General features: G+C 34.9%; 6 protein-coding genes across 8 annotated transcripts; 3 read left to right on the forward strand and 3 right to left on the reverse strand.

Moving 5' to 3' along the window:
* The first annotated feature begins 3,936 nt into the window (after nucleotides 1–3,936).
* Nucleotides 3,937–6,571, forward strand: LOC106644301 (KICSTOR complex protein kaptin). The gene is made up of 7 exons (XM_014359740.2): nucleotides 3,937–4,630; nucleotides 4,862–5,118; nucleotides 5,225–5,391; nucleotides 5,450–5,625; nucleotides 5,718–5,781; nucleotides 5,920–6,214; nucleotides 6,286–6,571. Exons 1-7 carry the CDS (start codon nucleotides 4,426–4,428, stop codon nucleotides 6,361–6,363), a joined length of 1,242 nt encoding a protein of 413 aa, XP_014215226.2. The 5' UTR covers nucleotides 3,937–4,425; the 3' UTR covers nucleotides 6,364–6,571.
* Nucleotides 6,318–7,484, reverse strand: mRpS24 (mitochondrial ribosomal protein S24). Its single transcript, XM_014359748.3, has 3 exons — nucleotides 7,349–7,484; nucleotides 6,823–7,003; nucleotides 6,318–6,748 (listed from the first exon to the last, which is right to left on the reverse strand). Exons 1-3 carry the CDS (start codon nucleotides 7,370–7,372, stop codon nucleotides 6,459–6,461), a joined length of 495 nt encoding a protein of 164 aa, XP_014215234.1. The 5' UTR covers nucleotides 7,373–7,484; the 3' UTR covers nucleotides 6,318–6,458.
* A 2,909-nt stretch (nucleotides 7,485–10,393) lies between these two features.
* LOC149374141 (uncharacterized) lies at nucleotides 10,394–16,950 on the reverse strand. Its single transcript, XM_089594745.1, has 6 exons — nucleotides 16,827–16,950; nucleotides 15,825–16,534; nucleotides 14,129–15,741; nucleotides 13,949–14,024; nucleotides 13,097–13,867; nucleotides 10,394–10,669 (listed from the first exon to the last, which is right to left on the reverse strand). Exons 1-6 carry the CDS (start codon nucleotides 16,948–16,950, stop codon nucleotides 10,394–10,396), a joined length of 3,570 nt encoding a protein of 1,189 aa, XP_089450871.1.
* A 328-nt stretch (nucleotides 16,951–17,278) lies between these two features.
* Nucleotides 17,279–19,439, forward strand: Adck1 (aarF domain containing kinase 1). Its single transcript, XM_014359739.2, has 2 exons — nucleotides 17,279–17,458; nucleotides 17,560–19,439. Exon 2 carries the CDS (start codon nucleotides 17,576–17,578, stop codon nucleotides 19,112–19,114), a length of 1,539 nt encoding a protein of 512 aa, XP_014215225.2. The 5' UTR covers nucleotides 17,279–17,458; nucleotides 17,560–17,575; the 3' UTR covers nucleotides 19,115–19,439.
* Nucleotides 19,440–19,673: 234 nt separating this feature from the next.
* mRpL11 (mitochondrial ribosomal protein L11) lies at nucleotides 19,674–21,005 on the reverse strand. 2 transcript variants are annotated; one of them, XM_014359754.2, is made up of 3 exons: nucleotides 20,728–21,005; nucleotides 20,372–20,558; nucleotides 19,674–19,986 (listed from the first exon to the last, which is right to left on the reverse strand). In XM_014359754.2, exons 1-3 carry the CDS (start codon nucleotides 20,860–20,862, stop codon nucleotides 19,835–19,837), a joined length of 474 nt encoding a protein of 157 aa, XP_014215240.1. In that variant the 5' UTR covers nucleotides 20,863–21,005; the 3' UTR covers nucleotides 19,674–19,834. The 2 variants fall into 2 exon arrangements, with proteins under 2 accessions (XP_014215240.1, XP_014215239.1); XM_014359753.2 differs by having other exon boundaries at nucleotides 19,675–20,100; nucleotides 20,728–20,998.
* Nucleotides 21,006–69,225: 48,220 nt separating this feature from the next.
* Nucleotides 69,226–70,388, forward strand: Bet1 (blocked early in transport 1). Of its 2 annotated transcripts, none has more exons than XM_089594471.1 (3): nucleotides 69,226–69,371; nucleotides 69,444–69,601; nucleotides 69,762–70,388. In XM_089594471.1, exons 1-3 carry the CDS (start codon nucleotides 69,323–69,325, stop codon nucleotides 69,915–69,917), a joined length of 363 nt encoding a protein of 120 aa, XP_089450597.1. In that variant the 5' UTR covers nucleotides 69,226–69,322; the 3' UTR covers nucleotides 69,918–70,388. The 2 variants fall into 2 exon arrangements, with proteins under 2 accessions (XP_089450597.1, XP_089450596.1); XM_089594470.1 differs by having other exon boundaries at nucleotides 69,226–69,365.
* Nucleotides 70,389–71,837: the final 1,449 nt, after the last annotated feature.

A 71,837-nucleotide genomic window follows, 5' to 3' on the forward strand; every position in this document is an offset into this window, starting at 1 on the left:
TTTAATATTGCAATATCCTGCTGTCGTCAGATTCATAGTATTACAAATAAGTTTAATGCAACTTTTCAAACAAAAAACACTATTATTCACAAAGTCAGCAGCTCATGTTCAGAAATTTTAACGTCTATTAGTTCAAATTTTCTCAATGCCACTACTATAAAAGAAATCACCAAAGATAGTAATTACAAAGTGAGTAATAAAGATTATAAGCCAATAGAAGATGTAGATGTTGGTGATGCATGTGCTTCGATTTTGCAGAATCTTCCAAAAACAGATGAGTTAGAAATTCGAGAAAATTGTTTAAAATTTTACACAACAGCGTTAACAGAAATTCAGAAATCTTTTTTTTAAAATGATGACATTTTACATTCACTTAATTTTCTACAACCTGCAAATGCTTTGAGCAACGAGTTTTGGAGTGAAAACCCAAACGTAGTACAAGATCTTGAAAGGTTTTTCCCGTACAGCGATGTCAACTATGAATTATTAAAAAAAGAAATCGCGTTGTTGCCGACGTATTTTGTTAACGATGAAGCTGAATTGTGTCAATTAGAAGTCGATGTATTTTGGAATAAGATTGTTAATATGCATTCTGAAATCAGTGATTTATTATTTCCAAATTTAAAAATATTGTTCCAAGCTGTTTTAACTTTGCCGCACTCTAATGCTGAGCCAGAAAGAGTTTTTTTGATTGTTACCGACGTCAAGCAAAAAAAAAGGAATAAAATGGAAATTGATTTATTAGATTCAATTTGTTTCATTCGGTCTCATTTTCCCGTCCACGGTATAACTGCATTAAATTTTGTAGCAACAAAAAATCATCTTGATTTATTCAATTCGATGATGTATAAACATAAAGTTAATATCACTCCAAAACACGAACCTCAAAGTAAATGATTTTGTAAATAGTCTTGTAAATATTTTCATTCACATCTGTTTTTCGTTTTTTTCGTTTGCTTGTTATGCATGAAATAATCAGTATTATGTTCATTGATGCAGTATTACAAACGTGCTCATTAGCTAGTCATGTATAGATGTAATGCTTAAGTAATTTATTTATAGATTTTAAATGTCTGAATCAATAATGTAAATATTATTTTATTGTACAATCTAACAAAGCTTATTAATACTTTTATTTTGTAATTTTTGTAGTATACATCATTATTTCATCTGTTGCGTTCAACGTTTTTTTTTTTTCTATTAACTTGTTACTATTTAAATTTATACGGACATAATAACGAGTGGACTAGGCCTACGTGGGGAAACCACTCGAAGAAAAAATTAAGAGCTATAGTAGTCGTCAAATTATAAACAATTCTATTAAGTATTAATCCAAGAACATTTATTCTTTTTTAACTTTCTAGTCATTATTTAATAATAATTCATAATTTTTTCTTAAAAAAAAAAAAACGCGCTGGGGTACTTACCGCAAGGTGGTGTGGAAACAGTATCATTCTTTACTTAATCTTCAATTTTTATTTAAAAAAAAGGATTTCGAAATAATGAAGTAAGTTTTTTTATTTATTATCTAAGCAATAATGAAAACTACAAATACTTATTTTAAATTGATATTAACAAGAAAAAAGAAAATCGGGATCGTGGCTTGAACCTGAGTTTGTCAGATTCAACGCGCGGGCAAAAGAGTTTATCCGCTCGACTACGACAGCTAGGGATTATTGTAGCATTAGATTATATTTAAGCTGTGAAAGTAGGCGGGGCTTAGATAAAAGGTACGGTAGGGAGAGCTCTCCCTCCACTGCCTGGCAGTGCCTGCCTGACGTGGAGAGAGTAAAATCGTTGTGCGCTTGCGTGAGAACTCTTGGTTGTTAGAAACACTGTTCTGGAGTTCTCAACGCAAGTGAATTCTCACCTGTACATGTCAAAAAAAAAGTTTTCAAGTAAGTATATACTTCTTTTTTTCTTTTTATTGGAGAGCCGTAAATAGTAGTATTTCATACAGCTTAATCTGAGGCTTCATCATTACACTTTTCACTTTTTCTTTGCGATATTGGGTCATTGCATAGGTCGTATAGACTTTCCACAATTTGCTCAAAGTTCTTACAATTTGGTTTTTTATCCAAGTTGAAAATCCAATCAATTATACAATTGACACTTGAATTATTGCTATTGCTAACATTTAACTGTTCTAACTGTATTCACAGATTGCGTACTTTATTTACGCTTTGCGCGAAAAAATTCATCATCGTGCACATGGACACAAAAATACGGGCGTAACTTTATTTTTGCCATGAGTGTGAGCAAGACAGCATGTGCAAGGCCAACGAAATACTCGCTATGATTGGTTTAAAAACACTTACGCGCGTATTTTTTACCTTACCTAATTTTCCCTAATCCTATAATTTTACGTGATACGTTTCGCGCTTTACGCGGTTCCATGTGCACGAGCCCTCATTGAGGAACCTCACGACTCGTAGATATCCGATTTTTGTCATATTTCATATTCTGGTGAAGAGTTACGTCCCTTCTTCAACAACAAAGCCGTCTCCCAGAAGACCAAGCTGCGCACCTTCAACGCCATCATCAAAAGCATTAGCACCTACGCGATACCAACGTGGGGCGCTGCAAAGGGAAACCGACTACAGGGCATCCAGGGCCCTTTCATGAAGATTCTGAGGTCGGTCCTGGGCATTCCGTGGTACATCAGGAATACCCAGATTATCAAGGAGTTTAACATCGTCCCTCCAATACAAGCAGCCCCCGTCCGTGCGTCTAAAATCCACGCCTTCATTACGGACCATCCAAACCCCACCATCGCCGCACTCGCGAACCTCCAAGCCTCCAACCCGGTCGCTTCGACCTTATAAGACGTCCCTGCGCTCTAGCACAGAACCCCGAGGACCCTCAATACACTCTAGGTCTTCAATCTCCCCTGCTTCCATCAGGGTCCGTACCATATAACTTTTTTTTGCTTTGCAGGCCTATGTTATAACATAGGCCGATGTACTGAAAAATAGTTACATGGTACGACCCCGCATGCATCATCTCCATCTCCATAATCTCGCCGAATAACCGCGACTTCAATTCGTACGCTCCCTTCAGGAGCACCCTTCTATCCGCCATATCCTCTACGGCCTCAACCCTATACAACACTTACACTAATCACAAGTACGCTTCCAAATATACAATACCCAGCGGACTCACATATCTACACACACATATACAATAACACAAAGTTTAAGCTTCTCTAACTCTATTCCGGCGCAAGCCAAGATTCGAGCTTCGCGCTTCGCCCAGATGCGTAAGTGCCCCCTCCTCTCATCTCTTCGAAAGCGAGGTGGCCTCCGAAATTGTCCGTTATTTTCCTTCTTCTTTCTCCTCTTATGCCCTTTTATCTTCTAGGGGAGTGGTCCTCACGGACCTGTACCATGCGGAGAGGTTAGTTTTTAGTCAGGCACACCGGGTGAATCCGACACTACCACCGGATTAGCTAGGGTGTCTATGAAGATTTTCCCCTCCCCGCTCCATCAAACAAAAAAAAAAAAAAAAAAGAAGAGTTACGTGGTAATTATAGTAATGTTATATGTCTATTTTATAAAGCAGCCGCAACTTAGACTAACGGACAGACAATAATAAATTGTCAACTGTAAAATGCCATTTGCGGCAAGATTAGATTTTATCTTTTACCCGAAGATCGACCTCTAAAAATCTAAACAAAGTTGTGGCTTGATTTGGTTTTTGCGTAGGGGATTAGTTTTCTTAAAGTCGATTTTTGGGTAGAAGATATATTCTAACTTTGTCGCAAATTGCTTTCGAGCTATAGACAATCTGTAACAGTGTCACTGTAATGTTAAGTTGCGGCTGGTTTATAAAATCGACTACATGGCACTACTATACATAATTACCACATAATTCTTTTTACCAGAATGAAATATAACAAAAATACATTGGATCTTTACAATTGATGGGATTTCTCAATCGTGAGAAGAGTGGCGACTGGATTAAATTTTAGATTATTCTCGGGTCTCAGCTCTTGGTCTACTAGCTCAGACTTCGATGACCTCTCCGGACTCTCCGGACCTCCGGAGCCTCTAAGGCTCTAACTTTAACTCTAAAACATAAAGCTATACATTGAAATGTATATCTATATTTTGGCCTTTCAATTTTCAGACTTTTCAGTACTCCGAGAGTTTGAGCCTCAAACGAATCTAAGGATTCGAAATGCTAGAGTGAAAAAAAGTGCGATAAACTCTTTCGGACAAAAGGCTCAAGTGTAAACAGTGCGTTAAACACTGAACAGTCTTTGGGGAAGTGTCATATTGAACATGATTTTAGATTTTCCAATTGTTCTTGTGATATTTACGTGAACAGATGAACTATATTACCAAAAAAACAAATTAAAAGTGATTTACACTTTCTTTCTGACAAACATTTCTATCAAGCACTTACATATCAATTAAGTACAAAATGATTGAACTAATTCATGGACATTGGTTTCCTTTGGCTTCCCAAGGCAACATTTATTCATTGGCAACTTTGGATTCATTTAGAGGATCAAGCAAAGTATTGGTTGCATCGTTGAAACGAACAATTTACTCCTTTGAGTATCAGCAGCACTCTAAATCGAGATTAAATCCTCTAGTCAAAGAACTTCTTTTCACTTACATACCAAGTAATGAAATGTCACTATTTTTTCTTCTCTTTTTAGTAATGTTTAAGTAAATTTAAAATTAAGCATTCTGCATCTTCTCCTGGACTATTTTTTTATTACTTAGTAAAATAGTAACCTGTTGACTGTTGTGCTCAACAAAATGTTGGTGTACACACTACTACACAGATTTTGGTACCTTTAACTACTACCTTTTTTGTCTTAATTATTAGTTGTATTATCTGTTTCTTCAAGATGGAGCAGAAATCATTGCCATAGATGCCTTCAACAAATCAAACACTGGTGATGAATTTGTCATAGGAATAACTATAATGAAGCCTACTGGTGAAACCTCGATGGAAAGATACTTGAACATTTACACGGAAGGGGCAGGTGAAGGTGAAGAAAATAATTCATTAGAAACCATAGCACAAAACTGTTTGATGGTTGAATTATCATACACTCCTTATTTGCTGTATCATACTGTTATTCCACAATCAACCAACAACGAGGTAAGTTTCATTTGAGGAAAGTTTTTTTAAATGATGAAATCTTTAACAAGATATTTAGATTATTGTGCATTGTTTTCTTAATTTTCGATTTTATTTTTCTTATTAGATTGTTTGGCTTATATCTGGAAACGATAATAAAATTCACCTTATAAAAGAGGATAAGCAAAATCACAGCTACACAGAATCACAATTAGAAAAATATTTTCCTGAGCTTCATGAATTAAAAACGATTGCCCTGTGGATAGATATTTATTACTTTGACGATTTCAAATGGTATAAATATAGTGATATTTTTAATTAATGTTTTTGACAGGAGTTTCTTTTTTTCCAGGAGACTGACCGCAATTTCTTGTGAGTGTGGTTTATTCAAATTGGCAAAAGTAGATGTTCTAAAATTAAAAGTTGCTCAAACTTGGCTTTTGCGGTATGACAATCCTATTGGCAACATAAGAATTTTCCCACACAGAAATAATATAAAAAAACCTCCATATTTTAAGACTGAAAATCGTATGTAAAATTTTATTGTGAAGACTTTGTACTTTCGGTTGGTTTTATGAAATTATTTTCACACATAAGGAAATCCTTGATTGTTCTTTTAGATTCAACTGATGGATTCAAACTTAACATTCTTTTGAATTCTGGAAATACAGCAGCTATATTTCAGTAAGTAAATTAAGTAAAATATTTTCCATAACCATCCACTTCTATATGTTAATTTTAGTTAATGAGCTTAAACCTGCAACTATTCTAAATAAAAAAATAAAATTATCCTGTAAAGTGTAATTATTATAAACTTTATAGAGATATTTTAAACCAAGAAATGAATTCCGACATAACACTTAATTTAAAAGAATCAACATCAGACTGTATTTTATGTTCATGTGTAGCAGATATAAATATGGATGGTAAAAACGAAATTTTATTAGGAACATACAAACATGAAGTTTTAATTTTTGCTTCTTCAAATAACACTTGGAACATGATAGACAAAAAATCATTTGATGCTCCAGTTCATTCTATTAGTTACTTAGATTTAGCTGGTGATGGAGTAAAAGTTCTCGTGGTGCTTACACAACGTAGTGTTCATATTATGCAGGTAATAATGTGCAAGTTACATATGTCTATACATGTAGGTACATACATACCAAAAACTAACGCTTTTTTTAGCACAAGCTACAAGAAGTTGAAAAAAAATGGCAAGACAGGTTTTTAAAACTAGCATCTTTATTAAGTGACAGCAGCTAACTGTAATTTATTATTTGTTTGATTTCAAAAGTGAAAATGCTTACTGCGATGAACTGCACAAACTATACAAATTGTTAGACTAAAAATAAAATCAATTATATATATTTGTAAATAACATTTTCCTTTTTTTCAACCGACTGTAGTTCTAATTTAACAGGACAGTGTAAATAATAACTTAAAAGTTCTTCAGTGTAACCCGTCAAAAAGTACATTTTCTTTTGATCAAATTGTCGTCTAATCAGTCCTGCTATTCTTACCATGTTATGATTTCGTTTAATGATGATTTCACTTAAAAAAAGATTATGCCATGTTCCTGTCATAAATCTTCTGATGAACATATCCTCAATTGTACTTTCCATTGGTCTGTTTCCATCAACAATGTTAGCTGCAAATTAATAATTGCATTACTAATGTAAATAATTGAGTGTAAGCTCTATGTTATCCATATTTCATTCATACAGGTATTCCAAGAGTTCCAGGACTTTCTATGAGCAACGTGGTGTGGCGGATTTGCCATTTCATATGTCAAAGGCTTATTTTTTTTCAATGTTATTTTATAACGACCTGCTTTACTTTTATTTACTGCTGAACTTATGTGGAAACTGCGCTTTACTACAAAGTTCTGCATGGCTTGTAAGATCTGCAGCATGTATTTGAAAATAAAGTTTTAATTCAATTAAATCATATAACAATGATGGTTTTTTTCTATTTTTTATGTAACTTGTAATTTGTATATAAAAATTAGAAGTTCGATTAAATGTTTAATAAAACACTAATTGTTTGTCTGTGACAGGCACAGGAGAATTTCAAATTATTATAAATTAAAAAAGTAATTCACATTTAGATATTTTTCTTGAAACTTTAAAAATACTTGATAAACTGCAAAAACATTGAAATTAAACATTATTAGGTATAAATTAAATTGTTGCAAAGATTAGGAAACAAACATTTACGTAAATAAGAAAGTTTTAGCACAACAACTAACATTCAAACTGGTGAGTACAGCCATTTATTACAAAATTGTTTGTTGTAACATTTGTTGAAAAAAGATGTTTTGTCACACTTGCAATAATTCTATTGTCGAACTTAAGGGCGTTATCATTCCTTGTCTTAAAAAGATATGTAAGATAATTGTAAGGGCTATTCACAATAGAACATAGCCTTACAAGAGAAATATATACTGCTCGTTCTAGACCGGGAGCTAAACTCAAAAAGTGTAAAAAAATACCTGCCGCAACTTTGACAAAAGGTGAGGAACATGTTGATACGTGAAGATCCTATGTAAGCATTATTATGATCTTTTTTCTTGATCACGATATTGAAAAGTAAATGGTACAGTTTGTCCTCTCCCCAGGGGCCGTACCATATAACTATTTTTCTGTACATCGGCCTATGTTATAACATAGGCCCGCGAAGCTAAAAAAAGTTATATGGTACGGCTCCTGCTAAACTCGTGCAAAAACATTACTACCACAACTTTGCCGAACATTATCATATACGCTAGGTAATTATTGATTAAATTTTAGAACGAAGTCTTTATGTCGCGTTACTCGGGGGGCTGGAATTTTAAAACCGACAGATTATTTTTTTTTTGAATCAGAAATCTCTTCCTCTCAAGTTTTTCCCCTCACCCCGTCCCCCCTCACCAAGTGTTCTCTACACACTTCCCCTCCCCTCACTATATATGTATATCTGTCAACCGTGCCGTGTTACTCTTCTGCACCACACCTTTACCCACCATTCCCCCTCACACTCCCAAGCAATTAATTTTTAAACAAATTTTAATTTTATTTTCCCACAATAATTTTTATTTGACTTTGAATTTTTTTTCTTTTTCAATTCTAAAAAAAAAAAAAAAAAAAAAAAAAAAAATTTAAATATCATAAATATGGTTATGTAGATTAAATATAATAAGCCGCGTTATTACGCATTAAATATTAGTATTTTCATTAAACCTGAGTTTTTTTTGGTATTACAGTAATGCTAATTATTACTGTTATGAATGAAAAAAAGTAATGACATTAAATATGAAAAAAAAAACGAAACGAAACATAAAAAAATGAAATATGAAAAAAAATAATAATTAAATTAAATGAAATTTGAACAAATACAATAATATATTAAAAAATAATGAAATAAAATATGAAAAAAGAAATGAAATAAAGGAAATACAAAAGAATGAATATAAATAGAAAAATATAAAAAAAAGAAATAAAGGAAATACAAAAAAATGAAAAAAATGTAATAAAATGAAATATGAAAAAAAATAAAACAAGAAATGAAAAAAAAAAAAAATAAAACAAGAAATAAAGAAAAAAAAAAACAACAACAAACCAGGGGGGATAAATGGGTCATGGGACCCACGGTAAGAACGAAGTTCTTTGAACATGACGAGTATAAAAACACAATTTCTCAGGTAACAAGGGGGTTGCCAGACCCATTGAAAGAACGAAGCTCTATAAACGTTAATACTGCATTCATGTAGTTCACTAAACAAAAACTTGAAAAACGAATAAAAAAATAAAATAAAAAAAATAGTTCAGTACTCACGATCGTTGAACTTCGTGAGAACGTCGAGCATAAATACAGTACTCACGAAGTTCAACCATCGTGAGTACTGAACTATTTTTTTTATTTTATTTTTTTATTCGTTTTTCAAGTTTTTGTTTAGTGAACTACATGAATGCAGTATTAACGTTTATAGAGCTTCGTTCTTTCAATGGGTCTGGCAACCCCCTTGTTACCTGAGAAATTGTGTTTTTATACTCGTCATGTTCAAAGAACTTCGTTCTTACCGTGGGTCCCATGACCCATTTATCCCCCCTGGTTTGTTGTTGTTTTTTTTTTTTATTTTTTGTTTTTTTTTTTTCTTTATTTCTTGTTTTATTTATTTTTTTTTTTATTGGCAAATTTTGTGGGTACATTTTTTTGCCATGACACAAAGTACATGGTGGCCTTTTTCATATACAAGAACGTATCGACGTCTGGTCTTCCTGCAAGGCGTCGGTATATTGTAGCCAAAGTATTACATAAATTTATAATGTATTTCGATTACATAGGACATTTGTTATGTAGAGCACATATTATTTTGTCTTACGAATCACATTTTATTTTTAAATTCTCAATGGTGTCGCGTATAATGTTTTTCTTAGGGCGCAAAAAACTTTTCTGCCCGTGGACCCACAGTGATTACAAGGGCGCAAAGTGTGACCCGAGGGCTCAAAGCGGCAGTTGCACTTTGGGCCCATGGTAAGAAATGGTAGTTTTCCTACGAGTTTGAAAAGTCTCTGTTTGCGAACCGAGAGGTTTGCGGCCCGAGCCGAAGGCGAGGGACGTAACGAGGTTCGTAAAGGAGATTTTTCGAACGAGTTCCGGAAAACTGCTTTTTCGCCCGAGGAAGTACCAGCCTCCCAAAACCACCCGAGGGCGGAAAAATAATTTTTGTTACCTATAATTCCTGTAAACAGAGAACATAGAAACACTAAATGATTAAACGAACTTCTGTAAAGTTCAATCATTATTATACTAACAACTTGTTCGAGGGTATTTTACATTGTAGTACCCCGATTCTTCGCCAGATGACGCCACAGTTCAGAAATTTTTGCACAAAAAATGCGAAAATCGAAGTGGAGCGCTACCGCTCACTCGACTTTCTCTGCTTACTTCTTCATTTAGTTTATAGCCTAACTTAGTAAAAGGGTGGGTGTTTTTACAAAAGGAAAAAGAAAAAAAAAAAACAAATAGAGGGGAGGGAACTACATACCCTCGAACAAGTTGTTAGTATAATAATGATTGAACTTCACCAGAAGTTCGTTTAATCATTTATTATACAGCACTGCCTTGTTCGAGGGTATTTTACATTGTAGCTGTTTAGAGCTGCATATATATATAAACAAAACAGCGTGTCTTACAATTTAAAGCAATAATTTTTATTCAATGGGTTGATCAGGTACATAAAGTACAATCTGGTCGACAGCTTTCAAAGGCTGGCGGCAATCGTCACAACATGCTTTTGCAGCAAACTATAAAACTAAGAAAATCTCGTACAATCTAGAGAGCTACCGCTCCCATTATCTATCACTGCCAATGCAAAGTTGCCATCAGGCTGTTTAATCTGTCTGTTGTAAAACTTATTAAAAATAACCGATTTCTCCGACCATCCCGCCGCGCTTTTAATCGCGTTCACACTGACACCTCGTCGCAGAGCTGCGGATGTCGAAGCATGCCTAGTGGAGTGAGCGGTATATTGCTCCTCCACCCCTGCTTCCTTCATGACCAGTCTGAGCAGAGATGAGTAGAGAGATTGCTAACGCCAATGCTACGGCGTGAGACAACTTTTTTCCACTGATCGGGGCGACCCGCCGCGGCCAGCCGTCGAACCAAGGCGCACATTTTTCGAGAGTGCGAGACTCGTATCGAAGAGCGTGCGCCTACAAGAAGAGAAGTGGATTCGCGTGGAAATGAGCATATAGGCGCACATTTTGGCGACACGTAGAAGGGGTATACCGAATGTGTGCCTACGAGGAGAGGAGTGGAAATGTTGACTATAGCTATATATCTGAACGCACAGCCAAAGCAAGCGACGACACTAGTTTTTCTCTTTTGACTGCAACCGAGTATATGCTATATATATTTAACTGACTCTTGCTCTCTCGCTCTTGCTTGAATGTTATCTATCAATCTTACATTCGATTAATCGTGAAACTAAATGCTCATAATTATATGCACAGAATTTGATATCAAAACATTTTTTTTTTTCCGTACGTTAATACTTAATTCGAAATCTAGTATTATTTTGAAAAAATGTTCAGCTAATTTTTTTAAGGATGACAGTTCAGCTATAATCACTGGTTAATTATTTTTTCTTATCACAATTGTTATGAACTGTAGGACAAGCCCCGGAGGTTATCGATGAACATATGTGACTTTAAGATCTCATACCCTCGAAGTCTCGATAGCTAAGGTAGTAAGGGCTTATGCCACTACTGTTCTCGTTTTGCTATCTGAGGATCGATTCCAACTGTCTGCAAATTTTTTTTTTAACGTGATTCATCATTCTAGTTTATTTTCTTTTTATTTATGTTTTATTTATGTTTTATAAATAATATTAACAAACCCTTTTTTCCCTATACATCGAAATACATTTTTTTAATACAAATTATATTAAATAATTTCATAAGCTGATACTTATCGTTAGCATGGCCATTTCAGAATTTCATATAAATTCTTATAAATTATCGAAAATTATGTTCAAGGTTAAACTTTTACTTTTTTGAAATTCATAATGTAAGTGACAAGTGGTTGTAACTACCAGGTAAAAATTTTAAGTAACGTAACAGTTAACTTGATAAATAAGATCTGTTTTTCATTACTGTTCAGATTTTTGTTGCATAATTTTCAAAGGTATTAGGTTTTGATATTCACATACGCTAATTAAAAGTTTGGTCTAGAACCAACATTATGTAATTGACATTGAAATTACATATTTAATCAATACAATAAGTATAGCTGCTATACCTAAAATTTTTTTACAACAAAAGACGGAAAATAAATGTTTAGGGAGTTTTATGTAAGTTTTCTTGTGCCTTCGAAGATTATGATTATTGTATAGATAGATAAAAATATCAATCAGAACAGCTTAATCATTTCTTGGAAAAAAAAAATTAAAATTAATGAAAATTATGTATAAGGATTTTTTGTCTCTTACTTTGGATGTTAATAATTTCTTGGAGTTTTAAATGTAAGAATTATACTCATATTCTAAGAAATTATTTTATTATTGTGAAATTCCGAAATGGCCATGCTAACGATAAGTATCAGCTTATGAAATTATTTAATATAATTAGTATTAAAAAAATGTATTTCGATGTATAGGAAAAAAAGGGTTTGTTAATATTATTTATAAAACATAAATAAAACATAAATAAAAAGAAAATAAACTAGAATGATGAATCACGTTAAAAAAAAAATTTGCCGACAGTTGGAATCGATCCTCAGATAGCAAAACGAGAACAGTAGTGGCATAAGCCCTTACTACCTTAGCTATCGAGACTTCGAGGGTAGGAGATCTTAAAGTCACATATGTTCATCGATAACCTTCGGGGCTTGTCCTACAGTTCATAACAATTGTGATGAGAAAAAATAATTAACCAGTGATTATAGCTGAACTGTCATCCTTAAAAAAATTAGCTGAACATTTTTTCAAAATAATACTAGATTTCGAATTAAGTATTAACGTACGGAAAAAAAAAATGTTTTGATATCAAATTCTGTGCATATAATTATGAGCATTTAGTTTCACGATTAATCGAATGTAAGATTGATAGATAACATTCAAGCAAGAGCGAGAGAGCAAGAGTCAGTTAAATATATATAGCATATACTCGGTTGCAGTCAAAAGAGAAAAACTAGTGTCGTCGCTTGCTTTGGCTGTGCGTTTAGATATATAGCTATAGTCAACATTTCCACTCCTCTCCTCGTAGGCACACATTCGGTATACCCCTTCTACGTGTCGCCAAAATGTGCGCCTATATGCTCATTTCCACGCGAATCCACTTCTCTTCTTGTAGGCGCACGCTCTTCGATACGAGTCTCGCACTCTCGAAAAATGTGCGCCTTGGTTCGACGGCTGGCCGCGGCGGGTCGCCCCGATCAGTGGAAAAAAGTTGTCTCACGCCGTAGCATTGGCGTTAGCAATCTCTCTACTCATCTCTGGTCTGAGCCAGCGGCTCACTGTGTTTGGTGTTACTGATCCGTGCGGCGGCTGAAAGGAAATTAGAAGCTGCGAACACTTTCCTCTGACATTAGCTGTCTTATCAATATAGCGTCGCAAAGCGGTGGCTATACATAGTTGTTTGTTCTGAAACTCAGGGAATCTCGCGTAAGGTTGATGCGCTCCAGGCCTTGATGTCTTGGTGAAATCAGGAATGGTCACCTCTACAGCAGATTCTTTAAACTTAATATTCTCTAACTTGAGAAAGACTAAGGACTGTACCCTAAAGGCCGAACCGAGTGCTAAGAGCATTGCTAGCTTAAGTGTAAGCCTCCGTAGATCTAGAGACTCACATGCGCCCCATGACTCGAGCAGCTCCAAAACTGAAGCAACATCCCAGGTAGCTGCATATTTTGGAGCCGTGGGTCTCGATCTAAAAACACCTTTAAAAAATCTATTCAGTGCCACCGAATTCGCCCAATCATGAGAGCTAATTAAAGAAACCGCAGCACGAAACGATGTCAATGTGCCGTAAGCTGCTCCCTCTAAAAATTTTTTGGTTAGGCAGTCTAACAAGGAGTGTTCCTCTGCTAAATATGGGTCCAATCTTGACTTGACACAATACTCCCACCAATACTTGAGTGCAGTGCTATATTGCTTGATCGTGCTGTCAGCCACCGACGTCATCATAATGCTCACCGTTTCTGCTCCCAGGCCCAGTCGTTCAAAGGCCTGCCTGATACAAGACCTGCCACCAGGGTAAGGTCCGAAGCTAGAGGATGCGTTCTCGTTCTGCAAGGAGACAGAAGCAGATGCTTAGAGGGCTTCCATACAATAGGGTCAGCCACAAGGAGTTGGCAAAACACAGGATACCATGGTTGCGACGGCCATAAAGGAATCACAATCACTCCACATGAGCCTTCCTCTCTGATTTTTCTCAACACTTTTGCTATTAAAGAAAAGGGAGGAAACGCGTACCAGAACTTTTCCTTCCAGGAAATAGAAAGTGCGTTAATGACCCACGCCCCTGGGTCTCTCTCCCATGAGCAATACTTGCGACATTTACGATTGACTCTGGTTGCGAACAGATCCACGGTAGGATACCTAAAGGTAGTGCATATTTCCTGAAAGGCTTCCTCCGACAATTCCCATTCAGTATCTAGATTAGTAATTCTAGACCCTTCGTCAGCCGGATTATCTGCCGACGCGACGTATTCTGCAAAAACCCATATTTTGCGCCGCATACACCACAGCCAGAGCTCCCTCGCTAAATCATTAAGCTCTTGGTGCTTAATGCCCCCCATTTTTTTGATGTACGCTAAGGCTGAGATGTTATCAATGCGTAACAAAATGTGGTTGTCTGTCCAAGAATTAGCAAAAGATTTTAAAGCTAAAAAGGCAGCCTTGATCTCTAGGAAATTAATGTGATTCTCTTTTTCTGACGCTGACCAGAAACCGTGGGCTGAGCTTCTACCACAGGTGGCCCCCCAGCCAGTTGTGGAAGCATCCGAAAAAATGACTTTATCGAAAGCTAAGCTCCTAATTTTGTTTTCTGCCTTCATAATGTTATCTTCCCACCAGGCTAGATCATCCATGGCCCTCAATGACAATTTAAATACCATTTTCTTAGCGAACCCCTGTCTAGCCACAGCGACCTGCTTCAACCTTTCAAGTTCTTTATAGAATAACCAGCCATATGCAACTGCAGGACAGATTGACACCAATATACCAACTAATCTAGCTAAGTCTTCTAATGCCACTTTAGAAGTCTCTCTTAGTCTTCTTGCATATGCTTTTATATTTAACCTCCTCTCCTGGGACAAAAAAAGCCGCATTTCAACAGAGTCGATTATTAAACCTAAGAAAGTAATTTGTCTACACGGAACCAAAATGCTTTTACCGACATTTACGACAAAACCTAATGATGACAAAAGACTGCGTAATATTTCACAATTTCTTTTGCATATTTCAAACGATTCTCCAAATACTAGAAAATCGTCTAAATATGCTACCACGCGAATGCCTTGCTTTCGTAGATGCGCAAGTATCGGTTTAATTAATTTTGTGAAGACCCATGGGGCTGATGCTAAACCAAAGGGTAACACTTTAAATTCAAAGATCTCCCCTTTAAAACGAAATCTCAGAAACCTTCTATGCTCGACATGTATTGGCACCGCGTGATACGCGTCCTTCAAGTCCACCTTTGCCATCCAATCCCCCGGAATCAAAACATTTAATGCCGTGCGTATATCCTCCATCTTAAAGTGCAAAACGTTAATAAATTTATTAAGCTTCTTCAAATTCAAAACAAATCGAGATGCGCCGTCTTTCTTTGGCACCAAAAAGAACGGAGAAAGAAACTGACCAATAACTTCATTGCACCTTCCCACTGTTTCCGACCTTAACATTTTATCTAGTGTTAACTCGACTTCAGTGAGAGCTTCCGCGCCTACCACGAAAGGGGATGGCTCTGCTTCTTGATTGGGCTCATGCATGAGGTCCAATTTATATCCATTTATGGCCGCCAACACCCAATTGTCAGGCGTTATTTTCGACCAAATAGTTGCGAAAAATTTTAAACGTCCCGCAGTATTTACCTGATTTAACGTCTCGACCTCTGAGGTTGAGTTTGTGTGTACCTCCCTTTCGCTGGCCGGGACCTGGGGCTGCTCGGACGGTATGGATGGCGAGAGGTAGATGAAGCTTGGTGGCGATAAGGTTGGAAGCCCCTCCGTCCCTCTCGTCCGACGTAGGAGCTTTTCCCGTTTAAACGGTTCTGGTTGTTCTGGGACAGCGGCGTCCTCGGCTTCGGATTAAGGTCCTTTGCCACCTTGTCCACTGTTTTAGCCCCTTCGATGAGGCCCTTTACATCATCTCCGAATAACCAGTTTGTCGACTTAACCTCTTTGAGAACCTTTTGCATCCTCTTGTCCAGAGGGCCGACTATATAGACCTTTCTTGAAAGGTTAAGGTTGTAAAAGAGATCAGCGGAGATTTTCATTGACTGCGCAAGACTTGTCAGGAGTGATGTTTTCTCTGGGGACGTATCAAATCTTGAGCTGATTAGAGAAAACGCTGAAGTTGCAACTGAGAGCGACGCTGCGACTGATCTTTGGTGCTCGCGGAAATGGTTATCCTTAGCTACCGCGCTGGCTGACATGCTAGCGGCCAACTCAGGGTTGAGTTGAGGAGGTTCAAGAGCTAAACTGCCTTTAAGAGGTATACCCGCCAGGAGACTCTCCTTCTCTTCCTTGGGCAAGCCTGTGATTAACCACTGACTTACTCGCGTAGCTATGGCTTCGTCCCATTTTTCCGACTTATCCGCAGCCTTCGATGGGTCTTTGCCTAGAAACAGTTCCGTTTCATCCACCTGGTCCTTCTCTTCTCCTTCATTGCCTTGATCCTGCTCATTGGCTGCATCGCCATCCGCGCCGCCGCCCCCCAGGACCCTCAGCACATCTGCAACCGACCGATGACAGTGGTATTAGAAAAAACCATACCGTCTCGATTAACCACCGTAGCTCGGTAGGCTGATTGACCATGTCTCCGAATAACTACCGATCGTCCACCTTTATGATTAGAAGTTAACTTCTTTCATATTGGTTTCTGTCCTCGGTTAGCCTTGGAAATCGATCCCATAAATAACTATATATATAAAGAAACCCGTCCAGCCTAAGGACCAAGATGGCTTCCACCGCGTGGCTGGAACATAAGGACAAAAAAACGAAAGGAAACGAGAAAAAGAACCTACCTTCATATTGAAGGTCTTCATCTTCCTCGTCCCCGTTCTGGAAGGTGTCGAGTCTGCTATCAACCTCCCCGAGCTCCTGCAGGAGTTGCGCTCGTTTTCTTTTAAGTGAACTTGGAGAACTCATACTGTGTAACGTCACCAGGAAGAAGTAAGCAGAGAAAGTCGAGTGAGCGGTAGCGCTCCACTTCGATTTTCGCATTTTTTGTGCAAAAATTTCTGAACCGTGGCGTCATCTGGCGAAGAATCGGGGTACTACAATGTAAAATACCCTCGAACAAGGCAGTGCTGTATAATTCCCTTCATGTACAGAAGGTTGGGCTAGGCCCTGGCCCTAGGCCCAGACTTATTTTCATTTCAACGCCAGTAGGAGATAATCTGGCAACCCTGTTCGAAACCCGCTTAGTGCCACACTGCCACAATATTACCAGATATTACCATCACACTCACACAGATGGATGATCAGGCAGGTTCAGCGCGCTGAACACTTAAAGCTTTTTTTTTTTTTTTAGTAAATACTCTCTTTGTGTTATTTCACCTGTTGCAACATATGTGAACAAGCTCCAAAATAATGTGCTGTGATTGATTAGCACTGACTTGAATATTGTATCTGCCTTAAAAATTTAGCCTGAAATGTAAGTAAAATAATAAATATTGAATTATTCACAATACGTGCAAAAGCAACACCATGTATGATTTTCCTGATCTCATAAATACTGATAAATGAATTTTGCAGTTACTCTACATCCAAAATGACAATGTTGAGAAGGACGTTGAAAATTTTTTGTGTAAGTGCTGTTGGGTTAGGAACATTTGCATCATTTAGGGCAAATGAGTATGATGTAAGTTCCACTGGTATTATGAGACTATATCGTGCTTCAATTACTATTTTTGATATTGGTAGATATTATAAAAGCCATTTGTATAAAAATGGCCTTGATCCAAATTCCAATGAATACTTTACTAAAAAATCGGACGCGCATGCCTATGGAGCCAAAAAATTACTAGAACTTTGTTGTGCTAATAAAGGAATATACATAAAAGTTGGTCAACATATTGGTGCACTTGATTATCTGCTGCCAAAGGAATATGTTCATACAATGAGGATTCTGCATAAATCTGCTCCTGAGTCTTCTTTCTCCGATGTACTGGCAGTGTTGAAAGAAGATTTAAAAAAAGATCCTTATGATATATTTGAGTCCATAGAAAAAGAGCCCCTAGGTGCTGCCAGTTTAGCTCAAGTCCACAGGGCAGTATTGAAAGGTGGTCAGCAGGTAGCTGTGAAGGTACAGCATCGAGCTGTGAAAACAAATTCATTTGTTGATATAAAAACCATGGCTGCCTTAGTTAAAATTACTTCATGGATTTTCCCAGAGTTTAAATTTGATTGGTTAGTAGCCGAAACAAAAAAAAATCTACCTAAAGAGCTGGATTTTATTAAAGAAGGAGAAAATGCTGAGAAAGTAAAAAAGTTATTTAGTCAATACACTTGGTTACACATACCGGAAATATTTTGGAATTTATCATCTAGTAGGGTTCTAACGATGGAATATATTGAGGGGGGACAAATTAACGACTTGGAGTACTACAAAGATCATAAAATCAATCCATACGAAGTTGCTAATAAGTTGGGTCAACTTTATAGCCATATGATATTTATCACTGGCTTTGTTCATTCGGATCCACATCCAGGAAACATATTAATAAGAAAAAGAAAAACCAAAACAGAACTTGTACTCTTAGATCATGGATTGTACGCTGAATTATCAGATCAGTTCAGATGGGAGTACTCAAACCTGTGGCTTTCTATTCTTAATAAAGACAGGGTTGCAATGCGAACTTATTGCAATAATCTAGGAGTTGGTAGCATGTTTGAACTTCTCGTTTGTATGATTTCCGGCAGGTCATGGGAAACAATTGTCGGTGGTGTACAAAAAAAAATGTATACGTCATCAGAATTAGATCTTTTTTACAAAGAAATGCCGAATTTGATCCCAAAAATGATTGAAGTTTTACAAAGAGTAAACAGTCACATGTTATTAATTTTAAAAACCAATGACCTGATTCGTAGTATTGAGTACACTTTGAAAACTCATGCTAGAATGTCAGCTTTCGTGCAAATGTCATCATGTTGTGTTAAATCTATTTATGCAGAAAAAAAAAGACACTGCTCTACCAAGTACTCTAAACTTATCATGACAATGGAAGAACACTGGTCGCTTTTGAAAATTTTCTTGTATTATACATACTTAAGTATTATTAATTTTGATTTTAAATCCGGTCTTCTTTAATGTGCAAATAACTTAGTTATGTAAGTGGTAAACGGTATTTTGGAATTTACCACGTTTTAATGAGTTTTTTATTTTTTTAAAATATTTTAATTTTTTACAAGGCATTCATTGTACAAATGTAAATAAATGTTAAATTTACTATATTTTAAAAAATGTGTTGATATAGAATGATTTTTTAAAACTGTTACTTAATGTTAAAATGTTTCTAAAATTTTGCATGTTTATTGTAGTCACAAAATTGTAAAGATCATACTATCAAATGTCTTACGAGTTCTTGTTAATCAAACTCTTTATTTAATAGATTGGTAAATAAGTTTACATTATATTCAACAGAGAGACATGCTAAATATTGTATTCTAATAATTGACATCCACAATCATAAATACTTTAAAAGTACTGTACTTTTATATGCGTTGTTTACGATAAAATTATATAAAATTTATCAATTTAACTACTAAAAAGTGTTGTTTCTTAAAATGTGTCTTTTATACCTTTATCAAAAATTCGTAAATGTTAAAAAAAAAAAAAAAAAAAAAAAGTGAAAAACTGAGAATGATTAAGGCGACTTAAATTTTTTTTAATAAAAATAAAATGATTTTGTTGTGCTATTATATTTCATTTTTACCAAACAAAAACTCATCAACATTAAATCAAATAAATCTACAACATACACAGTAAAAACAAAACTCAATGTACCTATTAATTTTAATTATAATACACTTAAGCAGTTCGAAGCATTTTAGCTTCCTTAACTTCTTGTAATTCTTTAAGATTTTGTTCAACTACAAGTTTTCTTTCTTCCAAAAATTGTTTATACTCTTCAGAATCCAAGTGTCGTACTACTTCAATTCCAACAGTTCTGGCAGTACCTACTAACATTTGAGTAATTTGCTGTAAACTCATCAAGCCTAGACAGGGATCTTCAGACTTAATTTTGGCTATTTCATACAAATGTTTCAGTGTTATTTTACCAGCAACTTCCCCAGCTACAAGAAAACCAAATGATACAGCAATTTATTATTGCCTTCTTATACTAAGAATTTACTTTGCATGTTAAATAAATTGAAGAATTACTGATGTTGACAAATAAATTTTTTGTCATTTGGTAATAAAATTTTTTTTAAATATAATCAACAGTTAAGCCAGTTACAATTTTTAAGCTTCTTTCTATATACTGTCACAAATAATTGCAATTTAAAATAGTACATTACGTGTCTAGGCCAGTATAGAAGTCATTAGAGAGAACTATCGACTTACGTTTCATCTTCCCTTTCTGAATTCCTGCAGCTTGTTTAAGATAGTACGTTGCTGGTGGCTTGTGCATAATTAATTGATATGATCTGTCAGGATTTATTTTTATTCTACATGGTATTGGAATCCCTTCTTTTAAGTGAGCAGTTTTTTCATTAAAATCCTTGATAAACGCTGCCACATTTAAATTTCTCTGCAAAATTCCATTTTTGAAGTTTAAAACGTATTAAAATACATACACATACTTACGCGCATTAGAAAAAGATAAGAAAAATAAAATCGAAAAATTTCAGTGAGCTTGAAACTAGAAGTAATACTACGCATTCTTTTAATGTAACGATACAGTTTATGAAAACTTTTACCTGACCTAATTGAGGACCCAAGGGTGGACTGGGATTAGCCATACCCGCAGCAATGTTTGTTTTTAAAAAAGGTGGGTGAATTACTTTTTCAGCCGCTTTCTTTGCAAATTTCATTCTACTTGACGAAGATGCCATTTTTAATGAGCTGTTGCTGTATTGCTGAAAAATAACTTTTAATTTACTTTTTTCAATAAAGTAAACAAAACTTCAAAAATTAACGGCACGTAAAGGTTCATCTACGAGTTTAAGAATTGCTTTCGATGTTAGATGTCAGATCCGTATATAGATTGTGAGATTCGAAACAGAACAAGTGTGTTTTAGTGTGTTATCGTTATGACCTGGCTCACAGTCATAGACTACGGAAATGTAGATGGCACTCTTCGCCCTCTGTTTTATTCCGTCCGTTACCTGGTTAGCTAGGAAGTCGGTCCTTGGTTGCTCTAGTTCTCGTTGATTCCTATGAGAGAGTCCCACGGTGTAAGATAAGACAGGTGGTCCGAAGTCGCTCTCAACCGAGAAGCAATTGTGTCGTGATACCATGGGCAGCCACCAGGTGGCGCATGAGTAAGAAAGGCACACAAATATATGACATCATTTTATAATTATCCACTCTCACCTGTTTTTATTTACAAATATTGAAATAAATAAAAAAAATAAGGCTGTAACATTGAAATAATGAATTTTTTTCTCCAATAATTAAGTTGAAACAAGTTTCGCTAATTTTTTTTTTTCTCTACTTTTCTTCAAAACATCTCTATTTTGTATATTAACGTATTGACGCATTCTCATATAAATATAATAATAAATTGATTTGGATATTACATCTTCTTTGTGTTGCTTACATAGATAATTAAATTTATAATTTCTTAGAAGATTTTCAACAACATAGTCATAAACATCTACAAGCTTATTGTCGGTAGCTTCAGTAAAATATTTTTCAATTTCTTGAAACAGGTTGTACAAAAGAGTATTTGCATGAATAAGTCCTCCCCTATTTCGTATATTCACTAGTAAAGCTTCTGGTTTGACAGAATTTGAATGTTTACTACTTAAAATGACTTCACAATCAATACAGGCATCCAATTTTTTCCTTAGTTTACGACAAACGAAACCAGTAATATAGTAAATTATACAACTTTTTGTTGTAGAATTGTAGTAGTCGTGGTCGGCAAAGACATCATCGCATTCAACCTCTTCATTAGTAATTAATCCATCTAGTTTTTTTTTTTAATCGTTCCAAATGAATATTACTGTAACTTTCATCATTTTTCTGAAAAATAGTCTCAAGTTCTTGCATACTTATTGACGTTAATGACTTTTCTGTTTCTTTTTGTACTGTACAATTACCAAACTTTGGAGGTTTCAGAACTTTATACAGAGATGATCATTTATATAATTGCAGAAACGTTGGCAAAGTTGGATGGTCATTTAGAGCAGCAGCCTGACGTATTATACCAAAAAATTGCTGGATACAGTACAAAAAAACAACTTATTTTAAACGACTTTAGTACCTTTAAATTAAAAAGTTTAACTCCAACACACCTCTATACAATCTTGATTAAATTTAGCAGTCAAAACGTATTTAAATACTTTCATTCTATCAACCGTCAAATTGTGAAGATAATTAATCATATCCAAAGTTGAAATTATAGTGACTCTGAGACCACTGCTAGTCTGCTACGGCCTTTTCAACACTGATCCATCTAGCGGTCATCTCTGATATTAATAAGACACAATAGTCACAGGCCTCTCTATGCATAGAGGTGGTCCTTTGGACCACCTGTCTTATCTTACACCGTGGAGAGTCCCAAGTCCCAATGGGGTGAAGAGCAAATTTGTTCCAGGAGGTGACGTCCAGGTATATTTAACACACCTAAAAACGCGATTACTTACTTGAAACTACCCTGATCGATCATGAAACAACTACATACTAAATACTCGCCGTAAGTTTTTTTTGAGAGGGGAAGGGGGTGCTAAAATAGAGCGTTGCACGGTTGCAAGCTTTGCTTCGAACAGAATCTCAATTCTAACTGCCCTGCTGCGGGAAAATCCAATGTCTTTTATTCGTTATGATTTAAGTGCTTATTAATTATTAAAACATATATTCATCAGTGTGTGTAAAAACATATGTAAATAATAACAGCAGACTACCTGTAAAACAAAAGAAGATATTTTCTTGTCTTAAAATTCAATAGTTATTGAACAATCGTAAAATACGCTAATTTGTTTATAACATTTGTTAAATAACAAGTGAAGTCAACGTTTTTATTTACGTTGAAATTTCACGCTTTTTCGCAACTAAACATTGCAAAAACAAACGTTTAAATAATCGACAAAACCTTAATCGATAAAAAATTTTATCACGAACAATTTTGCTCTAGTGCTGTTTTTAATCAGACCAACAGAAAAGTTATGAGCCAAGATGTTAAAAAAAATCGATTAATTTTCACAATTTGTTAAATAACAATTAGAATCGACGCTTTTGTAGAACAAAAATGTTTTTTCCAATAATTGGACTATATTTGTAAGCGATTGAAACGATTTTTTTTCCAGGTGGCAGAAATTATCTTATCCACCACTTTTTCGTGCTTTAACTACCGGACTACGAGGAAATGACTGTGATGTCTGATTAACGAATTATTTATAATCTGTAATTATTTATTATAATTTTAATGTCATGTATAATATTTAATGTAAGATAAACTGTCAACATAAAATTTCATAGTAATGTTTTTTTTTAACTCAAATATACAATGGAAGTTATTTGCATATTTTTCAGTGGAAAACTATACTATTAGCGTCACTTTCTTAATAATTGGGTTCTGTTGTGGAATAACGTTTAGTTTAATTATCAAGACAGATTTCTTACAAAAAAGACACTTGATGTAGTACAGAATTAAAACGAGAAGCTGGTTAAATAAGGCAGTACAAATCCTTGCTGACACAGAATTTTTCAAAAAATAAATATTATAATCTTCTGTACCATGAAAAACCGTGTCACAAAGCCTAAAGTTCATGTACACGGGCTCTGTTCGGAAATGATACGTTGGTTAAGTATTAAGTTGGTACCGACCCCCACCCTGGCTTAACTAACTGACCGTGCGTTCGCACATGTAAACAATAGTTAATCAGCTGATCATATTTTGGCGCACTTTAAGACCCCCTCTCCCCCAGCCCAAGAAAGTATTAAAAAGAAAAAAAAAAAAATTCAGTTAGAAAGAACAAAAAATGCACCCTCTGATTACACAGTTTGTTTAAATTGAACCCTCATAAACTTTGTAGAAAAAAATTATTAACAGTTGCCAAGTTGTTTTGTTTTAAACCTCCGATATCTTTGGAAAACACTTCTTTTTCGATACAACGTTGGATAATAAAAAATGAACCTTTTCTGATTTAAATTGAGCTTATCTTACATTTGCAAATATTAGCTTAGTTTTTTTATTAACAATTAATACATAATTCTGGTCTAAAAGCTAACCTCATCTCTATCATGTATATCAACTGCACACAAGCCCCCAGAGCGCATGCGCAGTTGATATACATGATAGAGATGAGGTTAGCTTTTAGACCAGAATTATGTATTAATTGTTAATAAAAAAACTAAGCTAATATTTGCAAATGTAAGATAAGCTCAATTTAAATCAGAAAAGGTTCATTTTTTATAATCCAACGTTGTATCGAAAAAGAAGTGTTTTCCAAAGATATCGGAGGCTTAAAACAAGACAACTTGGCAACTGTTAATAATTTTTTTCTACAAAATTTATGAGGGTTCAATTTAAACAAACTGTGTAATCAGAGGGTGCATTTTTTGTTCTTTCTAACTGTATTTTTTTTTTTTTTTTTCTAATACTTTCTTGGGCTGGGGGAGTGGGGGTCACTTTAAGCGCTTTTAAGGTTAAAGAGAGGACTTGAAAGCCTCAAAGTGCAACAAAACGTGACCAGCTGATTAACTATTGTTTACACGTGCGAACGCACGGTCAGTTAGTTAAGCCAGGGTGGGGGTAGGTACCAACCAAAAACTTAACCAACGCATCATTTCCGAACAGAGCCACGATTTTTCCCTTGTTATTGAGGTTACATAAAATAAGAAAAAACTTATTTCACAGATGTGCCTTGAAAAAAAATTTAATTTTTTTTTAGGATTTTTTTAAAATAGTTAAAATTGAAATTTCAAGCAGTTTAATGGCCTTAGAAGATGTTATCATCAATATAGTAACACCAAACCAGAGGGGTTCAAGTCATTTCAAGGAAATTTGAACAAATAATAAAAAAATCTATTTTTTCGAAATCTGAAAACAAATACTTGAACCCCTCTGATTTGGTGTTACTATATGGATGATTACACCTAATGTGACCATTATACTGCTTGAAATTTCAATTTTAACTATTTTAAAAAAGGAAAAAATGTATCTTCAGTGGTCATTTGTAATTCCACTTGAAATGCCACTTGGAATGACTCTTAGAGTTTCCAATCCAAAATCCCATGTGGCATTCTAAGTGGAATTCCAAGTAGAATTCCAAGTGACTTTACAAGTATAAATACAGATGAAACTACATATGTGACTACAAAATATCAATCAGTAGGTAATTTACGTCCTTATCAGGTACATCTAAGACTAATGTTTACTTTATGATTTCGTGAATAACATTTACTGCCTAAGTTATCTAATTGATAATTAACTTTTTGTAAATGTACATTTTATATTGTTTCGTGTCTCTTAATATGTTCGTCAACAGTAAATTTAGTAATTGATCTTACAACTACTTTTCGTTCACGGATTTTACTTAAACTTTACATATACTTTTGATTCCAAAGGAAAATAGTCTATTTATAAAAATGTAATAAATTTGTTGTAATTACAAAGATGTGGATTATCTGTTCCTTTTTAATACTTTAATGTGCGTATCGAATACAAGCAAAAAAAAGATTTTTTCACTCATTTGTACAGTACTCAGATAAATTATACAAATTCCTGCAACGTAAGCGTATACATAAAAAAAGGTTTTTTCGAAAACTATTAGATTCAAACAAAAATTTGGAAATTGTTATCTTCGCTAGAATTGGAAATTGTTAAAAGCTTTAACTTAAATACATTTTTGTTGGTATTCGATACGCGCATTAAAGTATTAAAGAGGAAAATGTAATACACAACTTTGTTGTAGCAGTTATAACAAATTTATTACATTTTTAAAAATAGACTTTTTCCCTTGGGAAGTGAAGTATCTGTAAAGTTTAAGTAAAATCTGTGAACAAAAAGAAGTTGTAAAATAAATTACTAGATTTACTGTTGACGAACGTATTAAGAGACACGAAACAATGTAAAATGTACATTTACAAAAAGTTAATTATCAATTAGGTAACTAAGGCGGTAAATGTTATTCACGAAATCATAAAATAAACATTAGTCTTAGATGTACCTGATAAGGACGTAGATTCTGTCCCAAGTGTCTAATCCTTTCTGGCCCAGTGGTAAAGACATTCGACTACCAATGATCCGGACCAAGTTCAAATTCCTTTACTGGATGCTTTTTTTTACTAATAATATAAACTATTCTCTCAGCTTTTAAGCAGTAACAAGTACAAGTTTTACTTTTTCACTTTTGAATTGCCGAAATCTAGCTTGTAAAAATCCACATGACACTTTCACATGACAATTCTACATGACACGTCTATATGGTAAATTGGCACGGCTTTTAACCTGACATGTCACCTCACAAATAACATGACAAGTCACCTGAATATTTTCAGTAGGGTGCGGCTTCTACCTAATGGTTACGCCCCAGAGGTCTCACCTTCACAGCCTGGCAAAACTGCAGATGAGCACCTGGCTGCTAGTCAACTCCTAGCCCTTCATACCTTACTGGGTGGATATGATACACAAATGTTGCAGGAATCATCATCTTCAAACGATCAAACGGATACAACCCCCGGCAAGAGGTATTATACCGATAGAAACTCAGGTCCCTACGGTGTTCTTGTGTGCTCCAAGAGAACTGCTGATGGTTCTGTCTCAAGACTGCACAGGTACACGATAAGTAAGCTGATATATCACAAATACGAAGTCGAGAATATTATACTCAAGAATAGCAGGTCCATTGAGGTATTTATAAAAAACTTGGAGGAAGCCAATAATCTTGTAGATGATGAGGAAGTAGCCAACAAAAATTGCGATATTTACGTCCCTAGTCACAGGCTTACCAGAAGAGGCGTCATCCGAGGTGTCGACACCGATGTCGAGGAGGCTGACATTAAATCGGACTTGGTGTCTGGCATCAGTGTTCCAGTGTAAGAAGACTTACCAAAAGGAACCGGTCTTACTCTAGAGACAAGACTCAATCGAGATATCTGCCTTCCATTTCTATTGTTGTAGCATTCGACGGGCAGCAACTGCCTAGGCATGTATACCTGTATGACATTTCGCATAAAGTCCAGCCTTATGTTGCCTCTCCGAAGATATGTTCCTTCTCTAGGGCACGTGTCATCAAAATGCAAGACTGGGCCTGTCTAGAAGTTGCAGGGAACCTAAGCATGAGGGTGTTTATCCTTCAGACTACCTCAGATGTAACAGTTGTGGCAGAGAACACGCCGCTATGGACAAGAGGTGCCCCACCATGATTAAGGAAAACTACATCCAACATATCATTGCCACTGAAAATAGGTCATTTGATGATACCAGAAGAATAGCCTCATCAGGGCAGCGACCATATGACCAGCTAGCCTCTAAGGAATCTTTTCCGTACCTGGCCTCTCAAGACAACGTCCCTCATCAGATCAGCCAGGAGTAGCCTCGTGATCCAAGATGCCTGGCTAATGGATATGATGGTAAAGCTTCCTTTGCTGATGCCACGTACCTTGTCTCGTCTCGACAATCTACAGAAGACCGCGATAGACAGAGGTAACCTACCTCAAATAAGGCTGACAGATTTGTACCCAGAACTTGCTCTCTCTATCGGAACTGGTGTACAAGTACCATGAGGTGAATTGTCAGGACTTTATAACTAACAAGGATATAGAAATAACTAAACTCTCCACTACACACCCCTGTCTGCTGGTAGCTATCGAGAACTCTCACGGGATGGCCCTTCTCGCATTCAGACCTTGAGGACTCGCGCAACACCAGGGAGCTCAGCTCTCCAGCGACCCGTTAATCAGGCATGTTATGACGAAGACCTCACCCTCTTGAAAGACGTGTCTACTCCGCATCAACAATCGAATCAGAACTTCTACTCTTCTAAATCACAAGATTACTTCAGTCCGTCCCAGGGTTTGTCAACTATTAGCTCTCAGGATGAATATAAAGAATACTGCGATGATAGCTACTCATAAGAACGTTTGTATTCCTTTTTTTACTGCGTCTACTGCGACATCCATAACTCTAAATAGCATCTTTACTTCCTGTAAACTCAACAAAGTCATATTTACTACTTATCAACAGGTTAAAATGTCCAATATTTCTAATAAAGACAGCTATACTTACAGCTCCTCATTGAGAGTTATGTTTTGGAAAGCTAGAAGCTACCGTAACAAAACCCATTTCGTTAAAAAGATATCGATGGATCTAGGTGTAATTATTGTCGTTGAGTCATGGCTCAAACCTGAAGAGTCTTACAATATAAGTGGTTTTTGTGCATATAGGAAAGATAGGCTATATTCTACCAAAGGTGGCATCGTCGTGTTCATTCGAAATAAACATGGCTTTTAAGGAAATTCCGGTTGTATCACCTCTGGAGTCGGTTGAGATGTGTAGATTTATATTTAATAATTTAGATAAAACTATCAAACTCTATATTTGCTATATATCTCCCGGGTTTGATCTTACTCAGTGTGAATGGAACAATGTGATTATAGTTGTGTAGATAGTATCATGCGATCTTGGATGGTGACTTTAACCCCAAGAAAGATAGAGCTGAAACTAGCCCCATGCCGGAGTAGCCTCACCAGGGACGAATCAGACCTGAGGGGCCCCGGGGCTTAAAATTTTTTTTTTTCCTAATCCATTAAAAAAACGCTACATGGAGTTGCGATTCTTCCATTCGCAATCCCTGCAACTCTTTAAAGCCGTGAAAAGTTGCCAGACTTGGGAAACAAAGAGTTTTCCGTAGATACGTACATACGCATATACGAAAAAAATGGAATAAAAATTTATAACTTTTTTTTGGGCTCTTGTGCCGATTTGAAAATTGATAGAATATATTTCTATTACTCCTATACGTGATCATAATTAGTTTGTCAAGCCTTGAAAGGCCGCCAGGCTTAAAAAACAGTGAGTTTTCCGCCGATACGCAAATACGCGTATACGAAAAAAATCAGAAAAAAATATATAACTTTTTTTGGGGCTTTTGTGCCACCTTGGAAATCAATAGAATATGTCTTTATTACTCCTATACTCGATCCCTACCCAGTTTCAAGCCGTGAAAGGCCGGCAGGCTTGGAAAATGATGAGTTCTCCGCCGATACGCAAATACGCGTATACGTAAAAAGTTGGAAAAAATTTGTAACCTTTTTTTTTTATTTATTGCGCCATGTTTGAACAAGATGGAATAGATATCTAACACTCCTACATACATATCCTATCACTTTTCTAAGCCAGGAGAGGCCGCCAGGAGCGGAAAGTAAGGAGTTTTTTATCGATGCGTATATATTCGTGTATACATAAAAAGTGGAGAAAAAATTTGTAACTTTTTTTTATTCATTGCGCCACGGAAAATACTTGCTTTTGTTACTTGACATCAATTTTTCGCGTACTTCCGGAATGTTGAACGGAATGTCGTTTTGGTAGATTGTAGAATAACTCTCGACGAGTACAATGCCGTTTGAAAAATGGCAATATGTTAAAAAATCAGCCATTTCCAACTTTTTTGCGGAGGTACCATTTTTTGCTTCTTGCAGCGGTTTGCAAAAAGTTTACAACTGATCTTCTTGAAATTAAGTGTGAATGTTAAGAAGCATAAGATCTACGTTGTTTTCAATTTTTAAGTCCTAATATTTAAATGAACGCGAGTTATAGATTTTAAAAAAAACGGTCCAAAAGAGCACTTTTTGGCAAATTGCGAAAAAACGGCTGGGCCAATTTTATCCCACCAGAGCTCTTTTTCTCCGTCTAGAAATCGCGCATCTTTTTCAACAGTACAACTTTTTTGTCCGACTCTCCAGTTTCTTAGACGCGAAAAACCATTTTTGACCACATTTACCATTTTTTTTGGGCCGTTAGCTGACACAATTTGGAGTCTAAAACTATTTAGATTTGTTTAGAAACCAAATATCTACCACCATGATTTTTTTCGCGCTCATAGCAATTTTAATTTTCAAAAAGCTAATTCTATCCTACTATATCATTATTATCGACTGCTAATGTATTTTTTTTTTTTTTCGCAATAACTTTAAAATTTCTTTGAGAATATATTTTGGTGTACTTAAAATATTACCGAATACCTGCCGTGAAACTCACTTAACTATATTCTACCACTTATATATAACATTCTGTGGACAAATTTTTCCTATAGCTTACACAGTAAAAATTCCTCTAGCTATTAAAGCAAGAGTTTACTACGCAAAAATGTTTAAGTTATAATAAAGAAATTTATAATAAAGTTATAATGTTCAATTTGAATCTACCCGCCACTATACGCATTTTGCGCGAAACTATCTATGTAATAAATATGCAAGTCTTGACAGGTCCTTGACATGACGCTTCAACAAGTTCGATGCTCCTTTGTTTTTTGGTCACGGGTAGCCTCGAGGCATTTGTTTCTTGTCATATTGCGCGTTATCCAACAGTTTCGCGACGCCAAACAGCGTTTAAAACATACTATCGTTTTTGCCATGTAACTGTTAAAGTATACATATAAAAAAATGTAAATAAATTGTGATTAAAAACGCATGTGCGTGATGCAATATAACAATCGGTCCGATGGTGCAAGTATATGTACAAAGTGTAACGTTCTCTAAAATATAAAGATTGTCGTAAGTGTTGTATACGTGCGAAAGTTTATGTACAGAAGCATATACATTACGTAAAAAATTATTTACGAAAACCATACACACGTTTACGAAGTTAAGCTGCTCTATAGTCTCAGCGCTGTAAATAAAAAATGTACATATTAATTGTAACATTAACAAGTTTATGGTCAAATCCTGCGTGGGCCCTAACGCTGAAACGGCTTTGAGGTACCAGGAAATAGCGTACAATATTATCAAAACACAATCAACAGGTGAGCATTACACTTATTCGAAACACGAGGCTTACATTTTTTAAGTAATTATGGTTATAAACGGTCGGCGTTTTTAGGTGTCTAATGCACGTTTCACTTGCCGATGTGGTATTACTTACTCTTTATAAGTAACGTATGACTGAATCAACACCTTCTACATATTCAATTAAGTAAATGCATTATCCGGGAATATGGACTACAGCTCTATGGTTACAGAAGGCTTTTTTGTATCAGACATATTATTAAAATTAGCTTGTCACCAGATTGTAACAATATATTATAACGAATACCAGCAACACAGGGTACTGTTTTGAATTCGCTTTGAACGCGTAGGACCAACCTTGAAAATTGGCGCGTGGAAAAAAAAAGGTAGTATCTTGATATGGCTTTTGGAAAATACTACGACCTCTTAGGCAAAAGTGTAGTTGTCGATTGTAAGAAAAATAAAAAAAACGAGATCAATGTATTCGACATACGTTTTAATGTAGCTCGTCATCCCAACATAGCACATATTTTGAATATTTTATTATGAATGTTCATTAAAAATGTTATGAGAAGTCATTTAATCTAACAATAATACACCTAATGCTGAATATCATGCTTTTTTCCATATATATTTGTTATTAAATTTCTCAGATACCAAAGCTTGAACAAAAATGCAATAAATTACTTAAATCTTCTCTAAATTACGCCTAATTATAAATTTTTTGGGCTTATTCTGTTTATTGAATAAATTTACTGGGAGTCATCACGGACAAAATTTCTATAACTTAACTATTTTTCCCAAAAAATTAAATTGTTTATTTTAAAATTCGAAAAATAAGTGAACAAATACAGTTTCTAGCAATTGTATCTAAGTTTTTGCAGTTTTTTATGTAATGTCTCCTAATTAATTTATTTATGGAAGAAAATAAGCCGAAAAAATTTTTAATTAACTGTAATTAGGACAAGATTTAAGTAATTAATTAAATTTTTGTTCGAGCTTCAGTGTCTCAGAAATTTAATGAAAAAATTGTATGGTAAAATAGCATGATATTTAGCATAAGATGTATTATTGTTAGATTAAGTGACACTTCTCATAACATTTTTAATAAACATTTATAAAAAAAAATTCAAAATATGTGCTATATAGGGGTGACCAGTTACCTTAATTTGTGCATTTTGTGCATTTTTTATGAATTATTATTATTCTAAAAAATATTTTTTTATATCGATTGGCTATTATCCTACATCCATATTAATAATACAAAACAAGTTTCGTTTTAACAACTCTACTACCATTTTGGTAATTATTTACTTTAAGATTCACACTAACAGTTTCGTCTAAAATTAGCTATGATGTGCAGTTCTCTTATCTTGATGAAGAATGTGTGTGTGTGTGTGTGTGTGTGTGTGTGTGATGTGTGTAGGTGTGTTTGTTTTTTTAATTATTTGTTAGTTTGGTTATTTGTTATTTTGGTGTCTGAAAACACGTAAACAATTTTTTTTTCTCACGGAAACATTACAATACTGAAAAATACGAAATTGGTATGTGTGGAAAATTGATTTATGCTGTCTTTCAATTCAAAATTTAAAAAATTTTAACCTAAACTATACGAATAATACTTTACAACACAAACGCATACGTATATTCTTGATTACGATAAAAAACTGCCCATCATATTTTATATCAAGGACATCAAAGATGTGTACCTTAAAGTAAATAATTTAATCTCTCTCTAAACCACGCGTATGCATCAGAAAATGACGTACATTATATTTTACAGGTTACAAAACTGAGAATGTTCTATCGATTTGGTTTGTGGTGTTCTGTAGCTATCATACAAAAGAGTGGATAATCATCGTTTAGAAGCATTTGGTATGTAAAAAAAAAAAAAGAAAAAAAAAGAAAAAAAAAAAACAATTGAAATGAAGAAAACTGCAGAGAATTATTTGATTAAAATTTCCAATACTGTTATTACGAGCTCTCCTACTTTAGACGTACAATCACATTTGCATGAATTGCATAAAATCAGCTACAGACATGAGAAATAGAAGAATTTTGTTTCTCTTTTTCATGGAACTCTTAGAGGTAGAACGATTACTGCGTACAAAAAAAGAGATAAATCGATTTTTACTAGACATTTTCAGACCATATCGCATTTAGTAAATTTTGATATGAAACGAGTCAATGTTAGCAATACTCAGAATGTTTTCCCAAACGGCTTAAATAACAATACATCTCCAACTGATATTGATACTCGCAATATAGATCTTGATTTTCGTGATGAGTTTGCTCTAACAAAAGTACAATGCTTAGATGTTAGTAATAAAACGCAGGGACTTTTAAACAAAATTGTTAAAAATAATGAACCCGAACAAATTATTAAAAATTTTTCCGAAAACGATTCTGGGAAAATAACTAATTGTAATTCGATGATGATTTCCCATCGGATTTCCCCGTTTGCTCCCCAACAATCGGTTGAGGCGGATGCTGATGATTCAAGTAGTGGAAATTTTGAAAATTCAATAAACTGTGAGGATCATGTACAAGATGTACTAGAAAACAGCAACGAGGCTTCTGTAGATGACAAACATATTAAATCCACTGTTTTTGGACTACGTAATGTACGTTTTGTCGTTCCTCAACAATTTTGGCAAAAATATTGGCAAAACTCTTCACACCTACGGAGCGGGTGGACTGATGAATTTAATGACCATTTTTCTTCAAAATATTCCTACTGTATTTTAAGCTTCAAACGACACCGTTGTCACTATTATGAACAATTAAACGGTGAAATGATTTATAAATTTACAGCTTACGCTACTTGTGAAAATACTTCCTGTACCTCGTATAAATTTCAGACGTTGTTTACTTCACTGCAAAATAACACTACTGAAATAGAAGTTTTCCAATCTTCACCATACGATCATAGCTCTAATGATACTTGCAGAAAATTTATTAAGAGTAATAAAAGAAAAATAATTGCAAGTAACGACGAACGAGACGGACCAACAATAACCAAACTAAAATTGTTGGAAAAAGTTTCTGACGATGTTTTAGTAGCTGGAAATCTAAACGATGCCCTAGACTCGCAAATACTACAAAAAATCAGTAGCGAAATAAATACGAAAAACGATCTCGATAAAGATTTTATCAAATTTATATGGAAACTAATAAAGACCCAGCAGAACGAATGGAAAGGAGATATTTTTAATGGCTATATTCAGATGTATAGCGAGAAACCTTTTTACATAGTTTTAATGGCAGAGGAAGTCTTAAGATACATGGTGCAACAAAAAAACCGACCTTTGTTCCTAATATACCTAGATGCTACTGGCTCGATCGTAAAAAATCCAACAGAAGTATCCGACCCGATACTAAATTACGCTTGTGTCATGCCTGGGAATCGCGAATATTTACCTTTACCAGTAGCCAAATTTATTTCATCAAGGCATAGAGTTGAAGATATTTTATTTTTTTTATTTCCATTTTCTCAGCGGATACAAAAAATTACAACGCGCCGACCTATTATTGACAAAATTGAAACAGACTTTAGCCTTGCATTATTGCAGGCAGCGTCACTAAGCTTCAATAACATGAAGTTATCCATGTACCTGCATCAACTTTACAAAGAAATAATAGGAAAAACAGAAATCGCACCTTTGAGTATCTTACACATTTGTTCGTCGCACATGCTAAAGACAATTATAAAAAAAATTGATGAGGTTTTTGACGATGACCATAGTAACTATTCGCTACCCGTGCAATGACAAGATTAATACATTGTACCACTTTTGACGAAACCATAACAGTCGTTAAGCACATTTTTACAATATTTTCGTCAAAAAAACGAACGAAGTGCATAAATTCCTCATTACTATTTTTTAATAATACAGATAAATTGGAAGAAGACGGACAAGTGGAGGAAAAGTAAGAAACTTTACAATTGAAATATGCCGCCGAAAAAGATAGAATTGCCGATGAAATTGAAATCCACAAAGATGCTAAGAAGCAGTCACCGTTTTTTATATTTTTCAAGAATTTGCAGTAAGAAGTTTTGTTTAACAATTCATATTTCAAGAAATTTTATAAATTACTTTCTTGAATATTTGATACTATATTTACCACTTTGGTCTACATTGATTACTTCGCGATTTCATTTAACTAGAGACTCTAACGCGACTATTGATAACTACGGAAACGTTGAAAAAAATATGTTTCTGAAAAGACGAAAAAGAATTACAGCTACTCGTTATATTCAAAAAAAGGAACCTTTATAAAAGAACAAATTAGAGAGAGAACTTTCGAATTGAAAACTACAAGAATTATGAAAAATCGTGAACGAAAGGGCGATGATACGACGGATAAAAATGATTTAGTCAATACTTCGAAAAGTCAAGCAAGCTCTGAAGACGACAGATTTCCCAAAGAAAGTTGGAAAAAGTCCAAAAAAAGGATGAATATTTATTACAAAAGAAGTAGATTTATGAGCAAAAAAAGGCAAGCACGAAAACAACATATTAAAAAAGACATCAATTAAATATCCTACAAAAAAAACCAAAACACGTAATATGACTAAAAAACTCAAAAGTTCGAAAAGACTGAGAAAATTGAAAACCAAAAATAATACTAATGACAATATTTATCATATTGATAGTATTAAAAGCGATTCTGAAAGTTGCATGAATGCCGCCGACCAAGAGAACGAAAAATCCGAGGAAAAATCCGACGTGACTGTAATAGAATCGAATGAATGTCCGCTTATTGAAGAACCAAATATTAATACAGAATTTTCTACTATATTTGATATTTTTTGACACAAAGAAAATTATGAAGAAAATTTTAACTGTAAAAAAGTTACGATAGAGAGCATAGAAATTTACATTCAGAGTTTGTAAACTTGATTGCCTAATCAATGGTTAGATGATGCTATAATTAATGCATTTCTAAGAATTTTGACAAAAAATTGTTAAAGACAATTACCTTTTTTAGCGTTTGATACATTTTTCGTAAAATCATTATTATCAAACGATGGACTCAGTGATATGTGGAAAGAATGGGCGTCGAAAACAGACCTTTGGAAATTTAATGTTTGGCTACTGCCGTTAACTTTAAGAATAGCCATTGGACTTTGCTAATTATTTTGCCATCATTAAAGAAATTCTTGTTCTTGGATTCTTTACATAGTGTGCCTCCGGAAAATTTAATTGAGAATGCATGTTTATTTATTGAAATGTTTAGTGGCCCCACTATTCGTAAGGGAAGAAATGTATCGTGGTCTCAGTGGACCTTACACATTCCAAATGATGAACCACTTCAAACAAATTCGTCAGATACACACGGGAATTGCGGTACACATGTATGCTCGTGGGCATACATTACATGTACAGGTAGACAGTATTTTTTTCAAGAAAAAGATATGCCTAACGAAAGAAAAAATTTATCGACGATTTTTACGAATTATGAGAAAAAAGTATCGTGCCCAGAGAGAAAACCTAGGAATAAATGTATTTTGAATAACTGTAAAGACATTTCTAAGAAAATTAACTTAAAAGTTATAAAAATTGTAAAAGAAATGCCTATCTTAGGATTCCCATCAACCGTAGAATTTTTGTCAACAACGCATTTGCTGCTAGATTAATGTTGTTGAAAAAACTCTCATTACACTTTTTATATCATACATGTTACGTTACTACAGAGCAACTTATTTTTGTTATTATTATAGTAGTCTATTAACCTAGTCTATTATTATACTAGTCTATTAAGCAATGAGTTGTATTCGAAAAAACAGTATTTTAAATTAATTATAAAATAAAAAATTGTGGAAGTGAGGCTTACAACTCTTAATGAACCAATCAAAAATAAAGCATGAATAGATACATGAATACAAACGTAAATATCAACTTGTGGACATAACAGGTAAGCTTAAAAACGTTTAAAATTTTATGTGTAATCTAATGTTATATACAAAATGATAAAACATACACGAAAGAAATGTTTACAAAGTCTCATTAGATTATAGAGAGATATACATTTACCTTATTTCTATTTCGCTTACGAGTATGTAGTATCAAACAAAAATTCCCGATTTTCCAAGTCTGGCGGCCTTTCAAGGCTTAAGTAACCAAAATATGTTGGGTGTAGGAGTAGTAAGAGTCGATTTAATTTGGTTTTAACGTGGTTAAATGAATTAAAATACAGATACACATTTTTTTTAATTTTTCTCGTTTACGCTGGGTAGGCATCGAAGGAAAAGTCCGTGATATCCAAGCCTAGCCCACTTTCAAAATTCGGAAAACTGATACATCATAATTGTAGGAGTAATAAAATTCGGTTTGAATTAGATATAACGTAGTGCAATGAAAAAAAAAAAGTTACAAATTTTTTTCTCACTTTTTTCGTATACACATATACACGTATCAATAGAAAACTCCTCATTTTCTAATTCTGGCGGCCTTTCCCGACTTGGAAAAAAAACAGGATATGTGTGTAGGAGTATTAGAAATTTATTCCATTTTGTTTTAGCGTAGCGCAATAAATCAGAAAAAAATACAAATTATCTCCCCACTTTTTACGTACACGCATACATATACGAATCGATGAAAAACTCCTTACTTTCCGCTCCTAGCGGCCTTTCCCGACGTGAAATAAGTAATAGGATATGTGTGTAGGAGTATTAGATATCTATTCCATTTTTTTTCAACGTGCCGCAATAAATGGAAAAAAAATTTACAAATTTTTTTCACACTTTTTACATATACGCGTGTGTGCGTATCGATGGAAAACTCATCATTTTCTAATTCTGGCGGCCATTCACGGCTTGGAAAATCTGTAGAGATCGTGTATAAGAGTTATAGAAACATATTCTATCAATTTCCAAAGTGGCATAAAAGCCCAAAAAAAAGTTATAAATTTTTTTCTGATTTTTTTGTATGCGCGTATTTGCGTATCGGCGGAAAACTCATCATTTTCCAAGCCTGGCGGCCTTTCACGGCTTGGAAAACGTGTAGGGATCGTGTATAGGAGTAATAGAAACGTATTTTATTGATTTTCAAGTTGGCACAAGAGCCCAAAAAAAAGTTATAAACATTTATTCCATTTTTTTCGTATACGCGTATGTACGTATATACGGCAAGCTCTTTGTTTTTCAAGTCTGGCGACTTTTCACGGCTTTAAAGAGTTGCAGGGATTGCGAATGGGAGAATCGCAACTCCATATAGCGTTTTTTTAATGGATTAGGAAAAAAAAAATTTAAGCCTTGGGGCCCCTCAGGTCTGATTCTTCCCTGGTGAGGCTACTCCGGCGTGGGGATAGTTTTAGCTCCATCAAGAATGTCAATTGGAACTGTCGTGAAAGGGATGTCAATGGTACTAGACTCGAAGCTGCATACAGATCTCAGAACCTTACCTTGCATAACTGTAATACTAGCACATATTTTAAGATAAAAACTAATTACAAGCTTAAGCTTGACCTACTGGGAATTCAACCATTACCTTATATTTTTAAAGATAAACATTGATAAATTTATATACAATAAAAAATCGTTTAAGTGTTACTCTACTCGCACTGACTGGAACGGGGTTACTAATAGTCTTAACGACGGTTATCACAAGTTTTTCTCCACCGAATACGATGGTCTGACTCCGGCCGAACAGTACGACTTTTTCGTGTCTACCATCAAAGAGGCTAATACTTGTCGCTCTCCGCTTAATAAGCCATGTTCTTAACGCAAGCATATAAACCCCGTTCTTTGATGGGATATAAAATGTGATCGAGCTAAAAGACTAAAAATAGCCTTATTCTAAAAATACTGTTTTTCTTTAAAATTAGCTGATCTCATAGAATATAGAAAGCAATGTGCAATTACAAAAAGACTCCTCAAGTCAAAAAAAAAAGGAGAAATTCCAACACTTTGCCGGTGGTATTAACCTCAGAACTAGTGCGTCTTATGTTTGAAACCAGTGTAAAGTACTTAAGAACAGCTGGACAAGGGGTAAACCTATCAGTGTTACTGATAACCTACAGAGAAACAGGGAATTGTATGTCACGGCTCTGAATAAGATATGTCCCCTCTAGACTCCTACCCCAGCCTATATATACCTTCCCAGCTGCCTCAGTGAATGAATTTCTTGACACCCCATTTGCTTTTAGTGAATTTAACTTGGCTCTCGACAGCAAAAACGCTTAATCAGCTCCTGGTTTGGACAGCATTAGTTTTGGAGTCATCAACGAAATCTCCGTCAAATTCAAACTCATTTTATTTGATATACTCAACGCCATGTTTTCTTCTGGTTCATTTCCAGCCTCCTGGAGACAAGTGTTTGTCAATTTTATCAAGAAACCTAACGGTGGAGGACAGGTTGTCCCACCTTCCTAGGTACCCTAAACTACTCGTTGAATGCATCTTCTCGTTTTGCACTAAAGAGTCTCCTATCCAAATAAAGAACAATTTTAATCGATACAACTACCCCTTCCATCATGGTATCTCACGCATCCCAGTTGATAGCGATCTAGGTGTCCTTAGGGATCCTTATAGATCTATAATATCTCTATGGTCCTTACAAGGGACAGCTCTGATCCTAACTCAGTCCTTAACCACTACATGGACAAGCACGAAGCTACTCCAATCTACACAGATGGAAGTAAGATTAAAGAGTCATCTTGCGTTGGCTCAGCCTGTCTCTGCCCTCGATACGACTAGGTTTGTGCCAGGAGCAGAGATTAGTAGAGAGATTGCTGACTGCAATGCTACGGCGCGAGTTCACTTTTGGCCACTGTTTCGAGCGCCCCGTTGCGGCCAAGCGGTCGAACCAGGCACACATATTTTTTTTTTTTATTTGAGAAGCATGGGGGGGTATACCCAGTGTGTGCCTACGGATTCGTGTGGAAATGGGCGTGTAGGCACATACTTTGGAGATTCACGCTGAGTGTGCGCTTGCCGAGTTGCGTGGAAATGGGCATGTAGGCACACATTATGAAGACGCATGGAAGGGGGAAGTGGTGTGACGTATGACAATATATAGTGAGCCTGTAAAGAGGAGAAAAGTGTGCTTCTCCGCTTCTGACAATTCTGACTGTTACTACATATAAGTATATATGTATAATGCAGCTGAGCGGAGCGAATGTGTGCGATGAGCGAGGCGATCAGTGTATTTTTATGCTAGTATCGTATTCTAGTTCACCGATACGCTTCAACCTGATATTATAAATATGGATGCTTTTTTCCTTTTCAGATTTTTATGTTAACACGTCGTAATAATAATTATTAACTGTAGCCTAAGCTTTGGAGGTTCTCCATGAACATATGCCACTTCTAAACTTCGGTGGGCATATTGCATCGGTAGCCGAGGTAGCTAATGCTCCCGTTTCGACGTTCGTTTTATTTTGGTCCTCGATTCAATTCCTGGCTTTTTTTTTTTTTTTTTTTTTTTTTTTTCCTGCAATTCAACAGATTTTTGTTGCATTATTATTAAATTTTTTTTTATACTCTTTCAATAATTATTAATATAACATGCCTCATGCTACTTTATAAAAGGTAAGTACAAAGACAATTTTACCTAGGTATTTTCATTAAAGAGTCATAAAATATTCAGCCATACCTTTAGTTTCCATGCAAATTATTTAAAGATCGTCCCGTACCTTCTAGACTGATTCCCGCGTTAAGCCGGGCGACTGTCATATGTCTTATAGCTCAACGGCCTACCGCCTGCGCCGCGCCGTGAGCTGCAATCAAGCGTTGATGTGACAGTCTGCAGCTAACGTACTTTTTTATTGTTTATCTTGTGCATACACACATCAACCGTTAGTACGACAAATACCGAAGTTAAACATTGTTCTGATTAAATATTTGTTTGATCTGTATTCCTCGTGTGTACACGTGTTGCATATGACACTTAGTGTGCGAACAAGTGCGTCACTGAATAAAGTGCAACAATATAAACATAGATTTTTTTGGTCGGAGGTTACATTGACGAGCTTAGATTTGCTGTTGTGACAGCTGCCTGTTGCAGGTTTTTTATACACGTGATTAAAGTGATTGTGTATAATGTTGTAAGTGCAATGACTATGTAAACAAAGTGATTTTGGTAAGAATTTTCGCTTTCTCGTCATTGATAAGTTTGCTTTTTGCTGTATAACGGTTGTGTGATACCCGGGCTACGATGTTTTTTCAGCGATTAAATAAAAATGGCAACAAGACCGTACGACTTTTGTCAATACAGGGGCTGCACAAAATCGAAGCTTTCCGGTGAAAAGCTCTACAGATTCCCAGATGCCATAAATCAAAAGGATCGCCACATCGCCTGGATTCAAAACACAGGTAAGCGTTAATCCACTTACCGGGGTAAAGTACCCAATTACTGCCGGCTCAAATCTACTCATGACTTTAGGTTATCAAATAAAATTGTGTAACAAAAAAAAACGACTGCTATAAATTTTGTCCAATACTAATGGACATATTCAACAGGAGTATAATTTTTTTTCAACCAAATCTACAGCTATTTGTTGTAAATGTACGTGTTTAAAAAAAATGTATGACTCCTATTACTGTTGACTGTTTCCTACTATAGCGAACCAATTATTGCGGCACATCAAATTACTGTGACCCAATTACTGTGGATGCAGCAAGATACATTAATAGGTTATGTTATCCGTGACAACGTTTGACATTACCATTGATGTATACATATATTATTTAAATGCGAATGCGTTTGAGAAAACATTTTTTAAAAAAATTCTGATCACCACTATAGGGGAACGTGCGGCGGAGGTGGTCACCTTTTTTTCATTATTTCACTGTGACAACAATTTTGAGTATTTTATTATTGTCCAAGCGTTATTGACACGGTAAGAACCTTAACTTTACCGTGCCATACTTTGCTAAACTTTAATCTATGTATATATATTTTTTTATGCTGAAGAACGAGAACATCCAAAACTGCTCACTCGTGCCTCACCGTAGGGTACGGGTGAGCAGGGGGTGGGGTGCGGATGGGCACGGATAAATAATGCACCCAGTATGAAAGTGTGTAGGTTTTGAAACTGATCTTAAATCTAAGTTTATTTTGCAGTACTTACAGTATTCGTATTAAAAATATTGTAACAAATACTATAATATACACAATTTTTAAGTATTAATCTCTTGTAATTTTAAATCACATTTTAATCACAATATTATCACATTTCTTTGGATTGATTCATGCTAATACAACACTCAAAAGTAATATATTTTGAAAAATAATTAAAATAAAGAATGAGATATCGTTTCGAAAAATAATTGGTATATTTTCAATCGAGATGCAATCTTCTTCGATGCAAATATTTAAGTTAAGTACACTATATTCCATTGTTGATGCGTTTAATGGCAATTTCCACATCACCATCAGTCCAAGAACGCTTTGTGCTCTTTGAACAATAGTTTCGAACCATCACTCTTACTTTGTAAACTATTTGAAAAACTACATAAAAAATCAACAAAAATAAAAATAAATAGCCTAACCTATAAAGTATGACAGCTGACAGCTAACCACACACAACTGGTATACCTATACCTACAAATAGCAGACGCTCGATGCGGAACTGCTTTTTTGCTCGGGCCCATTTGCGCCCTACCTCGGTGCCCATTCCCACCCTCGCAACACATATTTTTTATTTATTAATAACTCTTTTATTACAAGTAAAAAAAAAATTAAAAAAAATAGCCTGTCAAAGTTAAAGATCTAAGCTTTCGAATAATATCATGGATAATTATGTAGGTCATATATAATAAATTTGCCAAGTGATTAAAAATTTTTTTTTAGTAGGTTATCTTCGACTAAGAATTAAATCAACTCGTAGTAAAAAAAAAAGCGTTTAGTCCGGTAAATTTCATATTTTTTTTCTGTACGAAAATAACGCAAAATATTGTTTGCATGCTTAGGTAACAACAATCTTTTAAGTTGGGCGGCATCTTCATTACGATCTGCAGGGTTGTGTGCAAATCACTTTTCAACGGATGATTTCGTACAAAATATCCAAGGAAAAATTCGCTTGCGTGCCACCGCTGTTCCAATTAATTGGCAATCAGCAGAACCTCAGATTATTCCACGAATATCGGGTTCCACAGCAAACAAAGAAGTACAAGAAAGTCAACATCAAGAACAACCAATCGAAGCCAATGGACCAGATCAACCAATGGAAATTGATGTTGGAGGGCAACAAGAAATCACAGGTAACGATAGCGTATCGGTTAAAACTATTACCGAAAAAAGTAATGAAGCGCATTACAATGTTCTTGAAAACAATGAATCGTTTAGTGTAACGAAACATTTGAATGATTCATTGTACCCTTCTGGAAAAGATATATTCTTGAATATTGATGAAAGCGAATCAAACGAGGTTTATTTGAATTATGAAATGGTGGATGTCAGTAAAAGCATGAATGATGGCATGCCCAATTTAGTTGTACCTCAGAAAAACCCTGCGTCTGAGCGAAATAAAAATGAGTTACAAAAAAAAGATGTTTTGAACCGAAAATTTTGTTCAGTCAAGTGTGAGCAGTATACGCGATCTCTAGAGCGTCGGATAAAATTATTAGAAGAAAAAGTCAAGTCTTTAAAAAAAATTCAAAAAAATGTTAAAGATCAAAACTTTCGACTAAAACGGCGCGTATGTGTAGAAAAAGTAAAACAAGCTACAGATGTAAACGATTTGATTAAAGACACAGATTTCAGTGAATCACGGAAAACTTTGATAGTAATGCAATTTAAGCCAAAGAATAGACAAAAGTTCACACTTGAAGAACAAAATTTATGCAAAATCATGTACTATCATTCAGCTGCTGGTTACAACCAGTTGGTAAAATTAGGCATTAGGTTAGCTGGAGAATCCACCGTAAGAAGTTGGATAGCCCAATTAGATGTTAAGCCCGGTTTAAATGCAAATGTTTTGAGTAAAATTGAGCAAAAGTTGAGTAAGTTACCAGTAAATGAACGGATGTGTGCATTAAAATTTGATGAGATGAGCATCAAAAGTATGGAAGAATATTCTGCAAAATACGACGAAATTGAGGGTCTTGAAGATTTAGGTGGTAGTTTTAGAAATTCAAACGTTGCTAAACATGCCCTATTGTTTTGTTTAGATAGCATAAATGCCAAAAATCCCTGGCGCCAACTTTTATGTTTCGGATTCAATGAAAATCGTGCTAGTGCTGAACAATTGCTAGTACTTTTGCGTGAAATATTGACAGCCTTATTCAAAATAGGAGCAGTTGTTAAAATCATTGTTTGTGACCAAGGTCCAAATAACCAAACACTTTATAATAAGTTATTGAAAGTTAGTATTGATGAACCTTTTTTTGAACATGAGGGCAAGAAAATTTTTGCTGCTTTTGATTGGCCGCATCTCATCAAACGTTTGTTGTATCAGTTGAGAGCACATAAATATATTTTCATACAAGACAAAGTTATAATGTCTTATAATGACTTAGTTACAACTTATGAAATAGACAATTCAAACGATACCTCGAATTTATTAGCATTTTTAAGTGACACTCATTTCAACCCAAATAACTTTGACTGTATGAAAGTGAGTTTAGCTTTTCAACTGTTAAGTAGGCGAATGGCTGCAGCGATAAGAACTGCTGGCGAAGCTGCCAGAAAAGGCGATGTGAATGGATTGGTGTCTGATACGTGGGAGCAATCAGCTGACTTCGTAAAAAAAATGGATGTAGTGATTGATGCCTGTAATTCCTATAGATTGCGCCATGTTGAACAGCAAAAGCGACCGCTGTCACGTCGTAACCCAGAGATTGAAGAATGTTTGATTAATTTTGTTGAATGGTCTAGACAATGGAGGACACACACAATTCGTGCGAGTTCACGCGGAAAATCAGAGCGAGTGAGTAGGCCGCCTTGTTTTATTGGTTTGTCCTTGACTGCCAACTGTTTGTTGCAGCTGTTTGATGATATAAAAAAAGATTTAAACGATCTGGACTTCGAATTAGCGACTGGTCTTTGTAACCAAGATAGCGTAGAACATACTAATTCGAGATGCCGAGGAAGGGGTGGTTTTAATCCAAATCCAACTTGCCGTATGTATCGCCTGACTTTTAGGCATATTCTTTCTACTGATCTTATAGATACTCGTCAACAAGGTAACGTCAAAATATTAGAAACTCATTCCTTGGTGAATTCGAATCAGAATGACTTAGGTAATGAAACTGTAGATTCATTGGCAGCTGTTGCAAATAATTTACCTGATGAATTAGAAGTAGCAGAAATGCGAGAAATGGAAGAACTTTTGCAAGCAGCTGAAATGATATATGGAAACATTTTCGCCTATAGTTTCAGAAGGAATAGTAGACTTTGATACCAAAGGCTTGTATGAAAAAAACGCCATTACTTACTTAAGCGGATATACAGCCAAAAGTGCTTTAAAAAAAAGTAAATGTTCTAATTGTAAGGATATATTTATAAAAAGTTCTGAGCAACAAGTTACTGATGACGAGTTTTATACAAAATGTAGAGAATATAAGCATACTGATGAAACACTTTCAGAAATAGCGTATTTGTCGAGACCCACTGAATTTTTTTCTAAAATCATTTCTTGTCAATTGCAAGGTTTTCAAAAACATTATAAAAGTCTTTGGCATCAAAGAAAACTAATTACTTCTTTGACAGATGTAGTGGAAAAAATAACTAACGAGCACTTTCCTCAGTGGTTTGATAAGAATAATACGTGTTATGAACATCGAGTAGAAGCCTTAAAAATTTTGTTAAAAGTGAAAGTTTTCAAAACTACTCGGGAGAACAATCAAAAACAGAAAGCAGAGGCGAAAAAACACATAAGAACTAATAGCCGTAAAATGCTTATTGTAAAAAACGTTTAAGTTATTATTTTTTCGGAAGTTATTTAAATGTTCAGCGTTAAATATATTCCTGGTGATGTTAATTCGGCATTAGGCTATTTTTAGATGTATTAAATGTATATTAATAGGGGTAGATAGTCCTATTATCAAGTCTGTCTCTATTACGACCGTTTGAGTTACAATAATATTAGTATTCAAGATGTTGTAGTTTGTGAGCGCACATTTTTTTAAATCATTAATATATCAAAACCCTTAGTAACCCGTTTAATGAACCATAAAAATTTCTCATACTTTAATCGTTGTATTCGGTAACTTATGTAGTATTCAAAGAAACAGTAATTAGAGCTTTTATTCCTTGATTAATTAGAGCTTTTATTCCTTGTTTTATCAAGAAACAAATTACGTCTTCAATTATTTTGTGATTTACTTAAATACATGAATTTATGTAAGATTTAGTTTATAAACGTATTACTTGTATACTTTAAAGTTGTAATGATTGATTAGAAGAAAATTAGTCTCGATACTGGGCTTGTTTCTGGAATCAGGTGGTGTTAGTGTGCCCAAGTAAGATTTCCATAGGAGTATACCTATATATTGAATGGATTTCCATTGGATTTCCTGTAATATATAAATATACTCCTATAAAAATCTTACAAAAGCACAGGAGCGCCACCTGATGCTAGAAACAAGCCCATTACGGTTGAATATACAGACATGTCTTGATAATATGGACTGATCAAAGATTCAGGCCCTTAGAACTAAGTCAAAAAAAATTGTTTTTCTATTTTCAGATAACGATTTATAATTCTTAGATCTTTAATGTGTCAAAATTACTACAGAAATTTTTATCACTATGCGCTCTTTTCGTTCACCATGTATTACTTGTATATATAGTAAATTATATAAAATTTTTTAATATAACTTTTATTATGTAAAAAATGTAAAAAGTAAGTAAGGGTCAATGTGTATGTATGTATATGTATGTATGTATATTATTGTATATATAATGTAAATATTTTAAATGAGTTTAAATTTAAGTTACTGTATTAGTATTTTAATAAAGTGAGTTTTTTTATGCCCTTGGCTTTTTTCTCACGTACATCTTGTTGTTATTTTTTTTCATAAACCATGTTTTGACCCACAAATCTCTTGAGAAGGCTAATTGTCATAGTTTTAAAAAAATTAAAAAAACATAAATAAAAAACAAAAATTGTTGATTAAATAGCATCATATACACATATCTTCAAAATAATCTCCGACAAATCTTACTATCCAATCAATAGCTCGTTTCGTCCTACATCACTCTCCAGCCTCCTGAATTATTTATTCGCTGGTACTGAGTTTACAATATTTCATTTTATTAATTATCTTCTTCATTAATATTCTTGTAAACTAGAAAGCTCATTCTACGGAGGTAACACTGTTTACTATTAAATTTTTAATATTTGATATTATTAACAGTCGCTTGATTTCAATACTGTATGAAACTTTCAATTACTAAGCATGTACACACACTATTCATTTATGTAAGTTACTTTATTACATAAAATTCTTTATAACTTACAACTTAGTCATTTTTATGACATAACTATTATACTACGCTGCTGTACATTTGTTTATGTGCTGCACTCAGCAACACACTGTTATTTGATTGATATTGGGCCCACAAATTCTATAAATAAGTAAATAAATAAATCATAAAACTTTTGTACAAAGAGTGCTCCGTATGACTATCATGACTTGGCCTCACATTATCACTTTTAATTTATTGATCACAATATTAGAAGATAAAGAAAGAAAGAGCTAGTGTACCAACAAGAGTCACAAAATATTGCTTAATTATTCTCATCAAGTTTTTTAATGCACTACTGTACCAAATTTCTGAAAAACGACAACGACTGCCACTTTGTTATAAGGTCATAGTTACATAGTCAAAAAAATTTTGCGGAAGGGAACGGCTGATACAGCACGCATTTTGCAATCACTTAATATTTTATCTATTAATGTTTTGAGAGCCATTATTTTCATACAACTTAATTTTACGTTGTCTTGAATTCTCATTTCGACCGTTTCGAGATCTTGCAATGAACTATAATAAATGTAATGTTTCATAAGCCTTATAAATCATTGACCGATATCAAAAGGAATGTAAATTTACAGAAAATTTAAATTGTTTGATCTCTCTAGAGTAATTAAAAAAGTGAAAAGCTTACGCACTGGATCATTACATTTGGCTGATGGAAACTAAAGGTATGGCTGAATATTTTATGACTCTTTAATGAAAATACCTAGGTAAAATTGTCTTTGTACTTACCTTTTATAAAGTAGCATGAGGCATGTTATATTAATAATTATTGAAAGAGTATAAAAAAAAATTTAATAATAATGCAACAAAAATCTGTTGAATTGCAGGAAAAAAAAAAAAAAAAAAAAAAAAAAAAAGCCAGGAATTGAATCGAGGACCAAAATAAAACGAACGTCGAAACGGGAGCATTAGCTACCTCGGCTACCGATGCAATATGCCCACCGAAGTTTAGAAGTGGCATATGTTCATGGAGAACCTCCAAAGCTTAGGCTACAGTTAATAATTATTATTACGACGTGTTGACATAAAAATCTGAAAAGGAAAAAAGCATCCATATTTATAATATCAGGTTGAAGCGTATCGGTGAACTAGAATACGATACTAGCATAAAAATTCACTGATCGCCTCGCTCATCGCACACATTCGCTCCGCTCAGCTGCATTATACATATATACTTATATGTAGTAACAGTCAGAATTGTCAGAAGCGGAGAAGCATACTTTTCTCCTCTTTACAGGCTCACTATATATTGTCATACGTCACACCACTTCCCCCTTCCATGCGTCTTCATAATGTGTGCCTACATGCCCATTTCCACGCAACTCGGCAAGCGCACACTCAGCGTGAATCTCCAAAGTATGTGCCTACACGCCCATTTCCACACGAATCCGTAGGCACACACTGGGTATACCCCCCCCCCATGCTTCTCAAATAAAAAAAAAAAATGTGTGCCTGGTTCGACCGCTTGGCCGCGACGGGGCGCTCGAAACAGTAGCCAAAAGTGAACTCGCGCCGTAGCATTGCAGTCAGCAATCTCTCTACTAATCTCTGCCAGGAGCTTAAATGGACAAGCCTCGATTTTTTCGGCCGAGTGCTTGGCTATTGATTCCGCTTTGGATTTCATACTTTCGCACTCCAAAGAGAATTGACGATTACACGAACTTCAGTAAAGTTCAATCTTAATTATACGATAGGCTTGTTCGAGGATATATATAAATGTAGTACCCTACTCATCGCTCAGATGACGCCACCGTTCAGAGATAGCGAAGCGCGCAAAGCTAAAGGGAAACCAAAGAATGCCCACGCAGCCTGCGCGCTTCCTCCCGCCTTTACTTCTCCTGGCTGTCATTACGTTTAAATGGAAATTAAGGGTGGGTAAGAGGAAGTAAGAAAAAGAATTAGATAAAGAGGGTGGGAAAGTGTTAAAAAAATTCGGATAGTAGCAAAAATCACTAAATCTGATATCGCGAGAAAACTGTAAATCATACAAAAAAGTGGTTCAGACAAAAAATGTAGCTCTTAAAAAGACCTACAAGAAAAAAAAAAAAAAATAAAATCGGTTGTGTCGTTCGTCCGCAAAGTTTATTAAAACCACTAAAAATAGCGTTTTTTTTAAATGTTAATAACAAATACCCCCTCAGAGCAAATGTTCCTGAAATATTTGGAAATTGTGCGCCTTGATGGTGTTTATAAGCCCTGAAAATTTCAAATTGATCGACTCAATTGTTTTTGCAAAAAGTCAATTGTTTATTAAAAAGGTGCTTTCGTAGAATCACTCTCATTTTTTTGTAAACAACTTACACTACTGATTTTGATTGGATTCTCTTCCTTAAGAGTTACTTTATCAAGTAGGAAGTGGATTTTGTTGATTTTTACACGTTTTATTGTTGTAAAACGCTACTGAAAAACAGGTACGTTTTGACAGTATAATTAAATTAAGTAACTGTTGCATTTTTAGTCGTACAACAACAGGAGTAGGCGCATATTGTAGCTGCTATTTTTCTACAAATTTACAACAACAAAAAGTCACTCTACGTAACGTAGAAGCTGAGATAATTTTTTATTTTGTTTTTATTGTATCTTGGTGAAACATAAATTTTTGAAGTGAAAACTTCTTATGGCGCGTTGGGCACTTTTGTGGGTGAGCATTTTCAGCCGTTCTCGCGACAGACGAGATTTTACACAGATATACTCCACGTGTATTCTTATAATATATGTATACTATTCGCGCTCTTTGTATGGGCATTCGTTCGTGCCCTCGCGACAGACGAGATTGAGAGTTTTTTATATTTATTTTATAAATTTATATTAAACTGAAAATTTATTTATTTAAACATTTCATTTGACTTGTGTAGCTGCTATGGTATTGTGTTAAAAAATTGATAAATTTTGTATTTACTATTTACTAATATTTACTCATTTAAATAAAACCACTTCCTTCGAATATAGTTTCTATATTATTATACTTCATGTCCATTCAAAAAGTGCCCACATTGCTTTGATAAACTTGATTTTTTATGTACAATTTCTCATGTCGCGAGCGCACCTAAAAATGCTCACCCAAAAAAGTGCCCAACGCGCCATAAGTTGAAGTTTTCACTTCTGCCTGCACTCTCGGAGTGCTACTTGTACTTGGTTTTTTTTTTTAATTAGACAGTGCATGCATCAAATGCTCATCTTTCCAATACTAAAATTACAGATTGATAAAACCGGCTATTGTTGCATAACGGCCTTTTCAAAAGTAGTGATTTCTCAATCGATAAAGGCGGATTTTCGAGTGATGACGTCACAACCGCACTCTTGCGGCACGCAGAGATCTTTCTATCAGCTTCAAAACAGCAGCGGCCGAAAAAATTAGCGATATCTCCAGAATCATAGGTCGTAGAGCAACCTTTATTTTTAAATTTGTGGTAGCTCATCAAAATAATAACATTGAACATAATGTCGATTTTCAAAAATTTATTGCAAATTATTTATTTAACAATTAACATTTGTCGGCGAACGCAGACATCGTTTTTCTCGCTTTAGACTTATCTGACAATTACAATTGGGCAAAAAATTTCCTTTTTCTTGTATAAAGTCACATACATTGTTATTATTATATTGGGCACGTACAGTTATATTCTATTGTTGAAATAATCGTTGTAAAATCTTGGGTGGGGCGTAAAAAAGAAATACATCAATGTATTAGCATTTAATACATTCTGCATATTTGGATATGCATACATACATCCTTGTCATTAATTTAAAAAAAAATTTTGTTCAAAACATTCATAATTATCTGTCTTGTTCTTCTCCTTCTTCTTCTTTTTTTTCTTCTTCTTCTTCCTCAGTATATACATCAATTTCCAATCGGTCTTCTGACCCATCTATTTCAGCTCTAGTGGCAGCGAGTACTTCCCCAATAGTTTCATCGAAATGCATAAAATCGTCTTCTACCACATCTGTGATAACGTCCTCGTTTGTGCACGATTCTCCATGACAGCCGGAGCACAGTGAAGTGCATTTCAGCCCATGTTTTCTGCATGTTCGTGGAAGGGCCGTTACCGTCACGAGCTAAAACCCAGACCACGTCGAAGACAGATACAGGGAAAAGGATTAACGCGAGACTTGTAATTGTAAATTAACAGCAACATTTATTTTCAATCAATTGGTATACTATGTACAGGTGCGAACTGAGTGAAGCGTTTAACTCAGCCGCGGCGCTTGCTTGGACTGACTAGTGCTACGCAGAGCACGGTGTATTTATATGCTTATATGTGAATGTTCGCGAATATTTCGTTTTGCAGATAACAACTATTGAATATATTATAACGTAGAAAAGTATAAATGTAGCACAGTATCTAGAGTATTGTTTTAATCCAAGTAGTAACGTATGAAACATAAGATATTCAATTCTAAGAAGCTCGCGAAGAAGTAACAGACATTTAAATATTACAGCAATTTTGCATAGCAATAAAATGTACAGTACATTTAAGCACAAGTTCACTTTAAAACTGAACACTGTAGCTGCATACATTTGACTTGCACTTCGAAGCGCACCGGCATGTTATTTTTTTAAAATGGTTTGGGGAATCAGTTCTGAGCAAGAGTAAACGGGGCTTAAACCATTAGGTGTTTGGTTTCAGCCCCACTGCAATGCTGATTTTTTGTTGCCTATCCATTGCTGTACTTGAAGATACACTCTAAGACTGTGCTGCTCACCAGTACCCTTAGTAGGTGGGAGAGATTTCAATACGGAAGCGGATTTGTTCGCTGATTTCCTGAAATGCATAAATCTCAGCTCGTTGAGCTCCCCTTTTTCATTCTAAGTAGTGTATAGTTTTGATATAATTTTATTACCGGCTGTAGCAATGGTTGACGGACTAACGTCAGGATTGGAGAACACTTTTGAGTCATCTTGCAAGTCCTGATTATTGTTAAGAACTGTAATCAACTTATTTTTTACTTTTTTGTAAAAACAAGAGGTCGTGTCCGATCCCGTAAAGGCATGCAAGAAAGCAACTATGTTGACTAATGTTTCATGTATAAAACTGTTGGAAGTGTAAATACGTCTGGGTGTAGACTGCCTGCTTGGTTTTAACAAAAAAATGTTTTTTGTTCATGAGCGAGCTGGGTTAAAATTACCAATAAATCGATATCTTCGCCGACTACTACAACCTTGTCGCTTGTCGAACGATTGGCAATTGCTGTCGAAATTATCAGCCTATCGGCATCGTCTTCGGCGACCTTCGTTGCGTACCCCTCTTGACTCAATTCCAAGCATAAAAATTGAATTAATCTTTTTTTATTCATTTCGTTTGCTATAAACTTCTTCTTGCACAGTTCTCCTAGCTCCCTTCCCTCTTGTTTGAGCTTATAAACAGTAGTATAGTACATACATATATAGAGATCGTGTGGGGTCGTCTATGAGAGAGAGAAAAAGGTGTTTCGTCCCGAGAGCACGCCAGGACTCATCAGTAAGGCTGATGACGTGCTCCCTGCCTTAGACACAGAAGAGGTGTGGGGCTTAGACTGACTCGATCGCGCTTATATATGAATCGTGCGGAAATTTCGCCGCTTGACGGGAGCGAACTATAAGGGGCTTGGCCACCTGGCGAGTAGAGCATGAAGCGCGAGAGATACGAGACGCCACATCACTCCCCACCTAGTCACGACGATAGTGTAACGGGAGGAAGTGACGATATGAAAGTCGAGGGTGTGAAGGAATGAGAGGGAGAGAGATTCGAAGAACGTGAGTTAAGGGTCTCGTTGGATCTCCGGGTCTTCCACGCTCCGTTGCGAGAGATGCGGGGTGCGTTGCCGCCGTGCATGAACAAGTTGTGCGATGAGCGAATCGTATATATTGAGGAGCGGGAACCAGCGTGTAGATCAGCTTCTCCTGAGTCAAAATCCGTTTACAGAATAATTTTTCAACAATTATTCATTAAGTAAATGGATTGACAAAAGTGCTGAATTTCAGCGTGTTTAGAACGCCAATTTCAATGGCGCGGGCTGTCATGAAGAGCAGTGCCATCGATCGCAACAACATAGCAACAAACCTCTAGGTCGGTAAACAAAGGCTAAATAGATCCCCTAGCGGACAGGAGATGGCGCTCAAATTTGATTAAAATGGTAAAAACGTGAAGCTATAAAATTATTAAAAGGAGATAAGGGGCTGAGTATCAGAAACGTAAAAACAAATAAATAAGCGTACAAAAAGGTTATTTAGTTAACCCAAGATATTATTGTGAGATCATTCTACATACGATAAAATTGACAATGACGATGAAGATGATGATGATAATGATAAAGATAATAGATATAATAATTAATATAATATAAGAAAGAAGATGAATTGTTAACAACATTAATAAAAATAATGAATACTTATAATAAATACAAATGTTTAACTTAAGCAGCTATCAGGTGGAACTTGGGCCGCACTTGGGCAGAATTAGAGCACCGGCACTTGGACGGTACTTCGGCGGCACTTGGGCGGTACTTGGGCAGTACTTGGGCGGCACTTGAGCGGCACTTGAGCAGAAGTACCACCCAAGTGCCACTGCTCAAATTCTGCCTAAGTGCCGACAAAGTACAGCCGAAGTACCACCCAAGTGCCACCGAAGTACGGCCCAAGTACCGCCCAAGTGCCGCTGCTCAAATTCTGCCTTAGTGCCGACAAAGTCCCGTTCAAGTACCGCCCAAGTACCGCCGAAGTGTCGCTGCTCACATTCTGCCTTAGTGCCGACAAAGTACCGCCAAAGTACGGCCCAAGTGCCACATTAGTACCGCCCAAGTGCCACATCTCAATCCGCCCAAGTACCGCCCAAGTGCCGACCTAAATACCGCCCAAGTGCCACTGCTCAAATTATGCCCAAGTGCCGCCAAAGTACCGTCCAAGTACCACCAAAGTGCCACCGAAGTACCGCCCAAGTGCCGCCTAAATACCGCCCAAGTGCCGCTGCTCAAATTATGCCCAAGTGCCGACAAAGTATAGCCAAAGTACCGCCCAAGTACCGCCCAAGTGCCACCCAAATACCGCCCAAGTGCCGCAACTCAAATTCTGCCCAAGTGCTGACAAAGTACCGCCAAAGTACGGCCCAACTGCCGCCCAAGTACCACCCAAGTGACGCTGCTCAAATTATGCCTTAGTGCCGACAAAGTCCCGTCCAAGTACCGCCGAAGTGTCGCTGCTCACATTCTGCCTTAGTGCCGACAAAGTACTGCCAAAGTACGGCCCAAGTGCCACATTAGTACCGCCCAAGTGCCACATCTCAAATTCTGCCCAAGTACCGCCCAAGTGCTGACCTGAATACCGCCTAAGTGCCGCTGCTCAAATTATGCCCAAGTGCCGACAAAGTACAGCCAAAGTACCGCCCAAGTACCACCCAAATACCGCCCAAGTGACGCTGCTTAAATTCTGCCTTAGTGCCGATAAATTACCGCCAAAGTACGGCCCTAGTGCCACCCTGTGCCACCCAATGCCGCTGCTCAAATTCTGCCCAAGTGCTGACAAAGTACTGCCAAAGTACGGCCTAAGTGCCACTTAAGTACCGCGCAAGTGCCGCCAAAGTACCACCCAAGTATCGCCCATGTGCCGCTGCTCAAATTCTGCCTAAGTACCGCTAAAGTACCGTCCAAGTACCGCTCAAGTGCCGCCAAAGTACGACCCAAGTGCCGCTGCTTAAGTACTACCCAAGTGCGGCCCAAGTTCTACCTGATAGCAGCTCAAGTTAAACATTTGTATTTAGTATAAGTATTTATTGTCATTATCATTGTTGTTTACAATTGTATCTTCTTGCTTATATTATGTTAATTATCATGTTGATTATCTTTATTATTATCATCATCATCGTCATTGTCAATTTCATCGTATGTAGAATGATCTCACAATAATATCTTGGGTTAACTAAATAACCTTTTTGTACGCTCATGTATTTATTTTTACGTTTCTAATACTCAGCCCATTATCTCCTTCTAATAATTTTATAAATACACGTTTTTACTATTTTAATCACATTTGAGCGCCATCTCCTGCCCGCTAGGGGATCTATTCAGACTTTGTTTACCGACTTAGACGTTTGTTGCTATGTTGTTGCGATCGATGACACTGCTGACTGCTCTTCATGGCAGCCCGCGCCATTGAAATTGGCATTTTAAACACGCTGAAATTCAGCACTTTCGTTAATCCATTTACTTAATGAATAATTGTTAGAAAATTATTCTGTAATCGAATTTTGACTTAGGGGAAGCTGATCTACACGCTGGTTCCCGCTCCACAACAGAGATTAGTAGGGAGATTGCTGACTGCCATGCTACGGAGTGTGCCCACTTTTTTCCAGTGGTTCGAGCGCCCCGCCGCGGCCAAGCGGCCGAACCAGGCGCACATTTTTTTTTTATTTGAGAAGCACGGTAGGGGTATGAGAAGAGTGGATTCGCGTGGAAATGTCCATATAGGCGCACATTTTGGAGACGCGTGGAAGGGGTATACCGAATGTGCGCCTACGAGGAGAGGAGTGGAAATATCGGCTATATAGCAGTGTTTCTAACAACCAAGAGTTCTTGCGCATGCGCACAACAGTTTTACTCTCTCTCCGACCAGGCTGGCAGTGGAGGGAGAGCTCCCCCTACCTTAACCTTTAACCCAAGCTCCCCTCGCTCTAACAGCTTAAATATAATTTTATATCTTAGAGGGGTATAATCGTCGTTGGTCGAGCGGGCTACGTCTTTTGCCCGCATATAGAATCTGACCAATATGCCATCGATTCTTCATCAATGCATTTTTTTTTTTTTTTTACTTTTATCATTTATTCAAGCGACATTTTTTACAATAGTCATTTTATTAATTAAATACTTTTTCAAAAAGCATCACATTTTTTGTTAAAAAATAATCTTTAGATCCCTTTAATTTTGATTTATAATTTAAATAATGTAATGTTAAACACGAAATATTTTTTGGTATGTTTAGAATAATATTTTTGACTTGTTTATAAACTTTCTCTTCAAGTAAAAAAACTTTTTTATCATGTCTTTACATGCTTGTGCAGCAAATAATATTTTTTCCATACCACCTTGCGGTAAGTATCTTGATGCGTTGTTTTTCAAAGAAAAAATTAAAATTCCACAACAATACTTAATTTAAAAAAAAAACTAGATAATGTGACATAGAATTTAGTAAAATTTATTTAAAGTTATGCTTAGCACTACTAGAATATCTCTTTTTTTTTTTAATATTTACCATTCATAGTAAACTTTAAAACTTTGTAAATAATTAAACTATCAACTAGTCTGCTTTAGTAATAAAAATGTTTATTATTTAAAATATTGATTACGAGGGGAATTAGGCGTAGGAAACCACTTGAAGAAAAAATAAATCAGCAAAGATAGTTACAGTGCTAAAGGTATTTTTTATTGAATTTTACTAAATTCTATGTCACATTATCTAGTTTTTTTTTTTAATTAAGTATTGTTGTGGAATTTTAATTTTTCTTTAAAAAACAACGCATCAAGATACTTACCGCAAGGTGGTATGAAAAAATATTATTTGCTGCACAAGCATGTAAAGACATGATAAAAAGTTTTTTTACTTGAAGAGAAAGTTTATAAATAAGTCAAAAATATTATTATAAATATACCAAAAAATATTTCGTGTTTAAAATTGCATTATTTAAATTATAAATTAAAATTAAAGGGATCTAAAGATTATTTTTTAACAAAAAATGTGATGCTTTTCGAAAAAGTATTAAATTAATAAAATGACTATTGTAAAAAATGTCGCTTGAATAAATGATAAAAGTAAAAAAAAAAAAAAAATGCATTGATGAAGAATCGATGGCATATTGGTCAGATTCTATATGCGGGCAAAAGACGTAGCCCGCTCGACCAACGACGATTATACCCCTCTAAGATATAAGATTATATTTAAGCTGTTAGAGCGAGGGGAGCTTGGGTTAAAGGTTAAGGTAGGGGGAGCTCTCCCTCCACTGCCAGCCTGGTCGGAGAGAGAGTAAAACTGTTGTGCGCATGCGCAAGAACTCTTGGTTGTTAGAAACACTGCTATATAGCTGTATATATCTGAACGCACAGCCAAAGCAAGCGACGACACGATTTTTGCTTTTTTGAGAGTCTTTGGACTCTGCAACTGAGTACATGCTATGTATATATTTAACTGACTTGCTCTCGCTCTGGCTTCAATGTTATCCATAAATCTTATTTAATTAAATCGTGGAACTAAATGCTCATTAATTATATACACATAATTTTGATTTCAATACATTATGTTTTAACTCTCCCGTACTCTTAAAATTCCCAAATTCATTTATGTTTTCAAAAAATTAACCACTAATTTATTAATTTCACACATCCTAACTTCTGTAAACTGTAGGACAAGCTCCGGAGGATATCCATGAACATATGTGACTTCGAAAGAGTCACGTCCCGTCCTTCGGATAGCTAAGATGGATAAGGCTTATGCCCCTACATAGATTTTTTTGCACTTAAGGGTTCAAATCCACTTTATGGTAGATATTTTTTTTTTTTTTTTTATTCAATGTATCATTTTGTCTTCATTTCTTTTATTTATGTTTTGTTAAAATATATATATGTAGTCACCATTTTTTTTTCGGATACATCAAAACAAATTAAATTAATATTGATACTTTGATACAAGGCAATTCTATAATTTTATAATACTAAAATAAATTTTAAGGATTTTAATATAATTTGTGTATTTTAAAACTCCTAAGAAATTGTGAACATCCTATTAACGACAAAAAAAGCCGAAGGCAGAAGAAAACTCATACTTTTACTACGATTATTTCAAATATGATCATTACCAGTAAAGTTTAACTTACATCCAATTATACGTGAATATTTAACTACGTACATATATTATATTTTTGAGCTTATATTTACATCCCTTATCAAAACCTTGTGGTTGTTGCATTGACAAAATTCGTACTACATACATATATATGTACAAACATAAAAGTAGATTCTTTAGTCTTTATAAATAGTGCGTATTTTAGATTAAAGAGCCTTACAGAGACTGAACGAAGCTTTTTTTATTCAACACATACTAGTTTCAACCACTTGTATCTCAGAGTATGGTTTAAAAAAAAAAATTTGTATTCTGTGTAAACAATTAATCTTTTTACCTATAACCAATGGTTATTGTAATTTTTCAGAAATAGTTACCAAAATTTTTGACAGTGCGTAAATCATATACAGTTAACAAAATTTTTTTTCCTCTGTTTTGAAGGTGGCACTATATATATTGTTATAGATGAATAACTATACAAAATATTAAAATTTTACAATTGACATTGCTCTGTTAACTATCGCAATCGATCAATTAATTTCACATCGCATGCAACACACAATGATTCGCATAATTTTATTCGATTGTTTGTAGTTGATAAGATAAACCATCAAAAAACACCTCTTGCCACACAACGCAAGGCAGCTAATATTTTTTTTTATAGTTATATTAGCACAGTCGTATTATTGGTATCTTCAACCACGTGACACAGGTTGCTTTTATTAAAAAGTTCGCGGAACTCTCACGACGAGTAGCTTAACTTTAAAATCTTTAAAATGCCTTTTTCATAGCTCTACATATTAATTATTGATAATCATAGCTGAATTAATTTATCATAAAGAAGTATGCACTTAACTACAATAAACAATAATAGTTTGAATACTTCACGATTTTAAGAATTAAATGGAAAACTAGAATAAATAATTGGTCGATTTTTTCAGAAAACTGCAGATTTTTGAAAGATTTTGCACTACAAATGTATATGTTGATACTATTTTGAGGAGGTTGTCGTGGTACAGTCAATTTCAAAATTGAATTTTCGTGTTAGAAATGTTTTTGTTGTGATTATTCTTAACAAAACAGGTAAATAATTTGAAAATTAGGTGTATGGAACAGAAAAATGCCCAGGAAAGTAAACACAAACGTTAAAACAACAAATTAACCTAACTTTCGCCTCGGACTGTACCACTATATAGGTATTCTAGTAACGTTGTAACTGAACTTTAAAAAGATATATTTTAAAAACAGTGAAGCTAGGCTTCCTCAATTTTAGTATACTTATTTCAACTATAATAAACCCTAACATATTAATTTTTTAAAAGATTCTTAAGAAAATTTCAAAAGTTATGAGTAAAAACGTGCATTTTCCGACAAGTCCATCTAAAAGCATGAGTATAAGTGGCCAACTTCGCGATTTTATTTCTCTAAAACGGTGAAACTAGGCTCTTTGAAATTTTAACATGTTATTTATGATACTGAAACATACCTATACAAATTTTTTCAGAAATTTCTTAAAACAATGAAATATTACAACATCCCCGTAACTTAATCGAAGTTTTGGCTAGCAGAAATAGACCCAGACTCAGTTTTTACTAATATAGAAATTCGTAGTTAAAAAATTTTGTTAGTTCTCACAATTCCTGATTCTAAATAATTTATCACGTTAGCATAATAAAGAGTCTTCTCAGAGTAATAGGCGTAAAAGAGCCTTTTTAAACTGAATATAAGAAAGAGCCTTTAATTTTTATTTCTCCGATTTTAAGTTGGTACTACATTTATGAGTGTATGTATATAATTGATCTATAAAAATGTATACATTACTACCTTAAAATAGAAGTAAACAAATTAGTTAAAAAGGCATTGATATCTTTTTGTTAAACTCCTCGTTTTGCTCTCAAGTATAGAATAAATGTGTGGATTCGTACAGGGGTACGAGACCAACCGAGAGCTGGGTGAGGAGCAAATAAGAACTCAAAAATGTCGAAGAATAATCTTGAGCGATGATTCGTTGGGCTCAATCATACCAATCGACGCCAACACCTCAGTGCGAGTGTACCTCTGTATAAAAAGGCTTTTTCTTTTAGTTTAAGAGGACTTTATTCCGCCCGAAAATTTAAAAAGGCTCTTTCTTGACTTTTACTCTAAAAAGACTCTTTCTTGCACTCACCCGATTGTATCATTGTTAAAAGTATTACGATGCTTTTCCTGCATTCATTATAAATGATTAAAGTTCCTTTATAATCTACAGCCTAAAAATATGTTTATTACAATCATCACCCTTCAAGGTAATACACTTTTTTTTTTGTTTTTAACAGAATACTGCGGTATTATAAAAAATGTTTAGTCTCAGAATCTTGCCGAATAAATTTCATTACTTATTCATCGAACTGTTTCATTCATTATTGTTCTTCTGGCTGTCTAAAAATAAATAAAAGTAGCACACCTTATTAAAGATTTGCAAACAATTTTAAAATATTTACAAAACTATTTTATATTGTGTTCATCAAATTCATTTACTGATTAAAATTTCAACATTAAGTAAATAGCAGTAAACGGGCGGCTTTTTTTGTCGTAAATAGGATGTTCACAATTTCTTAGGAGTTTTAAAATACACAAATTATATTAAAATCCTTAAAAGTTATTTTAGTATTATAAAATTATAGAATTGCCTTGTATCAAAGTATCAATATTAATTTTGTTTGTTTTAATGTATCCGAAAAAAAATGGTGACTACATATATATATTTTAACGAAACATAAACAAAAGAAATGAAGACAAAATGATACATTGAATAAAAAAAAAAAAAAAAATATCTACCATAAAGTGGATTTGAACCCTTAAGTGCAAAAAAATCTATGTAGGGGCATAAGCCTTATCCATCTTAGCTATCCGAAGGACGGGACGTGACTCTTTCGAAGTCACATATGTTCATGGATATCCTCCGGAGCTTGTCCTACAGTTTACAGAAGTTAGGATGTGTGAAATTAATAAATTAGTGGTTAATTTTTTGAAAACATAAATGAATTTGGGAATTTTAAGAGTACGGGAGAGTTAAAACATAATGTATTGAAATCAAAATTATGTGTATATAATTAATGAGCATTTAGTTCCACGATTTAATTAAATAAGATTTATGGATAACATTGAAGCCAGAGCGAGAGCAAGTCAGTTAAATATATACATAGCATGTACTCAGTTGCAGAGTCCAAAGACTCTCAAAAAAGCAAAAATCGTGTCGTCGCTTGCTTTGGCTGTGCGTTCAGATATATACAGCTATATAGCAGTGTTTCTAACAACCAAGAGTTCTTGCGCATGCGCACAACAGTTTTACTCTCTCTCCGACCAGGCTGGCAGTGGAGGGAGAGCTCCCCCTACCTTAACCTTTAACCCAAGCTCCCCTCGCTCTAACAGCTTAAATATAATCTTATATCTTAGAGGGGTATAATCGTCGTTGGTCGAGCGGGCTACGTCTTTTGCCCGCATATAGAATCTGACCAATATGCCATCGATTCTTCATCAATGCATTTTTTTTTTTTTTTTACTTTTATCATTTATTCAAGCGACATTTTTTACAATAGTCATTTTATTAATTTAATACTTTTTCGAAAAGCATCACATTTTTTGTTAAAAAATAATCTTTAGATCCCTTTAATTTTAATTTATAATTTAAATAATGCAATTTTAAACACGAAATATTTTTTGGTATATTTATAATAATATTTTTGACTTATTTATAAACTTTCTCTTCAAGTAAAAAAACTTTTTATCATGTCTTTACATGCTTGTGCAGCAAATAATATTTTTTCATACCACCTTGCGGTAAGTATCTTGATGCGTTGTTTTTTAAAGAAAAATTAAAATTCCACAACAATACTTAATTAAAAAAAAAAACTAGATAATGTGACATAGAATTTAGTAAAATTCAATAAAAAATACCTTTAGCACTGTAACTATCTTTGCTGATTTATTTTTTCTTCAAGTGGTTTCCTACGCCTAATTCCCCTCGTAATCAATATTTTAAATAATAAACATTTTTATTACTAAAGCAGACTAGTTGATAGTTTAATTATTTACAAAGTTTTAAAGTTTACTATGAATGGTAAATATTAAAAAAAAAAGAGATATTCTAGTAGTGCTAAGCATAACTTTAAATAAATTTTACTAAATTCTATGTCACATTATCTAGTTTTTTTTTTAAATTAAGTATTGTTGTGGAATTTTAATTTTTTCTTTGAAAAACAACGCATCAAGATACTTACCGCAAGGTGGTATGGAAAAAATATTATTTGCTGCACAAGCATGTAAAGACATGATAAAAAAGTTTTTTTACTTGAAGAGAAAGTTTATAAACAAGTCAAAAATATTATTCTAAACATACCAAAAAATATTTCGTGTTTAACATTACATTATTTAAATTATAAATCAAAATTAAAGGGATCTAAAGATTATTTTTTAACAAAAAATGTGATGCTTTTTGAAAAAGTATTTAATTAATAAAATGACTATTGTAAAAAATGTCGCTTGAATAAATGATAAAAGTAAAAAAAAAAAAAAAATGCATTGATGAAGAATCGATGGCATATTGGTCAGATTCTATATGCGGGCAAAAGACGTAGCCCGCTCGACCAACGACGATTATACCCCTCTAAGATATAAAATTATATTTAAGCTGTTAGAGCGAGGGGAGCTTGGGTTAAAGGTTAAGGTAGGGGGAGCTCTCCCTCCACTGCCAGCCTGGTCGGAGAGAGAGTAAAACTGTTGTGCGCATGCGCAAGAACTCTTGGTTGTTAGAAACACTGCTATATAGCCGATATTTCCACTCCTCTCCTCGTAGGCGCACATTCGGTATACCCCTTCCACGCGTCTCCAAAATGTGCGCCTATATGGACATTTCCACGCGAATCCACTCTTCTCATACCCCTACCGTGCTTCTCAAATAAAAAAAAAAATGTGCGCCTGGCTCAGCCGCTTGGCCGCGGCGGGGAGCTCAAACCACTGGAAAAAAGTGGGCACACTCCGTAGCATGGCAGTCAGCAATCTCCCTACTTATCTCTGTCCACAAGTGCTAAAGAATATGCCGTATATATATAACACAAGTAAGAGGAAATTTTTTGCCCAATTGTAATTGTCAGATAAGTCTAAAGCGAGAAAAACGATGTCTGCGTTCGCCGACAAATGTTAATTGTTAAATAAATAATTTGCATTAAATTTTTGAAAATCGACATTATGTTCAATGTTATTATTTTGATAAGCTACCACAAATTTAAAAATAAGGGTTGCTCTACGACCTATGATTCTGAAGATATCGCTAATTTTTTCGGCCGCTGCTGTTTTGAAGCTGATAGAAAGATCTCTGCGTGCCGCAAGAGTGCGGTTGTGACGTCATCACTCGAAAATCCGCCTTTATCGATTGAGAAATCACTGCTTTTGAAAAGGCCGTTATGCAACAATAGCCGGTTTTATCAATCTGTAATTCTAGATTGTAAAGATGAGCATTTGATGCATGCACTGTGTAATTAAAAAAAAAAACCAAGTACAAGTAGCACTCCGAGAGTGCAGGCAGAAGTGAAAACTTGAACTTATGGCGCGTTGGGCACTTTTTTGGGTGAGCATTTTTAGGTGCGCTCGCGACATGAGAAATTGTACATAAAAAATCAAGTTTATCAAAGCAATGTGGGCACTTTTTGAATGGACATGAAGTATAATAATATAGAAACTATATTCGAAGGAAGTGGTTTTATTTAAATAAGTAAATATTAGTAAATAGTAAATACAAAATTTATCAATTTTTTAACACAATACCATAGCAGCTACACAAGTCAAATAAAATGTTTAAATAAAATAAATTTTCCGTTTAATATAAATTTATAAAATAAATATAAAAAACTCTCAATGTCGTCTGTCGCGAGGGCACGAACGAATGCCCATACAAAGAGCGCGTATAGTATACATATATTATAAGAATACACGTGGAGTATATCTGTGTAAAATCTCGTCTGTCGCGAGAACGGCTGAAAATGCTCACCCACAAAAGTGCCCAACGAGCCATAAGAAGTTTTCACTTCAAAAATTTATGTTTCACCAAGATACAATAAAAACAAAATAAAAAATTATCTTAGCTTCTACGTTACGTAGAGCGACTTTTTGTTGTTGTAAATTTGTAGAAAAATAGCAGCTACAATATGCGTCTACTCCTGTTGTTGTACGACTAAAAATGCAACAGTTACTTCATTTATTTATACTGTCAAAACGTACCTGTTTTTCAGTAGCGTTTTACAACTATAAAATGTGTAAAAATCAACAAAATCCACTTCCTACTTGATAAAGTAACTCTTAAGGAAGAGAATCCAATTAAAATCAGTAGTGTAAGTTGTTTACAAAAAAATGAGAGTGATTCTACGAAAGCACCTTTTTAATAAACAATTGACTTTTTGCAAAAACAATTGAGTCGATCAATTTGAAATTTTCAGGGCTTATAAACACCATCAAGGCGCACAATTTTCAAATATTTCAGGAACATTTGCTCTGAGGGGGTATTTGTTATTAACATTTGAAAAAAACGCTATTTTTAGTGGTTTTAATAAACTTTGCGGACGAACGAAATAACCGATTTTGTTTATTTTTTTTTTTCTTGTAGGTCTTTTTAAGAGCTACATTTTTTGTCTGAACCACTTTTTTGTATGATTTACAGTTTTCACGTGATATCAAATTTAGTGATTTTTGCTACTATCCGAATTTTTTTAACAATGTTGCACTAAAAATCAGCTGTTCCTGAAGACGGATATTGAAAAGTCTAAGCTTCTTGTGTATGAATAAGTTTTTTTTCTGCAGTATCTGTGAGTTTTCAGAATGGGGTCCACAGCAGGTAGATCTCTTACTATATCAATTATACATCATTGGCTTGTTCGAGGATATATATAAATGTAGATGTTTAGAGCATATAAAGAAAAACATCATATTTATTTTTCAAAACCGACTCGAGTGAATGAATACAGAGTAAGCGAGCATCATACATCTTAAGGCACTGGATTATCTTATGTATAACATTATCTCTGAATTTTACATGTATAAGTCTTTGGCTGATTTTTAAGGACTAATCAGGTCTCATTTGAATTGTTCTTAAAATATTTAATGAATGTGTTAGGTCTTCACAGGACGATTTTCTAAAACTGCAGCTGCAAAGGATCCCCTTTCGTTATCCACTGGTCTGCATGTTGTTATATAAACCTATTAAAAGTATTTGATCTTTCTGACCATCCGGCCGCCTGTTTGATTATGTTTATTCCTACTCCCGATAATGCGGCTTAGACGTAGAGGCGTGTCTAGTTGAGTGCGCCGAGAAGAATTCATCTACACGGAGAAATTCTGTCACAACCAAAGGCGGTGCAGTGCTGCTGGCGAAAACAGCGTGCGTGGTGGGAGCGCAAAACAAAGTGCGCAGACAGAAAAAAATGGGTACGAACGCGCACGTGATTTCGAGCTGCAGATGCACGCTCTTTTCCCGTGCAAGCCACTGGAATTTCGACGCAGTGGCTCCAATATAGTTCGACACTTTTTTATTAATGCCTAACTATGTAACTTATATGCCTGTATGCGTATAAATTACATAGATAAATTACCATTTATAATAAAAAAGCATTAATAAATAAGTGTCGAACTATACTGGAGCCGCTCAGTCGAAGTTCCAGTGGCTTGCACGGGAAAAGAGCGTGCATCTGCAGCTCGAAATCACGTGCGCGTTCGCACCGTTTTTTTTTGCTGTCTGCGCACGTTGTTTTGCGCTCTCAGCTCCCACCACGCACACTGTTTTCGCCAGCAGCACTGCACCGACTTTAGCTGTGACAGAATTTCTCCGTGTAGGAGCTCAGTGATGCATCGAACTGCAGCAACACAACCACTCGTACTCCTATGGTACAAAGTTTACCTCTGTGTGATAAAACCATTACGTCAACTTGTCCTGCAAGGAGATAAGAGAAGAGTAGAATCAGGCTTCCAAACAATGGGTTCCCCCAACAAGAGGCGCTTGAACTCCAGAAACCAAGACTGGGAAGGCCATAAAGGAATTACAAAAATTCCAGTTGCCTCTTCCTCCCTTATCTTTTTGAGAGACCTGGCGATACAGGAAAAGGGTGGAAATGCATACCAAAATGATCCAGTCGAGGGAATCGTTAAAGCATCAATTGCTGAGGCCTCGGGGTCTCTATCCCAAGAGCAGAAATTGGGGCATTTGCGGTTTACCCTAATGGCGAAGAGATCTACGTCTGGCCTGCCGAATCTGTCTACAGTGTCCTGAAACGCAAAATCAGGAAGCTCCCATTCTGTGTCCATATTAAGAATTCTATTGAGCCCTCGTCCGCCGGATTTTTCTTGGATGCTATGTACTCGGCAAACACCCAAAGGCGCCTCTCAATGCACCAAAGCCAGAGTTCTTTGGTTAGGTCATGTAAATATGGATGCTTGATACCACCCATCTTATTGATGTATGCAAGAGCTGTAAGGTTATCGATACGAAGAAGGATATTTTCATCGAAGGACGAGGAATCGAAGCACTTCAAGCCGAAGAAGGCTGCCTTTATCTCCAAAAGGTTTATGTGAAGAGAACGTTCTGATTTTGACAAAAGGCCATGGGCAAAGAGTGTACCACAGGTGGCTTCCCACCCTGTGGTAGAGGCATCCGAGAAGATAGTCATATCAAAGAAAAAGTTTTTAATCTTGTTAACTGAAGATATAACCACTGAGTACCACCAACGCAACGTCTCTATGGATCGAGACGAGAGAATTACTTTAAACATCCTACAATACCCGACCACTGAAAGAGCTTCTTGTTTTTATAGTTCTAACTGTTTAGACTTGTGAAGTTGGCGCCCGTAAATATTAAATATTAATGTTTTGCACCCATTTAGAGCTTAAACGATTTCTCCTTACTTGCGAATTTATCCTCCACTTGAATTTTTATTCGCGGATCAATAGTTTGCGAGATATTTGCAAAATAAAAAGTCGAAAATGGGCGCGGCGCTGAAGTATAAAAAACTTTGTTCAATTTTAACTTTTATGTTAATTTAACTTTGTAAATTAATGTTAATAAATTTAACTTTGTTTGTTTTAAGTGCTAAATTGGGTTAAAATCAAATTCTACCTGTACGATTCGATTCCTCCTCATTTGCGGATTACGGAGGTACATAAATTAATGTAATTAAATGTCACAAAGTTTGTAAATAATGAATTTAATTATTGAGTGAGAGAATCTAGTAACTTTTGTCTAGTGACTTTTGGTCCACCGTTCCAACAGTTCCTGTTGTTCGGTAGATGTCGCTTCCTCCGTACAGCGGGCTCTACAAAATATTTATCAAAATAGAAAATTTTAGTGGGTATTAATCTGTTAATTATTAGTTATAAGTTATTCAGCCTTTGGGTCAATACACACACACACACACACGCATTTTTCGATGACTATGCAATCTAGAGTAAACCCATTTAATAAACATTTTTTAAAATTAAGCACTTGTAAATTGATTACCGGGGCTGTGTTTGCATTGGCTCCATTTGTAGTCTGTTAAGGTCACGTGATTATTTATGATAAGTGCGAGTGAGACGGTGACATTATGCTGTCTCCCTCGCACTTATGATAAATGATTACGTGACCTTAACAGACTTAATAACAAACAGAGCCTTAGGCGAACATAGGCTGTGTCACTTTTATCCGTTTTTACTGGTCGGTAACTTGATCTTCAATTCGCCTGATTGTGATTGATCATTTACGCTCGAAATTTGAATGCTTGAGCTGTTTTCTAAAACTTGTTTAAACAAAATTATTACTTGTGTAATTAGCTGTGGCTTGTCTTGTAATGATTATAGCTGTACTGCTACTTGTTAGTTGTGTTGTTATTTGTTTCTTGAATAACAACAAATATTAAAATTTCGTGCGTAATGAATAAATATCAGTCCACAGTGTTTGCCACAATAGATTCCAGATATTAGATTCTTAAGATGAAAAATCTGTACCATATTGACAAATAAATTTTTCCTTGAGTTTGAAGTATGTTATATGTGTCTGTGTGTGTGCGTATGTATTGACCCAAAAGCTGAATAACATAACTAATAATTAATAGATTAATACCTACTAAAGTTTTCTATTCTGATAAACATTTTGTAGAATCCACTGTACGGAGGAAACGACATGTACCGAACAACAGGAACGGAGCACTGGACCCAAAGTCACTAGACACAAGTCACTAGATTCTCTCACTCAATAATTAAATTCATTATTTACAAACTTTGTGACATTTAATTACATTAATTTATTTACCTCCGTAATCCGCAATTGAGGAGGAATCGAATCGTTCAGGTAGAATTGAATTTTAACCCAATTTAGTACTTGAAACAAAGTTTTTTATACTTTAGCGCCGCGCCCATTTACGACTTCTTATTTTGCAAATATCTCGCAAACTAATGATCCGCAAATAAAAATTCAAATGGAGGATAAATCCGCAAGTAAGGAGGAATTGTTTAAGCCCTGAATGGGTGCAAAATATTAATATTTAATATTTACGGGCGCCAACGTCACAAATCTATAGGGACCCTATGGTTACTATGCAGCGTTCTCTCTCACACCAATGAAAACATCACCGGACAGGGTTATGTCGGTTTAGCGCTCTCTATTCTTATGTCTCTATGCTCCTGCCTGTGCCCTAACGAGTAACGACACTAACGACTCATACTCATAGAGGTATAATACCTCTTATACCTCTATGCTCATACTCCGTGAGTGTGTGAGAGAGAAAGACTAACTGTTCTCGTCTGCCCTCTCTTTCTACACGAGCTTTACTGCCCCAGCAGCTAATAAGGGGTGTATTCTTTATGTCTATGGTTCAATATTTCATTATCGATATTTTACTGAAAACATCGATACCACGATACCACTGCTATCGAGTCAGTTAGTTGTCGCTGAAAAATATCGATTTTTTGAGACGTAAATATCGATATCACGAAATTTCAATAAATATCGCTTACTCTATAGTTACGTTTACGTGGCTTCATATACGTATAAATACATGTACTTGTTTCGTGCAAAATTTGTAGGCTGACATATGAATTCTGGCTAGTGTATTCTATAATACATAATTTTTTTAAATTAAGTATTGCCAGACTAGTATTTAGATTATTTATTTCATGGTAGAGTCAAAAAATTCAAAAATGAGACGAACTCATTCAGGTAAGAGTTTATTGTAACGCTATGACAAGGAAAATGGTTTTTTTTGGAAATCTCTAACCATATTTTCATCTTTCACAGGCTATGGGTATGAACCAGTACCAAGTACTTCTTATTCTATGGAAGAAGAAAATGATAGAATGACTGCCGAGTTAAGAAGTAAAATTGGCACATTAAAGTCACTGTCAATTGATATTAGTACAGAAGTTAAATATCAAGATCGAATGCTTCGAGATATGGTTAGTAATTTTAGTAAAAAAAATGGATTACCATCAGCTTTATGAATCAAGATATTTTATATTTTTTGAATTACGACTTATGAGCGTATTTTATACAGAAAGACAAACAAGTTTCTATCATTGTTCAGCTTTCACGAGTTCTATAAATATTATTTTTTAGGATGATGATTTTGAAAGAACAGATGGATCACTTCGTGGATCACTTGCTCGAGTATTTAGGTTGTCAAAAGGAAATCACAACTATTATATATTGTACACTTTTTTATTTGCTTTGACAATGTTTTTTGTGTTATGGATTATTTTAAAATTTAAATGACATTCAAGCAATCATCAGAATTGTATAAATTGATTGCTTTATAAGTATAATAAGATATATATGTACGAAACTTTTTATGAAAACAAAATAGTGGGAGTATAAGTGTTCATGAGTCAATGATAGTGGCTTTACATTTGTAAATTTAATTGTTTTTTATAATCAATATTACATAGGAAAATTAACAATAATGTTATGTATCCAAGTAGATAGGATAAGGTACAAGAATGTTTAGAGGTCTTTGCATCCCAAGTCAGTAAAAAATTTATAATAATCAAAGTTTTTTGAAACTTTGAAGAAATTTTAAAGACTTGCAGTTTCTAAAGTCTTCTTAAATTTCAAAGTTTTTAGAATGGTTTTGGGATTCTTTTGAGATAAAAGTCACATAAAAGTGTCGATTTTATGAATCATTTGATTTGCTACTGAAATGTAAATTTTTTGTTAGAGAACTCTGTTTTTAAAATAAGTAATAAATATTTCTACATTCTATTGACAACTGTTTGAAAATACATGTTACCTAGTCTTTCTATAAACTGGAATTTAAACTTATTTAAAAATAAAATTAATGCGCTTACTCCTTCAACTTGAACTTAAAAAGTGCAAACGTCAAAATTTTTGTCCATGAACAGCTTGGACAACTAAAACTGCATTGGCTTCTAGAGTTAAGGAAAAACTATGAACACTACTTAGCACTCTGACTATGACCAGAGAATATTGTTCCGTTTTGAACGAAGTAATACATTGAGGCTGACATCGATCGGTAGGTATCGGTATCGAAACATCCGACAACGTTCGAGAACAAGCGAAGGCAGATTCTTGGCTGTTGCTCGAACATGCAAAAACGTCACCTTACCAATGTGGAAAACACTACTCGTACCGTCTTCTTTACCGTTCTGCGACTTCCGCTGGTCATTATGTTTTGTTTTTCATCACTGCCGTACTAACCTTCGATTCACTCATTTTTTCTATACTTCAACCTGTCTTCAAGAAGCGTGCGTCACCATCGGTTCTTTCTTATGGCTTTTGAGGTTACCATCGCCGTGTAAGTTGGTGTAAGCTTTTCTTGTTGTTCTTGTCGTCTGCCAGTATTCTCATCGCCGGTTAGGCTGAAAATGCTGAAATCACATGGAGCGGAATAGAACACAATGGCTATGAAACGAGTGGCATAGAAACAGCCAATGAGAGCTATTGCGCTTTTTTCTATTTCGTGAGCTAAGGGGCTTGTGTGTTTATGCACTCAAATAAAAATGGTAGTACCAGACTTGAAACTTGTGGTGTGATGGGGTTTCAAAAGGTCACGTGACTCTCTCAGTATATATAGTCACTTAGGGTAAAAATAACATAAGCCTTATGGGTGCAATTCTATTTTTATTTTTTTTACACGTTCAACGATTGTAATACGATGAAAGCCTTTTAATAACATATTTTTTAAGGAAATGACAATACCTTAGCTATTTTTTCCCAACTCAATTAGTCTTTTGCAGCTAAAAACTTTTCTTTGAAATAACAAAAATGCACATTTAACCTGTACAAATCCCTCTTGCCGTTACATATATATAGGTGTATAAACATGACTCTTAGAGAATATATATATTCTCTAAGACATGACTTTTGTACAGGTTAAATGTGCGTTTTCGTACTTTCAAAGGAAAGTTTTAAGTTGTAAAAGACTAATTGAGTTGGGAAAAAATAGCTAAGGTATTGTCATCTCTTCAAAAATATGTTATTGAAAGGCTTTTATCGTATTACAATCGTTAAACGTGTAAAAAAAATAAAAATAGAATGGCACCCATAAGTCCTGTGTTATTTTTCCCCCAAGTGACTATATACATCGCGAGAGTCACGTGACCTTTTGGAATCCCAATACTCTAATCTTATGATAACTATTAAACTCTTTCACTACCACATTTGACTGTAGGGGAG

The sequence above is a fragment of the Copidosoma floridanum genome, unplaced genomic scaffold, assembly GCF_036245765.1.
Source record: "Copidosoma floridanum isolate Cflo_tuat_1 unplaced genomic scaffold, Cflo_Japanese_pri ptg000021l, whole genome shotgun sequence".
Lineage (NCBI taxonomy): Eukaryota > Metazoa > Arthropoda > Insecta > Hymenoptera > Encyrtidae > Copidosoma > Copidosoma floridanum.

Bases quoted from the DNA above. Each gene is read 5' to 3' on its own strand.
- LOC106644301 (XM_014359740.2), top strand. From the start codon at position 4,426: ATGATTGAACTAATTCATGGACATTGGTTTCCTTTGGCTTCCCAAGGC. The intron at 5,119-5,224 runs GTAAGTTTCATT...TTTTCTTATTAG, and splicing joins CACAATCAACCAACAACGAG to ATTGTTTGGCTTATATCTGG. The intron at 5,782-5,919 runs GTAAGTAAATTA...TAAACTTTATAG, and splicing joins AATACAGCAGCTATATTTCA to AGATATTTTAAACCAAGAAA.
- mRpS24 (XM_014359748.3), bottom strand. From the start codon at position 7,372: ATGGCTGTACTCACCAGTTTGAAT. The intron at 7,004-7,348 runs GTTAGTTGTTGT...TACATGCTGCAG, and splicing joins CTGTACTCACCAGTTTGAAT to ATCTTACAAGCCATGCAGAA. The intron at 6,749-6,822 runs GTATGAATGAAA...ATTAATTTGCAG, and splicing joins CTGGAACTCTTGGAATACCT to CTAACATTGTTGATGGAAAC.
- LOC149374141 (XM_089594745.1), bottom strand. From the start codon at position 16,950: ATGAGTTCTCCAAGTTCACTTAAAAGAAAACGAGCGCAACTCCTGCAG. The intron at 14,025-14,128 runs GTATTGCTCATG...TTTCTTTAATAG, and splicing joins GTCAATCGTAAATGTCGCAA to CAAAAGTGTTGAGAAAAATC. The intron at 10,670-13,096 runs GTGAGCCGCTGG...CATTGGCGTTAG, and splicing joins GATCAGTAACACCAAACACA to CAATCTCTCTACTCATCTCT.
- Adck1 (XM_014359739.2), top strand. From the start codon at position 17,576: ATGACAATGTTGAGAAGGACGTTGAAAATTTTTTGTGTAAGTGCTGTT.
- mRpL11 (XM_014359753.2), bottom strand. From the start codon at position 20,862: ATGGCATCTTCGTCAAGTAGAATGAAATTTGCAAAGAAAGCGGCTGAA. The intron at 20,559-20,727 runs GTAAAAGTTTTC...GGAATTTTGCAG, and splicing joins TGGGTCCTCAATTAGGTCAG to AGAAATTTAAATGTGGCAGC. The intron at 20,101-20,371 runs GTAAGTCGATAG...GTTTTCTTGTAG, and splicing joins TCAGAAAGGGAAGATGAAAC to CTGGGGAAGTTGCTGGTAAA.
- Bet1 (XM_089594471.1), top strand. From the start codon at position 69,323: ATGGTAGAGTCAAAAAATTCAAAAATGAGACGAACTCATTCAGGTAAG. The intron at 69,372-69,443 runs GTTTATTGTAAC...CATCTTTCACAG, and splicing joins ACGAACTCATTCAGGTAAGA to GCTATGGGTATGAACCAGTA. The intron at 69,602-69,761 runs GTTAGTAATTTT...ATTATTTTTTAG, and splicing joins ATCGAATGCTTCGAGATATG to GATGATGATTTTGAAAGAAC.